At 37.6% G+C, this 72,089-nt stretch overlaps 1 long non-coding RNA gene across 1 annotated transcript; it reads left to right on the forward strand.

Moving 5' to 3' along the window:
- Nucleotides 1–23,703: 23,703 nt before the first annotated feature.
- Nucleotides 23,704–54,131, forward strand: LOC132668832 (uncharacterized). Its single transcript, XR_009605816.2, has 3 exons — nucleotides 23,704–23,858; nucleotides 52,099–52,513; nucleotides 53,996–54,131. It is a non-coding gene; the product is annotated as an uncharacterized LOC132668832 (long non-coding RNA).
- The last annotated feature ends 17,958 nt before the right edge of the window (nucleotides 54,132–72,089 follow it).

Consider the following 72,089-nt stretch of genomic DNA (forward strand, 5'->3'; position numbering starts at 1 on the left):
TAATAACCATTAGTATTGTACAGAGTAGTTTCAATGTCCTAAAAATCCCTGTGCTCTGCCTATCCATTCTTCTCTCTTGCTTTCCATTAACTCTAACTTTCCATTAACTTTTAATGGTGGTCTTTGTGTGTAATTATTAGTTTTTAATATAATTTTCTAATAAACCCACTTAGTAAAGTGTTTTATACCTGTTATTATTGTAACTGATTTCTCTGTTACTGTACAAGGATGTAAGCATATCATTTATAAATAATGATAATTTTGCCACATACTTTCCAGTATTTTCATTTCGCTTATTCCTCTTATGAAATTGCTTTGACTAGAATATTCAGAAAAAGTAATAATAGTGGTGAAAGTTTTCGTCCCTGCTGTATTTCTGTCTCAAAATTGAGGAATTTTAGGAAAGGATAATTTAGGCAAAGGACTAATTATTAAAAGTGTAAGCAGGGATTTGGCAAAACATCAAGGGAAGATGGCCTATCCTGGGCTAGTAAAAGTGGGAAGCTTTGTCTTCTAGGCCAGAAGTGCTACAAGGAGTGCTGTGCAGTAATCGACCCCATGGGGAGTGCTCTAAGGAGAAGACCACCTAGGCAGACAATATCATGGTCTTCCTTTCTTTTCAGTTAAACATTACTGAAAGGTAAACAGAATAATGTAATATACTCACCACCCACAATGACCAACTGTTAACATTTTAACATGATTTATTCGAATCCAACAAAAATCCCATTACAGACACCTTTTCAATCTTCCTCCCTTTGTTCTTCCTTTCCCAGGCCTAATTCTTCCCTTCCTCTCCAGAGGTATTCACTATTGCACATTTTTGTGTATTTATACTTTTCACATAGATGTAGATACGGAACAAAACCTGTGGAAAAGCATTTTTTTGAACATTGAAGAAACGAGTTTTTTGAACACTGATTGTTATTGTTTTAGAAGATCTCAATTTAGAAAAAATATTTTAAAAATTGTTTCATCAGGGGCAGTAACATGAGGATAGAAGTGCAGAGATCCATATGTTTAGGCCCACCTCCATCACTAACTGTAGGGGGATGTTGGGCAAGTCACTTAACCTATGTTCTTTGAACTTCATTTTCTTTTAATATATTGGTAAAAAAATTCAGGCTTTGTGAGCCATAGTCTCTATGCCAACTACCCAGCCCTGTTATTGTAGTGTAAATGCACCCATAAATATGTAAATTGAGTGTGGTCACATTCTAACAACATTTTGCTTATAAACATTGAAATTTGAATTTCATATAATTTTCACATGCCAGAAAATATTATTCTTCTTTCCATTTATTTCAACCATTGAAAAAGGTAAAATCCTTTTCTTAGATCTGGACAAAAAGAGGGAGTTGACCAGAATTGGCTCATGGGACATAGTTTGCTGAATCTGTGCTCCCAGAAGTTTAGCAATTGTTAATATTATTTACATATTTTATGTGTAAAACACTTAAATGTAAGAAATGACATTTCTTGAAGTCTAAATATTTCAGTACATGTCCGCTAAGAATAAAGATGTTTTCCTACCTAACTACAATGCTATTACCATAACTAAAGAAATTAATGCTTATTCTTGAATATTATCTAATTTTTGAACCATACTGAATTTGACTTACTCTCCCCCATGTGTCCTCTAGCATATTTTTCTCCTAATAAGCATCTATCCAAAGTTTACTCATTAAATTGCATTTTAATGAGTCTATAGTCTCTTTTAATCTAGAATAGTCCATGCTTTCCCCCCATGATCTTTAGTTTTGAAAAGTCTGAAAGTATCTTTACCTTGTCCAACATTCTGGATTTGTAGATTATTTTTCCTTGTTGGATAATGTGTCCCTCTATTTGTCATGTTTTCTGTGAACTGACAGTTAGATCTAGGTGATTTTTTTAGATTCAGGGTAAATTTTTGGCAAGAATGTTTCATAGATGATGCTGTGTGCTTCACGTTCATTAGGAAGCAAATAACACCTGTTGTCCCAGGTGGTGACTAGCAGATTCTCCATCATGAAGATACACTGTCCTTTTGCAATTAGCAAGGACTCTCTGCAGGGACTCTTTGGCACCTTCAAATACCTTGTTTTTCAACCACCATTCCTTTAATGGCTTGGGTATTCAGTAATCCTCATATGAATCATTACATTGAAAAATTATTTTTAAATGATTTTAAATGAAAGGGATATTTAATTCAAAGGGATGTACAGGAATCACCACTACTCGGTAGAAATTATTTCTAAAATACGTTCATGTGAGACAGCTGTCCTGGTCTTACCTATTGAAGGCATCTGTGCCCGGACTCAAGGTGGTAAAAGGCAGAGGGAGAATGAGAAGGCATGCCCACAGATTGGTTTTATAAAAGATTTGAGGCATTTGTAAGAAATCTCCACCTTCCTTCTGCTGTCACCATGACAACATAAGTAAGCCTGGCTAGAACCTTCCCATGGCATTTAGCTCCTCCTATGCTTAGGCTCCCAGTCCTATTAAGTGGAATGTCCTTGATGTTTATTATATTCAGATTAAATATAAATTTCAGGGGAGCTGAAGGAGGGATGGCATGCCAAGATGTATGCTGTGGACCCTAAGTTTCACCAAAGATGGCCTCATCACCATTTCTTCTTTACTTAAAATGGTAAGGTTATTATTTGGTACAGTAGTATTAGCTACTTGTTATTTTAAAGGTACTTTTTTCCATTGTTTGGCATTGCACTTAATTTGATGGTGTTCATGTAAAAAAGAGAGAAAATACTTACTTTTTGGAGAAATCAAGCATCTAAGTGTAGGAAAGAAAACTTTGGAAGACTTTAGAACAGTATAGAGTAGAAATGCTTCTACCTATGTGTCCCACAAAAAAAAGCTAAAATCCCACCCCTGGACATTGTATACACAACAAGCATAAGACTTGGAAAGGTGGAGAGGAAAAGGCAGCCCTCTAGGAACCTTAGGACTGTGAGAGGTCATATCCCTGAGTTCTTTCAGTTTTCTTTTTGCCTCATATATGCTGGACCACATTCTGGAGAAGTCAGTAACCCAGAAATGTCAATGAGTACAGACGAAAAATTCCAAGAAAAGCTTGCTTGCCCTTTCTTAAAGGGCCAGAAAAGGGGTAGCCTAGAAAGTCAGAGAATTTTAGACAAAACCCCAGCCAAACACCACAGGAAAACCACAGACCCACCCCAGTATCAGCTCCCCAGTGGGGAACCTGACCCCCCCACACCCACCCAGCAGTAATGAGGTACCCCAGTCCTGGGTTTTGATATCAGATTCTCGTTATGAAAAATGCAACAATGGAGGAAACAGGGTGAAGGATACTCAGGACCTCTCTGTGCTATTTTTGGCAACGTTCTGTGGATTTATCAATTAATTAATTTTAAATTGATATATAATTGACATACAATGTTATAATAGTTTCAGGTGTACAGCATAGTGATTTGACAATTCTATACATTACCCAGTGCTCACCCCGATAAGTGTAGTTAACCATCTGTCACTACAGCTATGACAGTATTATTGACTATATTCCCTATGCTGTGCTTACCATATCCATGATTTATTTATTTTTATAACTGGAAGTTTGTACCTCTTAATCCCCTTTACCTATTTTGCCCACCCCCCCCACTCTTCCCCTCTAGCAACCACCAGTTTATTCTTTGTATTTATGATATATATTTTTTTGTAATTTCAAAGTGAAAAGTTAAGTTAAAAAGGCCAACTATTGGGTAATTAAAAAAAAAAATTCATCTGGGTGCTCTCTAGTCCCTTCAGTGTGTGTTGACCAGGTTCAGTGTCTTATAGCAAAACAGTTAGAATAAATAGCTGCTTGCCTATTTAATTCTGGTACAATGTCCTTAAATAATAGGTTTGAAGGACTGACATTTAGAACTGGGAAAATTCAATTTTAAATGGAAGATTTAAGGGAAACTTTGGTGTTTCTATGGAAAATTAGGTTATGTTTATAAGCAAAAGCATCCAAAAGAGAAGGCTATCAAGGGCAAACATAGGAAGCCATGGAAACACTTTTATAACAAAACTCCATTCATTTCAAGAAAAATTAACACGGTTTCTCTTTCGTTATTCATTTCAATATACTTTAATACAAAATTTAAGTAAGAACAAAGACTGCTGAGAGGGATATTAACAAAGAGAACTCTGCTTTCAGCCTACAGAAAATATTTACCTAGCACCTACTTACTACTCTAGGACACATCAGGGCTTCTAGCCTGAAACAGAACAAAACATAACAACCATGAATACCTATGAAGGCTATAATGTGGACAGTGGATTAAACTTGCCTTTCCTAATTAGAATTATGGAAAATGGCAAGGAAGTTTTCTAGCCTCCAGAATTATTCACAAAGAAACAGACTGACACAAGAACTGTTCATCACCCTTTCATTACACATTTTTGAGCAAGAGAGGGATTACATTTTGTAAAGACTGTGGTTCAGAAGGAAATGTGATGAGTGAAAGCAGGACATGAAGGACCAGTCATAGTTCTGGATGAACAGTGTGGCATTGAGCACACACTGTCAAAGCAGAGCCAAATGTCTCAGACCCTTTTTACTTTTTCTGTGAGGGCTTCCAGGTGTAACACAGGAGGAAGTTCAATTTGACTCTTGGATCAATAGCAAATGATTTTTTAGTATATATAAATCCCATTGACTATTTGCCTTCTAATTATACTTGCTCAATCTGGCAACCCCAGTTGCATTGCACCCCTATTCCAGCCCCTTTGTTCTATAGATAACACCTGTAGCTCCTCAGTAAGAAAAAAAATAAGGTCAGAAGATTGCTGGAGCCCATTTGCCCTCAGTATAGAGAGCCTGGGGTGCTTGAGAATTGACCTTCTCCCAGAGCAGTCTTAGCCAACCACCAAATGGTACAGGAGACACGACAACCCAGCTCTGTCACCTCGTGTGGAGACAGGTCTGAAGTGTAATTCATATACCAGAGCTCCCCAGAAGACAAGGCTCAGGCTGGGGCTTTGTCTGAAATTGCACTTTTGTTTGGTTCCTTCCTCTTCCCTCTTTTGCTCTCCCCAATTGTGCTTTCCCACAATTCTTGTGGAAGAAATTACTTAATAAATGATGGGCATATTAATCTTATCATTAGGGTCCACTTCTGGGGAACCCAGCAATGACAGTCCTGAAATAAGAGATGTGAATATACATTTGGCCTTGAAGAATTTGTCCCCATGGTAAAATACGTTGCCTAAATAGATAAGAATGCTAGAAATTCCTTCCTCAAATTATTGTTTGATGTCAGTATATTTGTCTTTGAGTAAAATCTGAGAATCCAACAGTGTTGTCTATAAAAGGAAAGTCTTTGATAGTTAAAAGTATTATATCCAAGAGAAGAGCCAAGAGTCTTAAACATACCATCTATTGAAGAGCAGGGCCTGGCCTTTCATCCCTTGCAAAATCTCACCCACAGACTGTCCACCCAGATGACCTTGGAGGCTCTGACTGGGGAAACCTGGCCACTCCTCTAGGGACACCTAAATTTAGCACATCACAAAACTTGAATTATGCAATCAGAGCTTTGCAGATGAAGGGTCAGTGAAATGCCAAAGATCCTCATCTAATAATTATCTTTGTAAAATTATCTTCTTGTGAGATATGTTAACATGCTTTTAGTTCTTTGTTTTCTTTTTCTGGTCTTATCACAAAATACATTCCAGGAAACTTTGATAATCTTTCCCTCACATCCACCCTCAACCCCTTAGTGATGCTTAGCTGGATTTGCACAGAAAGGAAAAAAATTAGATTTAGAAAAATGTAGTATCCTTAGGAAACATGAGTAAATTACTGAGTTTCCATTTATTGAATACCAACAAAATACTAAATACTTTATTACTTAGTATATGTTATTTCATTTATTATTCTTGTATACATTTTATAGAATGGGAAATAAAGACTTCAGGAAATAAAGAACTTACCCAAGTTCATTTAACATGTAACCTTGCACAAAATTGTCCACCTAAAAAATAAATCCAGAAATGTGCTCTAAAATAAAAGCATATTTCTTCAGCTCCCACTGGTGGTCTCAGCTTCACTTTCCAAGATTTATTTTTTGTATATAAAGCTTGAATGTGTGCAGTCAGTATTTCAATGACCAACTATAATGTATGCATACTGCAGAAGAAATAAGAGAAATATAAGGTTTTCAGAGATGTAAGACTTCTGCAGATAAAACAGAGCAAAAAGATAACACAGTCTCCTTGCTTTGGATGAAAAGGGAATTGTCCCCATACAAGTAAAAGGGGGCTTATTTTGGATGAACATGTTTGTTACTTCAACAAAGCCATCATCAAACATAAACTGGAATGAAACACCCTCTATGCTCGGAGATTTCACAGTTCTGGCATATTGTCTGAGCTATCACTGCACTGATGAGCTTACCTTTTAATATCCAGCAGCACACTGAGACACACCCATGCAGTATCCCAACAAATTTCTTGCTTAAGTGTTATAGAAACTTGTTTACCCTTCAATTTTTTTTTTAAATTTTTGCTTTCCACTCTCAAGATTGCACCAAGAGGATGACTGACCTATTTTTGCTGCAGTGTTTGATTTGCTTTTAATTATAGCAATTACAGTGCCCTAATCACTGGCATCATCCCCAGGATGTTTTTTTTTTTTTTCTTAATGTTATTGTTACTCAGATTACACAGCTTTGGTGCCAGCGTGAAGCTTGCTAATGATCTAGGGATGGTGCTAGTGGTCTTAGGGATGCACTAGAGGTCAGTGAGAGCCCTTTTTTAAAGATTTCTCCCGTGGCTTCTGAGCTGACCTCATTGTGGAGAGCTGCCCCTAGGCATGGCCTTGGGAAACCTGAGTTGCCTTGATAATTTCCTGGAAAAAGAAGGATTCATTTAGGAGACCCAGAAGAGTAAGCCATTTGAGTTCTATAGAATAGAGTTTTCAGAGTGAAATTAAAATTTTTCCAGAAAAAAAACTGTTTCCTAGATGTCTTGTTCTATTTCTCTCCCCTCCCTTCCTGTCTTCCTATTCTTAATCTCTGTCTTAGTCAGTTTAGAGAGCTGTAACAAATATGCTATAGACTGGGTGACTTAAACAATGAACATGTATTTCCCACAGTTTCAGAGGCTGTGAAGAGCAGGTCAAGGTGCTGGCAGGTCTGGTGTCTGGCAAGGCCCTCTCCCTGGTTAGCAGACCAGCTCTCTTCTTTTTGTAACCTCACATGGCAGACAGCAGTGAGAGTAAGCAACTCTCTTCTGTCTCTTCTTGTTAGGCCACTCATGCTGTCATGAGGGTTCCATCTTCATGACCTAATTGCTTCCCACAGGTTCTATCTCTAAATGCCATCAAACTGGGGATTAGGATTTCAACATATGAATTTTGAGAGAACAGAAACATTCAGTTAACAACAGTCTCCAAATTCAAAACGTTTATTGAAAACCTGTATAGAATTGCTAGCAATAGTAATAATAGATTTATGGGGACTAACTATATGCAAGTATTAACTCCTTTCATCTTCCCATCAACCCCAGGAGGTAGGGACTCTTAACATCCCTGTTTTTAAGATAGGAAGCCTGCCTCAGAGACAGGATACATAACTTTTCTGCATTGCAGGGCTGGATTCCAATTCAAGTGATCTGTGACCCCTCCAGTGAACTCTTCTCATGCCAGGATGCAGTAGGGGCACCCATTAGTGTAAAGAGACATGTCAGGGTAAGCTCCATTCTCATGAGGCTCAGGGGAGGCTGGGAGTCTAACATAACAAAGCTTTACCACTCATTGGGAAACCAGCCTCAAGTTAATTAAATTGATAGTATAGAAAAAAAGGGTGGCGATTAATGCTTTTTATTCTTCTGGTTTGATGAATTGTACACAGTCAAATCTAATTAATTTTCACCTTCACAATGGTGGAATGATGAGTCACTGCTCTTTATAGAAAGGCTGAGCACAGAACCCTACCTAACCCAACTTATTTTTTAAGCCCCCTTCTGTATATGGAAGCACTAATTTACTTAGAGATTGTTGATATACTAATTACAATCACACTCACCTACTCATTAGAGTAACTCCTCCAAGGAATTACTCTATGCTTTTAAATCTGTACTAATTGCAGGTCTATTTTTAAAGTACAACAGAATGATAAAGAATAAGACAGACCTGGGTTGGAATCCAGACTCTTCAGATTACTGACTCTGTAATTTTAGATAAGTTACTTAGCCTCTACAAATCTCAGTTTCTTAACCTGTAAAATGGGGATAATCATGTTCTTCCCTGGTCTGAAGGCTTTGAGGAAGAAATGACAGCCAACCCCCCTGCCCCAACAGTGCTACAATGAGTTTACAGTATAAGTTTCTGGTCCATACTCTTGCATTCAACTGATTTGGATTTTCACTCTTTGCTAATTTCAGCTGATCTCCTTTCAATAAACACAACCAGAACAGGATTTTTCATTTCTTGTTGTTGGACTAGCAGTATAGCTTTCTTTCTATGGAAGTCTAATGTGTAGTGATTTTTATGGCATGCTATTGAAGCCAGTTTAACTGTAAAATGGTGAAACTGGTTTCAGAAGTGAGACTGGAGCCTTCTTTGCAAATTGGTAAGTATAGAGTAACGTATCTCCCATGACATCAATTAGTCTAATTTTAAGGAGGCTATATGGAGTTTTGTATCTTTATCCAGGCATCTTTTGTTCTTTGATATTTGGAAGAGATTTTTCTTGCCTTTTTTGGGGGTATTTCAAGAGAAGAATCCTTAGTCTTTACTAAGTGGATTTTTTTGACCATCTACTCTATGAAGCACAGGGATTTGTCAGACACTTGTTCAAGGTTGTCTTTCAATCTAAATGAAGGTAGAGCATAGTGAGTTTTCCAGGGGAAGTAAGGCAAAGTGCAGAGAGGTTCAAATATGTGAGGACTCAATCCAGCTGAGGGGTGAGGGAAAATCTAATGGAGAAGATTTGTTTGAAACATAAATTGAAGATCAAGAAGGGTCTTGGTAGCCTGAAAGGAAAAGGCAGGAAATCCCAGAAGAAAGTCTTTATCAGCAATGACACAAATATGGGAAACTCTGGCAAATGCTTAGCCATCACAGAAAGGTGAAAGTTCTTTGCAGCAGAGGGAAGCTGCAATGCAGAATATGGGATTCAACTTGTAAGAAATGTTGATTGAGCTATTACCAGATTTTGAGAGCTGCCATTCATTAGAGGGGATGTTTCTTGTGGCCCAGGAATTGTGAGCAATAGAGCTCTGTTCTTGCTGTCCATGAGCTTCAAGTCCCCAGATGCTAGGATTCCTGGGAGGGTATAAGAGCATCACCTGTTTTGATTTGCCAGCTGGGGGACAGCTAAGCTTACCCCAAGGATGTTAGAAAAGAGATGGATGAAGTGGATGAAACAGGTCAGGTTAGATGGAGCAGAATGTTAAAAAGTGAGAGAGAACTTGGTGATTTGGAGAGCTGAAAATAGTTTGGTTTTCTTAAAAAAACTGAGGCAATTTATTAACATAGCATCACTTGTTCTAATGCTTCTTATTGGCAGCTGGAAGAGATCTGGGCTGGCAACATTGATTTGAGACACTTTACCAAATGGAAGTTGAAAGCAAGAAAGGAATAAGATCCTCCCAGTGAATATGTGGCTCATGAGTTGTAGGCCTAGGGCATCTGTGAGAAACCAGTGTTGGAGGGACCAGTGTGGTTATACAGGCAGGACAAAATCTACAAACAGGAGTTGGGTAAAGACAGTGCACTGGCACTCTCTACCTTCACCTCACTTTCTTTCCAGTGTGAGAACTTAGAGAGGGTAAAAGTAAAAACAATCCAAAATATTTCCCAGAGGCTTACATGCAAGGATATTGAGATACACCAATGCAGTACATGGACAGTTGCAGGAAATAGAGGCTATATTTCTCCTGCTGGCACTACTGGTGAACAATCTGTGAAGTCATGGGTGTTGGTGGCAGTTACAGTGGCTGGAATCAGCTTTCCAGTGTGTAGTCACCAACTTTATACATTCCTAGAGGCAGGTGTGGAGGACACAAGTGTGGCAGCTGCATTTTCCTTATCTCTAAGATCATTGCTTTGGTGATGTACTCTCAAACCCTGATCCCATGGGAGACCACTGACTTCTGCTTTTCTAGTCCATTTTCTAGTACATCTGTGAATTTTGTTAAGAAACTAATATCCTAGATTAAAATCTTTTTTTTTTTTTCCTTCTCAAAATGCCTAGAATTTCTGTCTTCTTTCATGGAACTGGGATTGGTAAAAGAACTTTGAGGAAGCCCAGAGAAGAGACAATTTCAACAAGGAGGGTATGTGCTACAGTATCACATGTCACAAAGAGCTAATAAAAGTAAGAAGCAGGGGTGCCTGGGTGGCTCAGTCAATTAAACATATGACTGTTGATTTCAGCTCAGGTCATGATCTCAGGTCATGAGTTCTGGCCCTGCGTTGGGCTCTGTGCTGACAGCAGGAGACTGCTTGGGATTCTTTCTCTTCCCCTCATGCATGGTTTCTCTGCCTCACTCATGGGCTCTCTTTCTCACTCTCTCTCTCTCAAAATAAATGAATAAACAAACATTTTTTAAAAGTAAGAAGCAAAATATTTTTACTGTATTTGCAAGTTGTGTTCTATCAAAGAGGCTCCCATGGTGCCATAGGCCAGGCAGCAGGGCCACCTGGACAGATGCCTGCCCCATGACAGGCTGACAATTTTGTGCTCCTTCAGTGTTCCTTAATTAACAATGTTTTTTTTTTTTCTATTAATAGATATTAATGCATATACCCGCTATTACCTAAGTCTGTTCATTGAACTCTTCCAAAACAAAATCTTTTTGTATGATAGCATTTTAAAGATGGAAAAATTAATGAAGACTCTGTTGGGGATATAGAGAAGGTTTATGCTGCATAAAGATTTCACATGGGGACATTTTTTATAGACATACTTCCTTCCCAAGATTCTTTGTTTCAGCAGCATAGCTACTATGTCTGCTCTGCCTTTCTCTTGCCTCAGCTCTCAAACCAAAAAGCCCCTAGATCTTCCTTTCCAGATTGCTTCTCCTCCTTTTCAAAATCTCTTTTTATTTCATTCAGAGCAATTTAGCATTGTGGAAGCATCAGTCTCCAAGCTTGCATACAGCCACCATTAGTTAATACTTGTAAGTATGCCTAATTTGCTCTGATTAATCCAAGTTTCCAGGATCAGTTCTCCCTACATGCCAGTGGGCCATTGTAAAAGTCAACAAAAAAAATTTGCCTGTTAAGTGTTCAAATCCATATAAAGAATTTATTACATTCACTGAACAGGCATAGAAACAATATGCATTTCATTGGTTATACAAGAAGACTCCAGTAAATACTTGTGTTAATTGGTATGATATTTCTAATTTTTTATCATGAGTTTTAGTGCTTCCTTATAAGGAAATGGGTAATTGAGAAAAAATGAAAGTTGTTAGCAAATGGGGTCAAGGAATCAAGAGGCTAGATTTTGCATGGGTCATCTGTAAGAATGGTGAAGTTAATAGCATCACTGTGGGTGGAAAGGAGGGTAGTGGACTAAGGGCTAATTTGTTTAATGAATAAGTGAGAGCACCGGGAGGAGGTATGGATGGCAAGAATTTGGAGAGATAGATGGTAGCAGAAGAGTTTTTACATGACTATGGAGGAGTATTACTATGAAAATTACATTGGGGAGGAAGAAAGATCCTCATGATACTTATGTTTGGGGAAATAAAGATAGTGTCTAGGTTATCAAACAATATGTAAAAGAACAATAATCAGGGCTTGTTTAGGAAGCTAGGTCAGTGGTCCAGAAATGAAACAATGAGGGAGTTAAGCATGTCAGTAAGAGGGTTTGAGCAGAGGATGTGCTATGTGCTAAATTCTGTGTTAGGAATGCTTCTATCATGTAATTTCAATGGCAGTCGGTATTGAAAAGGAGGTCAGAATAAGATGGAGTGTGTGTGGTAAAAAACTCTCAAATTTCATAGTAGAGAACAATACAAGTTGAATGCAGGTTTATGCAAAGCCCAATGGTGGCCAGAGGGGGTCTTCTCCATGATGTGAATCTGGGCCAGAATTCCTCCATTTTGTGATACTCCTATCTTATTGCTTCTTCCAACTGAAGGCAATGTATAGAATAGTAAATTGTGTGGGTTTTTAACTGTGTAAGAAAAAAAGAAATACTATAAGAAAAATAGGGAGAAACAAAAGAAAATAGTTAACTACAGAGTGTGGCAAGCAATGGAGTGAAGGGGATAAGGCTGGGATGGAGACACCTTTGAAAATACTTCTAAGATAATTTTGACTTTTGAACTATGTATATGTGGGTATGCATACGTGCATATATGTGTTGGTATATATGTTCATCCATAAATATATAAAATATCTAAAACGTTAAGTCAAAGAAAAAAATAAACCCTAATACTGAACACAAACAGAAACAAATCTAAATATATAAAATTGATAACAAATATATAGAGAAAATTATCAGTTTATGTAATCCTTAATATAGTTCTCTGATTGAACAGGTTTTGTAATGTATATTCTATAGGCAATGAGAGCTAAAAATAATTTTTTAAAACTCGTTTGGTAGTTTTATTGTTAGTAATAATATTGGTGTTGTAATTTTGAAATTTTTAATGAATATAATAGGATAAAGCAAATGAATAAAAGTGTAAACATTATTAAGAATCAAGAGTTTAAGATTCAACTTTAAAAGATTAAATAAAACAAGGAAGGTAAGAAAAATTGGAAATAGGAGTATGAACTCCCAGTTGGTTCTTTTAAAATATATCTCCTAGTTCTGTCCACTGAAAGGGCCCAGAAGCAATGACATGCCAGTGGCAATGAATCTACACAGTATCTAGTTTCCCACATAGAAATGCCTAGGCCTCCTTTGTGAAATGCTGAGTCGAGGTTGGGGCAGGAAAAGAATGAGTCTGAAGTATCATGTTGAGCCAGAAAGCAAGCTAGTACAGAAAGACTCATCAAGTAACGTCAGAAAGACTTGGGCACCAGTTTGAAAAGACTCATGCAGCAGGAATTGGGACAATTTAAACGTCAAAAAGATTAACTAATATAATTGATAGCAGCATCTTATGGCTGTTGATAGTATTTTCCATGAGGGCTGTGTGTGTATATGTGTGTGTATGTGCATGTGTGTTTGTGTCTGTGTTCTCTCATGCTCTGCCCTCCTAATACAATGTAACTGAAAGTCTTCCTACAGGAGATGAAGGGTTTAATTTTCTTTCCCTTGAATCTAGATCAGTTTTTGTGGCTACTTGGACCTGGAGAAAATGAGTGACTTCTGAAGCTAAGTCATAAAAAAGATAAAGCTTAAAGTCTACCTCTTTCCTTTCCTTCCTAATGCTTGCCCTTGACACCACACTGTGCGGAAGCCAAAACAGTCATATTCAGAGAGACCACCTGAAGAGGACTGTGTGGAGAGGAACTGAGGCACCTAGCCAACAGCTAGGATCAACAGTCAGACATGTGAGTGAATGACCCTTCAGATCATTCTCGTTCCTATCCTTCAATTTTCCAACTGAGATGTGCAGAGACAAGCCATTCCTGCTGTGCTCTGTTCAGAGGCCTAACCCATATAATCAGTGAAAACAATAAATGATTGTTTCATGTCCGTGCATTCTGAGATAATTTTTATTTATTTATTTATATTACTTTTAAAAATTGTGATAAAATATGCATAACATAAAATTTACCATCTTAACTATTTTTAAGTATACAGTTCATTGGCAGTAAGTGTATTTACATTGTTGGGCAGTCAATGCTGCCAATCATTTCCCGAACTCTTTCATTTTCCCAAACTAAAACACTTCACCCTTTAAATAATAACTCTCCATTTGTCACTACCCCTGGCAACCACCATTCTACTTTCTGTCTCTATGGATGCAACTACTCGAGGCACCTTATATAAGTGGAATCATTTAGTATTTGTCCTTTTGTGACTGGCTTATTTAACTTAGATTAATATCTTCAAGCTTCATCCATGTTGTAGCATGTGTCAGAGTTGCCTTTCTCTTTAAGACCAAATAACATTCCATTGCGAGTGTATACACACACACACACACACACTCACACATATACTTTATTTTATTTTCCATTGGTATAACATTTTACACAGCCATAATAACTAAAACAAACACAAAATAAACAAAAATTCAGAATGCTATTCCAAAAAACAGAAAAATAGGAAATCTTTTCTGTATAAAAGAAAATCACCTAATAAATGCAAAAACAATAATATGATGTGAAAATATCTTGAAAATCCAAATATAAAACCTGATTTGAGCAAGAATTATCAATGGATGCTGAAATTGTTATGTGAAAGATTTTTGGGGAGCAGTGTGTATCTAATGCTGACAAAATATTATCCCACCAAATCCATATGGATTTCAAAAAGGAAGATATAGTGTTAAAGCTGACAGATCAAGCAGTTACCACCTTAACTAAAAGATTATGGTTAGCATTACCTATGATGGGCAAACTGACATTATGCACTTTCCATTGTACCTGTGTAACCTGTGTAGTATTTTTGCCAAAATGTCTAATCCAGAAGTATCACATCTCTAGATATAACTTAGAATTCATGGAGAAAATCAAGATGACAAAAACGTACATGAGGAATCATACAAATCCAGAATGTGGAACAGTCTATAAAACTATCATTCTGGACTTTCAGAAAGTGAATGTCTGGATAAGTGGAGGAAGGTTCTAGATTCTAGGTTCTAAAAAACTAAAGAGGTTTAATAGTTTGATGCATGCATGACCTTTGATTGGATTATTCCTGTGAATCAGGAGAAAAAAATAACTATAAAGCAAATTTTGGGTATAATTTGGAAAATGTGAATATGGAATGTGTATTAAATGATATTAGAGAATTATGGTATTCTTACAGGCTAAGATATATTTGGAGCTCAAATATTGGAATACCTAAAACATAATTTCCAATGAGTTTGAACATACACCACAAATGCACATATATTTAGAGATAAAGCAAATAGGGCAAGATGTTAACAAGTGTTGAATCTAGATGAAGAGTACTTTGACCTTCATTATATTCTTCTTCCAACTCCTTTGTATGTCTGAAAAATTTTATAATAAATTATTGGAAAAAAATAATAATAAATCCAGGAATATTGAACAATCCCAACTTGTGTGGAGGGATATGCTATTTATTTGGTGGATCTGAAGGCCTACTGTTCATACTGAAGTCTATTTGAATACCCATTTTCTGTATCTTGTGAGATGACCCACTATTTGTTGTAAACTCTAGTACTAGGGGTTTTTAGGAGATAGGATTTTACAGTAGTTCTCTCTCTCTTACTTTCTGAAAGAGGGTCTGGGAAATATTTGATTGAATTTCTTTTTATTTGACCCTATTATCTGGTAATTTCCACAGTCAGCCTACTTTCTGTTTATTTTCTCTCTACCACAATAAAAATCATCGCTATAATTATTTGTTTACATTGTTCTAATTATGATACTTAACATCATGGTACAATATCTGTATAACAGTAAAATATAATCTCTAGAAATTGCTGTTAACATCTGATTCTAGGGATGGAATTCAAGTTTCTCAATTTTAGGATCAATTTGTTTTTTCTCTCCCCTATCCTTTTATAAACCTAAGAATAATTTTGGGAGCCTTATTAAAATTCATATTTTGGGTCCTACATCCAAAGATCTGTTTTGTTAGGTCTGAGCTCAAACTCTGAGGTCTGCATTTTTAACCAGCAGTCAGGTGATCCTGAAGGCATCCACACTTTAAAAAGTACTACAATATTTTAGTTTGAAAGGGAGTCCATGACACAGAGGAAAAACCTAAACAAGGTCTGTGTTGGTAAGCTGATTTATGGGTGGGGGGCGGGCATGCTGAGGGTTGAAGCTCATGAAACCAGGGAGAAAAGTACAAGACATAGCACTTGTTGGGTCAGAGCTTTTTGTCATGATGATGATGAATGGATTGGGGCCAGTGTTGGATGGGTGTTGGCTGTGGCTAGAGGAGGGATTTTCAGAATACATTACTTGGGTTTGGGGCAGGGTTCAGTGATTGCAAGGCAGAGTGGAGACTATCCCTGCTCCAGAAAGAAAGGAACCTCCCTTCTGAGTTAAGTGCATTTGGGCAGGTGCTTTCACAAACAACATTTCTTTAAGCCCTATTGGAATTTATTCAAATAGGAAGATGTTATTATTTCTCCCATTTATAGATGAAAATAGGTTCAGAGACATTAAATAACATTTTCAGGGTTATGGCAAGTGATGGGTTTTCCACTCATTAGCACTTCCCACTGTGCCATGTTATTCCAGAGTAGAAGCCATTGTAACCTGGAAAGCTTGGATGTGTGTTTGTGAGGCACTAGATGTAGCTGTTAGAACCCAGACAGAACTGGGTCCTTTGATTTCTTCATTTGAAAACAGGAAGAAGTATCATACCTCCTTCACATTGCATTGTGAAGATAAAATAAAATAAAACAATGCTCATTAAGCCTTGATATGGTCCCTAGCATATTTTAAATATTCAGTAAATATTAGTTATTATGTTATGTCGCTAGGAAATCTGGTGATGGTGGCAGGAGGGGTGGAGAATAAGGTAAACTCTCCCTTTGTTCTATCTTTATCATTTAAAAACTGAGACTGAGAAGAGGTAGAAATAGAAACAAACTGACAAGTCTGGTATCTAGCAATTCTTTGAAAATAGTGTTCAATGTAAAGAAAAACTTGCATACTTGCCTGATCTTTCCATCATGTCTATGAAATGCAGGGCACCTGTAGGCTGCCTTTGTCCCCTTCTGAGCCTCCCAGGAGCATCTTGTAAAGTGCTTGTCAAGCAACAGGTCCTCAGTGCAGTGACCTTGAGCTGGCTAAAGTCAATACAATGAAGAGTGTTTCAAGATTTCTCTGCATTGCTGTCTCGTTTTACATCTTCCTCCGCTCCTGTTTTATTCTCTTTCAGACAGCCTCATTTTGATTCCTTTTACACCTCTCTGCTATTTACTCTGCTGAAACTAATTTTTACTTCCATTTTTATGCCCTTATTTAAAAATTTTCCCCAAACTCTAGCCCTGCCAGTCAGATAAATCTGACTATTGAAAAATATTAAAATTATGTTTGATTTCATTTGAGTCTGTGTGTGAAAAATAAATGGGGACAAGATGAAGGACATATTCTTAATTTGTAGTTGTTTCATTTGAGAAAATAAATAAACACGGTTACTAATTTGGAAAGTTGGATCCTAAAGAAAAAATCCAATCTTGATGATTCAATATTAGCATTATTTATAGACAGCTAAAGCATGAGTTTGACAGTTTGTAAATCTGTATTAATAAAATCAATAGCATTTCACATAAGAATATTTTTAGTTTGATACTCATGCAACTTAACAATACTGTATCCTTTTTACTTTTATTACTTCATTTTAGTCTCTCTGTGCTTTGCTGTCATTAACGTACATTAGTTACTATGGCAATGACAGTGTAAAAGATGTGGAAGGCACACAGTGATACCCAAGGCTACAAATGAGACACGATTTATATGCCAGATGAACACTAGAGAATAGGATATGAAATTATTAAGGAAGTTACTTCTATAAATTCCCTTTGTAAATATTGTGGGTTTTCTGCTTGATTGTGTGATGAATAAATTTAAATTAGACCATTATTATTCACCACTCATTGCATAAAGCAGCATCCCTGAATGTTTTCTATTTGATTGTGACACCACCCTTTGATGCAGCATTTTTTGGTAACCTTCCCCATCTTTTCTGATGACATTCTGAGAGATTATCTTTTGGGCTGAGATTTATTGTTGTTCATTCAACCAAATACTGAATGCTTGTAGGTCAAAGATGTTCACATGGATTTTATGGTGTAGAAAATGTTTCTTCATTGTTGTAGTGGTTGTGATTAACAGTTTAATAGTGAATTCAGTAGAAACAATCCACTGTATGGAATGGTGAAGCAGGGAGAGCAGCAAGATCATATTTTTCTCCTTGAGGAACACTTAACCATCCACTCCATTGTTTGCCACACTGCACGCGAAGAAGGACCAAATCAGAGAAAGGGCAAAAATGCTATTTCAAATTACATGTTCCTCCTTGTCTCTTTATCCACTTCTGCCATGATGTGTAGGGCATTCAGCAACCAAGTACCATCACTGAGGGTGGGGATGTTGCCTTTTTACACAGCCGAGCCATGCTTTTTCCCATCAACACACAGCAACTGAGAATAGTACAACTTAATCATCATCTGGAAGATCAGAATTGTACTTTTTTTTTTTTCAATTGTATTCAATTTCTCCTGGTTGGTCTTAATTCTTACATCTGCTTACATCCCTGTCAAATGGATGGATTTTCCTATCTAAATATATTTCACGTATCACAACATCTATTGTCGTACATGTCCATTTGTCAAGAATTAGGAATACTTTCCACAGAAGACATACATGTATATAGGACCATTTTGATTACCTATGAATGCCTGAGGACGAAGTGAGATGGCAAGAAGATTTGAACACCAGTGGTACCAAATTTCCAATTAGAACAAGAACAATTTCAGGAATAAAAGAGTTCATGGCACAAGAAGTGGATAAAACAGATGTTGTTCCAAAACACCTAGAAAAAAATTCAGACAAATAGTCACTGATATAGAAGCTTCAACATTTAAAGTTCACTAGCAGTGATGTAAAGTTAGAAGATATATAAAGTTAGTAGAGACAGGAAATGTTAGATTGATTGTTAGAATAATATAAGAGACAATGAACCATGATTATATTTAGAAGGGAAAAATTCAATAGTCAACAAGGCAGGTGGAATGTGCCTGTTCAAAACCAAGAACATGTAGTTTTTGTCTGCAAAGAAAAAAAAAAAACTTTCCATAGTTATAATACCATTCTTGAGATGTAGATTGTGTACCCTCAGCTCTTAAAACATATCCATCTTTTGAGTTAGAAGGAACATTTGCTTTTTTGCATTTATTAAGTTATTAAGTTATTCTCTTTATGCATTTCCATTTATTTCTTTCTTTATTTTTAATTTTTTTGTGTGTCTTTACTTTGAGAGAGAGAGAGACAGAGTACAAGTGGGGGAGGGGAAGAGAGGGAGACACGGAATCTGAAGCAGGCTCCAAACTGTGAACTGTCAGCACAGAGCCTGATGTGGGGCTTGAACTCATAAACTGTGAGGTCATGACCTGAGCTGAAGTCAGATGCCTAACCTACTGAGCCACGCAAGCGCCCCTGTATTTCCATTTAGAATCTGTGTACATGAACATCAAAATAGCTCGGTTTTACTTTTGTGGGTGCTTGAGTTCTTTTCCAACCTTGAACCCTCAAAGAATTTCAAGGACTGTAGTTTTAGGTTATGTCACCATAGACCAATCATTCACAGGAGTTTCATCAGGAGATGTCCCATCACAACAGCGGATGACAAGTTATATCTGGTTACCAGCTCTCTTCTTTACCAGCTTTTTATGTGACTGGAAATACTTCATCTTAATTTATTCATATGAGATGTGTGATGTTTGTGTGTGTGAAAGCCAGCAATTTATTCGATATTGACATTTGACCAGTAGAGACAAGATACTCCTGAAATTGAGACAGGACTTCCTAAAACCAAAGATCCTGCTGACAAAAATCTCCATTTTAGTTGCCTTTGAGGATAGTAATGATTACTTCCAGTTGTTTAAATTAAATGCTATACATGCTTTGGCTTTGCTTGGTGACCACCACCCCAAAGCAATAAATGAATAAATAAATGAAACATTGTCCATACAGGAGATGCTCACAACATGTGCTGAGTTGGATGTCATTTTATCAATGAAGTTTTTCATAGGTTCTTCAAAGAACCTGTTAAATGCTACCTCTGACAATTTCCCTAGAAATCCTTAAGTACTTCAGTGACATGTGAAACAGTCTGCTATAGTGGAAAGAGCTTTGGGTTTGCAGTCAGATTCAAGGTTCATCTTCTTTCACTAAGAACCTCACTCTAGGCAAGCCAGTTCTTTCCAGAGCCTTATCCTCTGGTAAATTGTGATAATTCTTGCCCTGCCTCTCTCACAATAGTTGTGAGAACAAAAAGCCTCAGTGGAGAACATGCTTTGAAAATGTATGCTTTTGGGGCGCCTGGGTGGCGCAGTCGGTTAAGCGTCCGACTTCAGCCAGGTCACGATCTCACGGTCCGTGAGTTCGAGCCCCGCGTCAGGCTCTGAGCCCCGCGTCAGGCGCTGGGCTGATGGCTCGGAGCCTGGAGCCTGTTTCCGATTCTGTGTCTCCCTCTCTCTCTCTGCCCCTCCCCCGTTCATGCTCTGTCTCTCTCTGTCCCAAAAATAAAAAAAAAAAAAAAAAAAAAAAAAATTAAAAAAAAAAAAAGTATGCTTTTTGGTGGATCTATTTATACATATTTTATATAAGAATTCATTCTGGTTGTTTTATTTTTTTCCCAGTGATTCTGTTTCTGTCCCCAAGTTTTCTCTGTTCTATTCCTCCAAAAAGTTCCCTACCCATCTCAACTGCTCTAGAAGAAACTATAAGAGTATTTTTTCCTGTGTATACTATGGAATAGTAATATGCATTACATAATTAAAAATTGACCCCATGACCAAAATATGTCTGGGAACTTTTATGTTAAAGAAAGTTAAGAAATGTTCTTCTACCGAGGGCTTTCTGTATCTCTGGTATGGCAATATGTTGTAAATCTCCAAAAGGTGAGTGTAGGATATAGCATCCAAATGTTCCTGAGCTTATTTGCTTGAGCTTCTTCCTCCCCAAAAAACACTTTCCAGAAACAGATTTCTAAGGAACCCTCTTGAGAGGTATAACTCTCTGTCATGCCTCCAGATCATTTTACATCATGACACATGCAGAAGGGGATAACATTTGCCCAGATGGGCAGTGACAGAAGAGTTTGCTGTGGCTAGATGGCATGGTTTTGGGGCTCCATACAGCCTCATTGAGGGTTCAGAGGAGCCACATTCAAGGCACACTTGCCACTCCTTCCTTTATGGCATGAATTTGCACAGGCACACAAGCTAGACAGCTCTGCACTGTCAGATTTTTTCCCTATTTTAAATATAACCACAAACCAGTAACTTGAGGCTGTTGGTGTGATGATATCATTTCCTCCTAACTTTCATCCTCTTCTGGCTCTGGGGCTTTATAATAGCTGCACTGAGGCAAGAAACTCTCACAGCTAGGCACAACTGTGGTCAAACCACGACCAAGTTTTTTGTTTTTTTTTTTCCTTCCTCCAACCTCATCAGAAAAGTTAGAGTGACGCTATTCAAAACATAAATGCCATGGTGACCTTTCTGCCAAATACTCATTCACCAGATCTTTGCAGAGGAAATGCTAAATGCTTTTCAGGGCTAAACTCTTGTCCTTCAGGGTGGCTCTCCCTGACTGTTGGCTGAAGCAGGCCCCTACTTCTGATATTCTCTCTCAGAGCATGAGCCAGACCATTGCCCCTTTGAACCCCTTGTTTGTCAATTTCATTGCATCTCTCCCTGGGGGCCCACTAGTTTCTTTCAGTATTGTCTTGTCAATGCTTGGCACTTTGGTACTTGATAAACATTTTTTTGAATGGATGAAAGAATGAAAGGAGTACTCAAAGATAAATCACATGCAGATATTTCCTACTAGGAGCTTCCAAGCCATCTGGGGAAACACTTATGTGCACAACTATGCTGTGAGAAGTGAGGCCTTGGCAATTGAAACTGGAACACACTAAGTACTACAGAAGCACGGTGGTCAGTGGCATAGGGAGAGATGACTGTGAAGTCTGAAAAGCATCACAAAACAGGTGACATATGAGTTCTTAAAGGACTGCACATCTAGAAAGGTGCTCTTAGGGGTTTAAGAAAAGTGGAAGACATATTAAATCTTCCCTGAATAAATCAGCTATCAAGGGGCTGACCACATGTTAAATATTGTCAGCATTTAAACTTATATGAATAAAAATAGATAATTAGAAAACACATTTCCTGGTATTATGTATATAACTTGAGTGTCATCTGTCCTTAATCTAAAGAGAATGTTATGCTTGCCTGCTACAGAATGACCAATGCATCAACATTTATCTTTTCAAGCCATTTCTTCCCTTCCCTTCCCTTCCCTTCCCTTCCCTTCCCTTCTCACCCTTCTCTTTCCTTCCCTCCCCTCCCCTTCTTCCTTCCTTCCTTCTTTCCTTCCTTCCTAAAAAAAAATATTTATTCCTAAAAAAATCTACCCCAAAACAATTTGTTTCTTATTGAATTATGTTAACACCTTTATTTAAAAATCAACTGATCCTATACATGTGATTATATTTTGTGTGAATCCATCATGATGCATTAATCCATATGCCTATTCTTATGTTAATACCACACTGTCTTGATTAGTAAATCTTGAACCCTGTTAGTGTACCTTCTCTAATTTTGTTCTGTTTCATCAAATTTGTTTGGCTATTCTAAGTTCTTTGCATGTTTATATAAATTTTAGGATCAGTTTATCAATTTTTATTAAAGAGGTATCAGTATTTTGATTAGCACTGAGTTTAATTTATAGTTCAACATGTAATCTGTAGATCAATATGACACATTAACAGTATTTCATCTTCTAATCTGTAAACATAATATAGCTCTTGATTTCCTTGTCTTCGATCATTTTTATCAGTCATGTTTTATAGTTTTAATGTGTATGTCTTGAACCTCTTTCATCATATTTATCCCTTCACTGATTTTTCTATATTGACCTTATATTCTGTGGTCTTACTAAATTCACTTATTTTAATAGCTGTTTGTTTAGGTAAATTCATGTGTTCCCTTTCCATATCATCTTCCAGCCTTCCCAAACCAGTCCCCACGAGTGGCTCACCAGGCAACATTGCCACTATTCCCACTAGGAAACATTATTGAAATATTTTCTTGACATGGTTACCAATCTCTGCATATGGCTGGTATGCTGCAAACTGTGGTCGCTAAAAGTAGAGCCGGTAGAGGAGGGTAGGGCTGGAGCAAAGCCCCATTTCCTGGTCTCCCCAGACTGGTGAAAGAATATCTAGAACACCTAGCTCGATACCCAGCTCTGATAAGGAAGGGCTCAGTAAGTGGTTGATTTAATTATTATAACTATTAGAATTGTTCATATGATTATTTTTGTTATTATATAAAAATTGAGTTTTGGGAAATCTAAATCAGAGACAAAACATCATGCATTTTTTTCTTCTTCTTAGCCAACTCTAGAGCATTACTGCAACATGGTGGGTCTCTCCTCTAACTAGGGCTGCCCCACCTTGGGAGCAGTCAGAGAAGTGGGAAGGTCAGACAAGGCAAACAACAGACGGGCTGCTTCTGGGTAGGCATCTTCCTGATCTGGCTTTCAAGTGAAGTATCTCTCCTGTAAAGACTATCTGCCTGCTATCTCTCCTTGGTGCTGTTGCATTTCTACAACTGTCCCCATCTGTTGTCCGGCGCAAGAAGGGTTTTAACAGCATAGTCCATGAGATTTCCCACCCACGATGCTGGAGAGACTTGGAATCACTGCATCCCACAGCTCACCCTCAGGCACCCAACTTCTGTCATAGTGTGTAAGGCTTGGCCAGGTATTTATAGTCTTTCTTCCCCCAAAACAAAGCCCAGCTGATTATCCATGCTAATGATTTCAAGCAGTGAAGGCTGAAGTGGTCTCCATGGTGATGATTTACGCTTGGGTCTCCTAGGAGACAATTACACGTGTGACAGACTTCAGATTCATTTTACTGCCCCAAATGTGCAGTGATTTTCCTTTTACACTGAACCATGCCCAGAATTCGTAAGTTAAAATTTAATTTTTTCTAACAATTTTTTTCCCATGGCGTAAAAAAGATGAATATTCCAAAGAGGAAAGAGAGGCCTTAAAGGTAAGAAAAAACATACTGTTTCTTGCATTATATTATAAATAACCTGAAAGAGAAAGTGATGAGCCCAAGGTGAGGTGTTTATGTTGAACTTTGGGGAGAGTTTGGTCCAGTAAATTAGGTTCTCTATTTAAATTTGGTATTTACTTCAATTTGATTTGAGGTAATTTATAATACACAGCTCTGATTGTGGCTGGATTTAAGAACATGAGAGACTTCATACACAGTATTTATTAACAGACTGAAGTTGCTAATCACCACCAAAGTTGTTGCCTTTCCAGTGTCAGAAGCATGGAATTTCTTGGCCAAAGCACAGAAAAATGTCATCCGGGCACAAAATTCCATTTATCTGAAAGAACAGACATGAGCCAAGTTAACAGAGACAGGCCTCACAGAGTGACACCCCGAGATTCCTGTGAGGGGTCTGTGCTGAAACATAAAGGTGGGACAGGAATGGTGGTGGCAAAATACCATGTGTGTCTAATCAGGAAACCTTTTCTGTTTTTTTGCAAAAATAAGAACTGGTTCATCTCACATTCATCCACAAGAGGGCTACCTGTTATTGTTCCTTGCTGCAAAATCACTCTGCAGCACTTCAGAAAGGAGGCAGATGGTGCCAGGGCTGGTACAGAGGGTGGATAGCAGCCCACAGTCAACGGCTCTTCTTTTGTTTGGGTCAATACAATCCAGGGCATATTTTTTAATACCTATAGTGGACCAGATGCCTTGCAAGGACATAGAATGGCTGATTTCTTCTTTCCAGAAGGTCATCTTCTATTCAGAAGCCACAACTGTAATAAAATGAGGTGGCTGCTATACCAATGCATGTTCTAAGTGTTTGGGAGCTCAGAGAAGGGAATGATAGATTTTGCCTGGAAGGAGGTTGAGGGTAGTGTGGAAAGTGTGATGAAGGAAGAAGGATGAAGGAAGCCCTTAGAGAAAGGGTCATATTTGAACAAGTTGTCAAAGAACAAGTTTAAATTCATCCATTGCTTGAGTCCAGGAAGGTGGTTGTAGGAATTGAGTTCAGATTGAACAAAGGCTCAGTAGTGCCCAAGTGCCTGGCATGATAAATTGAGTATCTGGATGTCTGAAATCCATGCTGTGCTCTGGGTTTCATTATATCTCCTTATATGGCATTGTGACTCTAGTAGCCTATCTCTTGGACTAGACTATGAGGTCCCAGAGAGCAGGGCTTTTGTTTCAATCTCCTTTGACTGGCACATAAAATATATTCAAATTTGTTGAATAAAAAATTGAAATAATGAATAAATAAATGTCAGTATAATTCATGAAAAAATAAGAAATTTCATTCATTGATTTTAAGGTGGTCATTAGTTACAATAGATCAGGACACAAGGTTCCAGATTTTTTTCTTATCAAGCCTGTTATTGGGGTGCCTGGGTGGCTCAGTTGGTTGAGCATCCGACTTCAACTCAGGTCATGATCTCACAGTTCGTGTGTTCGAGCCCCGTGTCAGGCTCTGTGCTAACAGCTCAGAGCCTGGAGCCTGCTTTGGATTCTGTGTCTCCCTATCTCTGCCCCTCCCCTGCTTGCACTCTCTTTCTTAAAAACAAATAAACATTAAAAAACAGTTTAAAAAATCTGTAATTTAGCATATGAAAAAAATTGCATCATAAATCTACTGCACCTCATACCATTTTCCCAGTGTTTTCCTTTGTTTGTTTGTTTGTTTGTTTGTTTAATAAGAAATAGAGTAACCAAATATGGGTTGCTTGACTCCTATAAATTCTCCCTTAGTTGCAATTCAATTAGGGGAACTTACATTATTTTGGTAGTATATTTATGTGATCCATGAACACATGTGCACACACACAGGAAGAACCCACTATGCCATGCAGCTTTGACAGCTTATGTGCTGATATCAATTAAAAGAGAACCGAAAGACTATCAAGAATGCATTGCTATTTGTATCACATCTCTCTTCCATTTTCTCTAGTGAACCAATTACCTGGGATGAAGTTTATACCTTTTAATTAGCCGAATTATTCAATATGCCGGCACATCAACCCATACACAAATGGAAAAAAAAATTAACTATTGGACCAAACCAAAAATTAAGTAAAAACATATATATATATATATATATATATATAACAGACCAATTTCATAGTATTCGACTTGAATAAAAATTAACATTATGAATATAATGTTTAAAAATATATCAGGACATGTTCTCTGTAGTGATGCAGACACAATATTTGTGAGCTGTAGTTGGACACTTAGGATAGTTTTCTTTTCCTGAGATTTACCAGGAAACATTACTAAGAGCAGAAGACCTGGAATATAAGCTTTAACAAACCTTTAAAAATTCATTTCAGTAAAATGATCCTAGTTCAATAAAGTCAGAATTAGAATGAAAAACTCCAGAAATAAAACTTATGATTTGAATCTGACAGATTGCATATATATTTTTATGGTATTTTGACAGAATATGAGAGAAAGTATAGTTTTAAGAATAAACACCAGAATTAGAACTACAAGGAAGGGAGGAAGAGTGGAAGGAAATAAGGAAGGAAGGAAAGAAAAAGAAATGGGAGAAAAGAGTAACAACTTTAAAACTATAGAAAGTAACTCTGTGACTTTAGTGCCTGCTGGGCTATACATCCAACAGGATGCTACATAGCTGCCTGGAAGAGATTCTTCTGCCACATGTAAGGTCATAATAAAAATTGTGTGCATATTTCTAAACTGGTGATGGTCATTGAGAGTACATGGTAATAACAGAAACAATTACAACAGTCTTGAAGGTAACTCCATATTAAAAACAGTAAATAATTTATCCAAAGTTAATAAGAACAAACTGAGGTATATTAACCCAAGACTTCCTGATTTTCTAGTTCATGTTATTGTCCATTGTATAAAATAGTCAAAATTTAGATCAGAGAAACAATGAAGTAAAAGAGACTTTTGTTCATGTTTCTTGAAGAATAAGTACCATGTGTGTCTGTTCCATTTGTGTTTGGAATACCTACATCTATTAATATGGAGTATTTTCCAAACTGCATATTCTTGGGTCCAACCGCAAGCCAATGAATCAGAATCTCTGATGATACAGCTAAGGGCACCACATTTTAAGTTTACCACTTGATGGATACGTACACTGAAACTTGGGAACCACTGACCTAACCAAAATAAAGAAGTCAGTGAGAATCTGTAATATTGAAGGTGAGCAGTGGTACACCAGGGCGGAATGGGGAGGGAGGATCAATGTGGTAACTCCATTTACTATCAAGGATGTAGTGCATTCTTGGATTTGATTTTATAGCTTCACCAGTTTTTAGATTTTTTTTCTTAATAATGAGGCACATGCTGATACTCTGCCTGAATGCTCCTGCGTTTGGGGCTGTTTCCTAACTCTGGGCCTATAAGTGGATCAAGTAACCCAGTACCACAGTATTTTTAAAAATTGTTTTTAATATTTTTTTTAAGAGAAAAGGAGTGGGGAGAGGGGTCAGAGAAAGAGACAGAATCCAAAGCAGGCTCAAGGCTCCGAGTTGTTAACACAGAGCCTGGGGTTGAACCCACAAACTGCGAGATCATGACCCAAGCCGAGCTTGGACTGACGCTTAACCAGCTGAGCCACCCAGGCATTCCACCAATATCACAATCTTTATATGAATCTTTATGTGAATATTTTATGTTGTCACTTACAGAAAAAATTACTTAACATAGTCACAACTAATTATTGAAATTAATGTTAATAATTTCATTCCAGGTATACTTAGGGAGCTATTTACAATCATTCAATTAAATTTGTATGCTAAATACAGTACTAGTTCTAAACAGTTACATGAGGGCACCAAGAAGCTATTTTATTTATTTATTTATTTATTTATTTATTTATTTATTTTTCAATATATGAAGTTTATTGTCAAATTGGTTTCCATACAACACACAGTGCTCATCCCAAAAGATGCCCTCCTCAATGCCCATCACCCACCCTCCCCTCCCTCCCACCCCCCATCAACCCTCAGTTTGTTCTCAGTTTTTAAGAGTCTCTTATGCTTTGGCTCTCTCCCACTCTAACCTCTTTTTTTTTTCCTTCCCCTCCCCCATGGGTTTCTGTTAAGTTTATTAATGTGATGCATCACGTTGATTGATTTGTGAATGTTGAACCAGCCCTGAATCCCACGAATGAATCCCACTTGATCATGGTATAATTCTTTTTATATGCTGTTGAATTCGATTTGCTAGTATCTTATTGAGAATTTTTGCATCCATATTCATCAGGGATATTGGCCTCTAGTTCTCTTTTTTTACTGTGTCTGTGTCTGGTTTAGGAACCAAAGTAATACTGGCTTCATAGAATGAGTCTGGAAGTTTTCCTTCCCTTTCTATTTTTTGGGATAACTTGAGAAGGATAGGTGTTATCTCTGCTTTAAACGTCTGGTAGAATTCCCCAGGGAAGCCATCTGGTCCTGGACTCTTATTTTTTGGGAGATTTTTGATAACCAATTCAATTTCTTCGCTGGTTATGGGTCTGTTCAAGCTTTCTATTTCCTCCTGATTGAGTTTTGGAAGAGTGCGGGTGTTTAAGAATTTGTCCATTTCTTCCAGGTTGTCCAATTTGTTGGCATATAATTTTTCATAGTATTCCCTGATAATTGCTTGTATCTCTGAGGGATTGGTTGTAATAATTCTATTTTCATACAAGATTTTATCAATTTGGGTCATCTCCCTTTTCTTTTTGAGAAGCCTGGCTAGAGGTTTATCAATTTTTTTTTTTTTTTTTCAAAAAACCAACTCTTGCTTTCGTTGATCTGCTCTACAGTTTTTTTAGATTCTATATTGTTTATTTCTGCTCTGATCTTTATTATTTCTCTTCTTCTGCCGGGTTTAGGCTGTCTTTGCTGTTCTTCTTCTATTTCCTTTAGGTGTGCTGTTAGATTTTGTATTTGGGATTTTTCTTGTTTCTTGAGATAGGCCTGGATTGCAATGTATTTTCCTCTCAGGACTGCCTTTGTTGCATCCCAAAGCGTTTGGATTATTGTATTTTCATTTTCCTTTGTTTCCATATATTTTTAAATTTCTTCTCTAATTGCCTGGTTGACCCATTCATTCTTTAGTAGGGTGTTCTTTAACCTCCATGCTTTTGGAGGTTTCCAGACTTTTTCCTGTGGTTGATTTCAAGCTTCATAGCATTGTGGTCTGAAAGTATGCATGGTATGATTTCAATTCTTGTATACTTATGAAGGCTGTTTTGTGACCCAGTATATGATCTATCTTGGAGAATGTTCCATGTGCACTCGAGAAGAAAGTATATTCTGTTGCTTTGGGATGCAGAGTTCTAAATATATCTGTCAAGTCCATCTGATCCAATGTATCATTCAGAGCCCTTGTTTCTTTATTGATCCTGTGTCTAGATGATCTATCCATTGTTGTAAGTGGAGTGTTAAAGTCCCCTGCAGCTACCACACTCTTATCAATAAGGTTGCTTGTGTTTGTGAGTAATTGTTTTATATATTTGGGGGCTCCTGTATTCGGTGCATAGACATAATTGTTAGCTCTTCCTGATGGATAGACCCTGTGATTATTATATAATGCCCTTCTTCATCTCTTGTTACAGCCTTTAATTTAAAGTCTAGTTTGTCTGATATAAGTATGGCTACTCCAGCTTTCTTTTGACTTCCAGTGGCATGATAAATAGTTCTCCATCCCCTCACTCTCAATCTGAAGGTGTTCTCAAGTCTAAAATGAGTCTCTTGTAGACAGCAAGTAGATGGGTCTTGTTTTTTTATCCATTCTGATACCCTATGTCTTTTGGTTGGAGCATTTAGTCCATTTACGTTCAGTATTATTATTGAAAGATATGGGTTTAGAGTCATTGCGATGTCTGTAGGTTTCATGCTTGTAGCGATGTCTCTGGTACTTTGTCTCACAGGATCCCCCTTAGGATCTCTTGTAGGGCTGGTTTAGCAGTGACAAATTCCTTCAGTTTTTGTTTGTTTGGGAAGACCTTTATCTCTCCTTCCATTCTAACTGACAGACTTGCAGGATAAAGGATTCTTGGCTGCATATTTTTTCTGTTCATCACATTGAAGATTTTCTGCCATTCCTTTCTGGCCTGCTAAGTTTCAGTAGAGAGATATGTCACGAGTTTTATTGGTCTCCCTTCATATGTTAGAGCACGTTTATCCCTAGCTGGTTTCAGAATTTTCTCTTTATCCTTGTATTTTGCCAGTTTCACTATGATATGTCGTGCAGAAGATTGATTCAAGTTACTTCTGAAGGGAGTTCTCTGTGCCTCTTGGATTTCAATGCCTTTTTCCTTCCCCAGTTCAGGAAGTTCTCAGCTATAATTTCTTCAAGTACGCCTTCAGCACCTTTCCCTCTCTCTTCCTCCTCTGTAATACCAATTATGCGTAGATTATTTCTCTTTAGGGCATCAGTTAGTTCTCTAATTTTCCCCTCATACTCCTGGATTTTTTATCTCTCTTTTTTTCAGCTTCTTCTTTTTCTATAATTTTATGTGCTAGATCACCTATTCTCTCCTCTGCCTCTTCAATCCGAGCCGTGGTTGTCTCCATTTTATTTTGCAGCTCATTGATAGAATTTTTTAGCTCCTCCTGGCTGTTCCTTAATCCTTTGATCTCTGTAGCAATAGATTCTCTGCTGTCTTGTATACTGTTTTCAAGCCCAGCGATTAATTTTATGACTATTAATCTAAATTCACTTTCTGTTATATTGTTTAAATCGTTTTTGATAGTTCGTTAGCTTTTGTTATTTCCTGGACGTTTTTTTGAGGGGAATTCTTCCATTTCGTCATTTTGGATAGTCCCTGGAGTGGTGCGGAACTTCGGGGCACTTCCCCTGTGCTGTCTTGAATAACTTGTGTTGGTGGGCTGGGCTGCAGTCAGACCTGATGTCTGCCCCCAGCCCACCGCTGGGGCCACAGTCAGACTGGTGTGTGCCTTCTCTTCCCCTCTCCTAGGGGTGAGATTCACTGTGGGGTGGTGTGGCCCCTATCTGGGCTTCTTGCACACTGCCAGACTTGTGGTGCTGGGGATCTGGCATATTAGCTGGGGTGGATCAGCAAGGTGCACAGGGGTGGGAGGGGCAGGCTCTGCTCGCTTCTCCTTTGGAGATCCACTTCGGGAGGGGTCCCTCTTCCGTGGGCCTCTTGTCTGTACTTGGCTCTGGAGACTCCGTTTGGCTAGTCTTCTGGCGGTTTTCTGGATTATTTAGGCAGGTGATCTAAGTGATCAGCAGGATGTGCGGTGAGCCTAGCATCCTCCTATGCCTCCATCTTCCCAGGATCCAAAGCCATTTTACATAGTAAGAGAAACTTGCAAACCTTGCAATTAAACGTTACAACCACTTACAGTATACAGACAATTTTGGGGACCTTGAATTTTGCTGAATGTTATTTATGTGTATGTACATGCATTTGTGCATGGGAAAGGGACATTTTAACTAAATCTATGTATTTTATATCTTAAGTTTTCTAAGGTTTGTTTTTGGTTTCCTCCTTGAAGTACAATGATCTCTGAGCACCTAACATTTTCACTGGATAGATGGAATTTTCTGACAAAAAGACTGAGATATTAAAAAAAGGTGGAGAATATTGAAGCAAAACAAGACATTTTCTCCATGGTAACATTAATAAACATTTTATACATTTAATTCACAATTCACATTTTATTCATTTATTTATTAATTTACCTATCTATTTATTTATCGTAATATGAAATTTATTGGCAAATTGGTTTCCGTACAACACCCAGTGCTCATCCCCAAATGTGCCCTCCTCAATACCCATCATCCACCCTCCCCTCCCTCCCACCCCCCATCAACCCTCAGTTTGTTCTCAGTTTTTAAGTCTCTTATGCTTTGGCTCTCTTCCTCTATAAACTTTTTTTTTTCTTCCCCTCCTCCATAGGTTTCTGTTAAGTGTCTCAGGATCCACATAAGAGTGAAAACATATGGTATCTGTCTTTCTCTGTATGACTTATTTCATTTAGCATAACACTCTCCAGTTCCATCCACATTGCTACAAAGGGTCATATTTCATTCTTTCTCATTGCCACATTGTATTCCATTGTGTATATAAACCACAATTTCTTTATCCATTCATCAGTTCATGGACATTTAGGCTCTTTCCATAATTTGGCTATTGTTGAAAGTGCTGATATAAACATGGGGTACAAGTGCCCCTATGCATCAGTACTCCTGTATTCCTTGGGTAAATTCCTAGCAGTGCTACTGCTGGGTCATAGGGTAGGTCTATTTTTAATTTTTTGAGGAACCTCCACACTGTTTTCCAGAGTTGCCGGAATGTACCAGTTTTCATTCCCACCAACAGTGCAAGAGGGTTCCCGTTTCTCCACATCCTCTCCAGCATCTATAGTCTCCTAATTTGTTCATTTTGGCCACTCTGACTGGCGTGAGCTGATATCTGAGTATGGTTTTGATTTGTATTTCCCTGATGAGGAGTGACGTTGAGCATGTGCCTGTTGGCCATCCGGATGTCTTCTTTAGAGAAGTGTTTATTCTTGTCTTCTGCCCATTTCTTCACTGGGTTATTTGTTTTTCAGGTGTGGAGTTTGGTGAGCTCTTTATAGATTTTGGATACTAGCCCTTTGTCTGATATGTCATTTGCAAATATCTTTTCCCATTCCTTCGGTTGCCTTTTGTTTTGTTGATTGTTTCCTTTGCAGTGCAGAAGATTTTTATCTTCAAGAGGTCCCAATAGTTCATTTTTGCTTTTAATTCCCTTGCCTTTGGGGATGTGTCAAGTAAGAAATTCCTACGGCTGAGGTCAGAGAGGTCTTTTCCTGCTTTCTCCTCTAGGGTTTTGATGGTTTCCTGTCTCACATTCCGGTCCTTTACCCATTTTGAGTTTGTTTTTGAGAATGGTGTGAGGAAGTGGTCTAGTTTCATCCTTCTGCATGTTGCTGTCCAGTTCTCCCAGCACCATTTGTTAAAGAGACTGTCTTTTTTCCATTGGATGTTCTTTCCTGCTTTGTCATAGATTAGTTGGCCATACGTTTGTGGGTCTAGTTCTGGGGTTTCTAATCTATTCCATTGGTCTATGTGTCTGTTTTTGTGCCAATACCATACTGTCTTGATGATTACAGCTTTGTAGTAGAAGCTAAAGTCTGGGATTGTGATGCCTCCTGCTTTGGTCTTCTTCTTCAAAATTACATTGGCTATTGGGGGTCTTTTGTGGTTCCATATGAATTTTAGGATTGTTTGTTCTAGCTTAGAGAAGAATGCTGGTGCAATTTTGATTGGGATTGCATTGAATGTGTAGATAGCTTTGGGTAGGATTGACATTTTGACAATATTTATTCTTCCAATCCATGAGCACGGAATGTTTTTCCATTTCTTTATATCTTCTTCAATTTCTTTCATAAGCTTTCTATAGTTTTCAGCATACAGATCTTTTACATCTTTGGTTAGGTTTATTCCTAGGTATTTTATGCTTCTTGATGCAATTGTGAATGGGATAAGTTTCGTTATTTGTCTTTCTGTTGCTTCATTATTAGTGTATAAGAATGCAACTGATTTCTGTACATTGATTTTGTATCTTGCGACTTTGCTAAATTCATGTATCAGTTCTAGCAGACTTTTGGTGGATTCTATCAGATTTTCCATGTATAATATCATGTCTTCTTCATAAATTTTTTCAACGTTTTTTATTTTTATTTTTGGGACAGAGAGAGACAGAGCATGAACGGGGGAGGGACAGAGAGAGAGGGAGACACAGAATCGGAAACAGGCTCCAGGCTCCGAGCCATCAGCCCAGAGCCTGACGCGGGGCTTGAACTCACGGACCGCGAGATCGTGACCTGGCTGAAGTCGGACGCCCAACCGACTGCGCCACCCAGGCGCCCCCATCATGTCATCTTCAAAAAGTGAAAGCTTGACTTCATCTTTGCCAATTTTGATGCCTTTGATTTCCTTTTGTTGTCTGATTGCTGATGCTAGAACTTCCAACACTATGTTAAACAACACCAGTGATAGTGAACATCCCTGTGGTGTTCCTGATCTCAGGGAGAAAGCTGTCAGTTTTTCCCCATGGGGATGATATTAGCTGTGGGCTTTTCAAAAATGGCTTTTGTGATGTTTAAGTATGTTCCTTCTATCCCAACTTTCTGGAGGGTTTTTATTAAGCAAGTATGCTGAATTTTGTCAAATGCTTTTTCTGCGTCAATTGAGAGGATCATATGGTTCTTATCTTTTCTTTTATTGATGTGATGTATCACATTTATTGATTGGCGAATGTTGAACCAGCCCTGCATCCCAGGAATGAATCCCACTTCATCATGGTGAATTCTTTTTATATGCTGTAGGATTCGGTTTGCTAGTATCTTATTGAGAATTTTTGGATCCATATTCATCAAGGATATTGGCCTCTAGTTCTCTTTTTTTTACTGGGTCTCTGTCTGGTTTAGGAATGAAAGTAATGCTGGCTTCATAGAATGGGTCTAGAAGTTTTCCTTCCCTTTCTGTTTTTTGCATTAGCTTGAGAAGGCTAGGTATTATCTCTGCTTTAAATGTCTGGTAGAACTCCCCTCGGAAGCCATCTGGTCATGGACTCTTATTTGTTGGGAGATTTTTGATAATGATTCAATTTCTTCGCTGGTGATGGGTCTGTTCAAGCTTTCTATTTCTTCCTGTTTGAGTTTTGGATTGTGTGGGTGTTTAGGACTTTGTCCATTTTTTTCAGGTTGTCCAGTTTGTTGGCATATAATTGTTCATAGTATTCCCTGATAATTGCTTGTATTTCAAAAGGATTGGTTGTAATAAATCCATTTTCATTCATGATTTTATCTATTTGGGTCCTCTCCCTTTTCTTTTTGAGGAGCCTGGCTAGAGGTTTATCAATTTTGTTTATTTTTTCAAAAAACCAACTCTTGGTTTCATTGATCTGTTCTACAGTTTTTTAGATTCTATATTGTTTATTTCTGCTCTGATCTTTATTATTTCTCTTCTTCTCCTGGGTTTGGGGTGTATTTGCTGTTCTGCTTCTATTTCCTTTAGGTGTTCTGCTACATTTTTTATTTGGGATTTTTCTTGTTTCTTGAGATAGGCCTGGATTGCAATGTATTTTCCTCTCAGGACTGCTTTTGCTGCATCCCAAAGCATTTGGATTGTTGTATTTTCATTTTAATTTGTTTCCATATATTTCTTAATTTCTTCTCTAAGTGCCTGGTTGACCCATTCATTCTTTAGTAGGGTGTTCTTTAACCTCCATGCTTTTGGAGGTTTTCCAGACTTTTTCCTGTGGTTGATTTCAAGCTTCATAGCACTGTGGTCTGAAAGTGTGCATGGTATGATCTCAATTATTTTATGCTTATGAAGGGCTGTTTTGTGACCCAGTCAGTATGTGATCTATCTTGGAGAATGTTCCATGTGTACTCGAGAAGAAAGTGTATTCTGTTGCTTTGGGATGCAGAGTTCTAAATATATCTGTCAAGCCTATCTGATCCAATGTATCATTCAGGGTCCTTGTTTCCTTATTGATCCTGTGTCTAGATGATCTATCCATTGTTGTAAGTGGAGTATTAAAGTCCCCTGCAGCTACTACATTCTTATCAATAAGGTTGCTTATGTTTATGAGTAATTGTTTTATATATTTGGGGGCTCCTGTATTTGGCGCATAGACATTTATAATTGTTAGCTCTTCCTGATGGATAGACCCTGTAATTATTATATAATGCCCTTCTTCATCTCTTGTTACAGCCTTTAATTTAAAGTCTAGTTTGTCTGATATAAGTATGGCTACTCCCGCTTTCTTTTGAATTCCAGCAGCATGATAGATAGTTCTCCATCCCCTCACTTTCAATCTGAAGGTGTCCTCAGGTCCAAAATGAGTTTCTTGTAGACAGCAAATAGATAGGTCTTGTTTCTTTAATCCATTCAGATACCCTATGTCTTTTGGTTGGAGCATTTAGTCCATTTACATCCAGTGTTATTATAGAGAGATATGGGTTTAGAGTCATTGTGATGTCTATAGGTTTCATGGTTGTAGTGATGTCTCTGGTACTTTGTCTCACAGGATCCCCCTTAGGATCTCTTGTAGTGCTGGTTTAATGGTGATGAATTCCTTCAATTTTTGTTTGTTTGGGAAGATCTTTATCTCTCCTTCTATTCTAAATGACAGACTTGCAGGATAAAGGATTCTTGGCTGCATATTTTTTTTCTGTTCATCACATTGAAGATTTCCTGCCATTCCTTTCTGGCCTGCCAAGTTTCAGTAGATCACTAGTCTTATAGGTCTCCTTTATATGTTAGAGCATGTTTATCCCTAGCTGCTTTCAGAATTTTCTCTTTATCCTTGTATTTTTCCAGTTTGACTATATGTCGTGCAGAAGATTGATTCAAGTTACGTCTGAAGGGAGTTTTCTGTGCCTCTTGGATTTCAATGCGTTTTTCCTTCCCCAGATCAAGGAAGTTCTCAGCTATGATTCTTCAAGTATACCTTCCGTCCCTTTCTCTCTCTCTTCTTCCCCTGGAATCCCAATTATGAATATATTATTACGTTTTATCGTATCACTTAATTCTCTAATTCTCCCCTCATATTCCTGGATTTTTTTATTTTCTTTATCTCAGCTTCCTCTTTTTCCATAATTTTATATTCTAATTCATCTATTCTCTCCTCTGCCTCTTCAATCCAAGCTGTGGTAGCCTCCATTTTATTTTGCAGCTCATTTATAGTATTTTTTAACTCCTCCTGACTGTTTCTTAGTTCCTTGATCTCTGTAGCAATAGATGCTCTGCTGTCCTCTATATTTTTTTCAAGTCCAGAGATTAATTTCTTGAGTATTATTTTAAATTCATTTTCTGTTACATTGTTTAAATCATTTGTGATAAGTCCATTAGCTGTCGTTACTTCCTGGAGTTTCTTTTGAAGAGAATTCTTCCGTTTTGTCATTTTGGATACTTCCTGAATTGGCACAGAACTGTAGTCCTCTTCTTCTGTGCTGTCTGGAGTAACTTGCATTGGTGGGCGTGGCCACAGTCAGACCTGATATCTGTCCCCAGCCCACGGCTGGGACCACAGTCAGACTCGTGTGTACCTTATCTTCACCTCTCCCAGAGGCAGGACTCACTGTGGAGTGGTGTGGCCCCTGTCTGGACTACTTGCACACTGCCAGGCTTGTGGTGCTGCTTCTATGGGATCTGGCATATTAGCTGGGGTGGATCTGCAACGTGCACAGGGATGGGAGGGGCAGACTCAGCTCATTTTGCCTTCAGTGGTCCACTTCGGGAGGGGTCCTGTGGCACTGGGAGGGAGGCACACCCATCCTGTCAGAGGGATGGATCCACAGAAGCACAGCTTTGGGTGTTTGCGAGGTGCAAGCAAGTTCCCTGATGGGACTGGTTCCCTTTGGGATTTTGGCTGGGGGATAGGCGAGTGAGATGGCATTACCCAGCACCTTTGTTCCCTGTTAAGCTGAATTCTGTCCTCCGGGGCTCAACAACTCTCCCTCCTGTTGTCCTCTAGCCCTCCTGTTCTCAGAGCAGAGCTATTGACTTATAACATTCCAGATCTGAAGTCCCGCTGGCTGTCAGAACACATTCCTTCCAGCCCTTCCGCTTTTGCAAGCAAGACTTGGAATCTCTGCCTTGCAGGGTGGGCTGCCCATCCACCATCCTGGCTCTCTCCCACCCGTCTGTGTAGTGTGCACTGTTTCTCCGCCCTTCCTACCCTCTTCTGTGGGCCTCTTGTCTATGCTTGGCTCTGGAGAATCCATTCTGCTAGTCTTCTGGCAGTTTTCTGGGTTATTTAGGTTGATGTGGGTGGAATCTAAGTGATCAGCAGGACATGGTGAGCCCAGTGTCCTCCTACACCGCCATCTTCCCTGCTCTTCACAATTCATTTAAACTATGTCCCAGGTAACAGTAACTAGATAAATATGTGAAGTAGTACTGTTATTGGGACTTTCTTCAATGATGGGAATGTTCTGGACCTAGGCTGCCAATATGAGAGCCACTAGCAACATTTAACAATCAAAATGTACCTAGTGCAACAGAGAAACTAAATTTTAATTTTACTTAATGTAAATTGAAATGGCCGTTTGTAGTTAACTACTGCTACATTGGCAGGTGCAGCTCTCTAAGGTAGTTTCGTCCAAGTAAACTAGTCCAGATGCTTAAGATGTTTCCCCTTTACAACATGGCATGTTTTAAAAGTACATATGTAAGAAGGTGGTATAAAAGTAGTTTCCTAAACCAATTTTCATGAAAGAAAATTTAACATCGTATAAATGAAATGTAGACAATTTTACACAATGCAAGGTTGAAAAACATCTCTAACTTTGGGAATGTACCAATGTCAAACTGTTCTAGGATTGCCATGTTGAGCCACAGGACTTGAGTAAATATACCACTTTGGCTAATAACTGGTTTCTTCTAAAGTGTCCAGATGTTCCTATATTCATTAATTCTAATAAAAGATTAATTTTGAGGCAGGAAATAAGGACTTGAATTCAGGTAAGGGAGAAAAAAAGCTCCAATTTTTTTTTTAATTTTTTTGGAATTAAAATTATGTTTGGACTCTTCTCACTTACTGGATATAGAATTATAGCTTGACAATTCTTTTAGCACATACAAATATGTCATACCACTTTCTTCTGGCTCCCATAATTTCTCATAAGGAATCCATTGTCATTCAAATTGTTTTTTTTTTCCTATAGCTAAGTTGCTATTTCTCACACTTTTCAAAAAACATTTTTTTTCATTGAGTTTAGTTTTCAGAAGTTTGACTATTATGGGTCTTGGGGTGGATTATTTCAAGTTCATCCAGTTCTGATTTGTGCAGCCTCATGTTTCTCCAGGTTTATGGCCTTTGCAAAATTTGGGATGTTTTCAGCCAATATTTCTTTGAGTGTTTTTTTGAGCTTCTCCTTCCCCACCCAGGCTTCATCAACACTTGAGGAAAGGAACACCTCCTCATAAGGAATGGGTGAGGTAGGAGTTGTAGCTCCACAGTAGACCTCTGCTGATGTCACCTTGGCTAGAATGCATATAACTGCCTTTACTGCTATCCATATGGCCTCTACGGGGATGAGAGAGGTGTGGTGTGGTCTTATTACTACTGGACAGTGATGGAAGTCCTGAATATCCTTCAGCTCTCCTCTGATTCAGCCACAGCTGGAAGAAGTGCTTGATACCACCATGATCACCAGGAAGTCCAGGCTCCTTTTATGGTCTCCACCAACATGATGGTTAGGGGAAAGAGGAGAAGGGGTCATTACTACCCATTGGGGATAAACATCCTTGTTCCTTATCAGGTTTATCTGATGCTAACTCAGTGGGAATAGGATGCTGGTCCCTTCATTATACCTGGTGAGCGTGGAGGTTTAGGCTCCCCATCTGACCTCTGCTGTCCTGGGTAGATATAGGTCTACAGTGTTTAGCTGCAGTAGAGAGGATATCGTGTAAAACTTTTCTGTCCTACTAAGCTACCCCTTTCTTGCTGTGTTGGTTAGAGAAGGTATCTTTCCTTGGGGATTTTTTTTTCTGTTCCTATTGACATTTGTGGCTCACCAGCTTCTTAAGCTCTAAGTTGTGTCTATATGAGGCAAAAAAGTAAGCCCAGAGAACTCACCATTGTGTTCCTTGGGTGTCCTTGTCCCTAACCACTCTTCCATTTGCTATTCACCTTTCAGAGTCTTCTTATGATTGTTTCATATATAATCTCCAGTTGTACTTAGTTGTACTTAAAGGAGAGAATAGGAACATGCATGGATACTCCATCTTCTTTGAAGTGGAAATAATTGGTATTATTTTTTAGTCTAAAAATAATCAAATGGAGTTCTTGTTATGAGCCAGGCATGCTTTTGAACACATTACATGTATATGTATACATTTTATCCTCATGATAAGTTTGTGAGGCAATTATTTTTTATTAGCCCAGTTTTCTCAAAAAGACACCAAGTCCCAGGGAGGGTGAGTAACTCTGCAATGAAGGGTTAAGCAGGCTTAGGTACTCACACTCTGCACATTCCAGGGAAAGGACTGGTTCTTGGCCAAGTCCTGGGAGATGACCTCTGGGAGCTGATGAGAAGGGTTTTCTATGACTGAGGCCCTGGACCAGGTTGTGTCAATGTGACCAGTTTACGCTAACAATGTGACTTAGGGTGATTATCTGTTATTGTATGCCTGAGGCTTTAGGCATGTTGTATCTGTTTCATTTATGAGGGTGCTAAATATTGAGTGGCTGTCAGTCTTGTCGTTGCTGCATGACTCTATGACAGATATCCAATAAAGGCGCTGGACACCAAGGCTCAGATGAGCTTTCTTGGTTGGTAACACTAAGCAGGTGTTGTCATACATGATTGTCAGGAGAATTAAGCACCTTCTATGCAACACCACATGGAGAGCATAGCTATTCACTGTGGAAATTTGTGCCTTTTTGTTCTGGACCTCATCCTATGTGCATTTCCTCTTTGCTGGCTTTAACCTGTGTCCTTCTATGGTAATAAACTAAAACTTGAGTATAACAGATTCTTCTGAGTGCTGTGAGTCCATCCATCAAATTGTTGAACCTGAGAGTGGTATTAGGGGCTACCAGTGTACCAGTTCAAGGTCTGGTAGTGAGGAAATAAAAGATTCATCTTTCTCTGGAACCCATGCTCCTAACTACTCCCAGGGTACTCACTTCTTCAGTTACATGGGATCAGGGTTAAATCTTTGCACCTACTATTGCTTCTTTTAGGTAATGTCTGACATGTGATGTGTGATAGACCAAAATCACTGGCTTCATATAAACAAATCCTTTTATCTTCACAATGATATCTCAAACCCTTACTATTCTTGCTTGCATATATCTCTTTTCCCTTGAAAAATAAAATATTGAAGAGCTTCTTTAATCTGGAAGCAAAATAAGCCTCAAAACCCCCACCATTTATGAATTTTAGGGAGGAAGACAGACTACAGATGATATCACAATGAGAATGCTTTGAATCACAACTCAAGGCTTGTGGCCTGCGACAGAGTATGGAGTTTCAGTGTTAAACTTATTCTCCATGCCATAGATCTCAAAATTATATGAGAAATGGACCAGAAGACAGCTAATTATTGCAGTAATTTGGATAGTAAATGCATCATCAAATCTTACATTTAGGAAATATCATCATGATATTTAAAAACTTTCCCTTTGTGTAATGTAAGACCGAAAAAATTTATAAAGTAGTCATAAGGCTTACTTTTGGTTCTTGAAAGGATTTTCTTGCAACCCAAAGTTATTTGGGAACAGATGTTACTCTTCCATCCTCACTACACTCCACGAGCCCAAGAATCTGAGACATTTACATTCATACCTTTTATGTGTCCTATGTTTCCTGAATCACAGTTCAGACCAAAGAGGGCATCATTCTGGGGCTGAATGTCAGTCAGACACTGCTTTCTCCCTGTGGGTCTCTCTAGGGACTGCATACTTCTTAGACATCATTTCCAGAAGGATCATTGGGCTATTAAAATTAATTAATATAATTTTATAATTAACTTTCATAATATTAATCTCTTAATTATCCTGTAAGCAGTAATTATGGAGCTCATGGTTCTTCTGCCACCACCTCCATGACTTATATGTGGAAATTAGCATTTTAACGCGAAGCTCTGCTACTTTATTGAGAACTCAGGGTCTTTGAGATAATTGAAAATTGCATCTCATTAAAGGGCAAGTGAGAGAGTGGAACTTTTATCCTTGAAAACTGAGTCCTGGACTGTTATTTTGGTAACTTAAAAAAAACCTATTTGGTCAGTCATGTCCAAGTCAGCTCTCTAATTATTGCTCTTGAATTTTGATCCTGAATCTATATTTTTGTCCCTCTGTCTATGATGATTTGCAGTGTATAGAAATTGAAGTTGTTAAAGGTTTCAGGCACCATACATCTTGCATTACCCTTCTACTTTCACTGATATTTTTGCACTGTGTACTTTATTTGGTATCAGGAGTGACAGTATGCCTCCCTTACCCCATGCATTTATTCACTCTGTGTTGAGGGTGAAAGAGGGGTTTATCTGACTCTGAATTGCAGAAGGCTAAACCCAGAATGCTCAATTTGGGTCTATCCTCTCTCTCCTCTGAAAAGAGCATTTCCTCCCCTCTCCTCTCAGCCATGGGGATGATTGGGAACATGTTGTCTTGTTCTAGAGTATCATTTGAAAAGTCCTCATGTCCACTGATTTAAGACACATTCTTCCATACTTATTGTTGTTCTGTAAAATTATGGTATATTGGTTCTCCATCTGATGTCTTTTGCTTTAATTCTCTGGTGGTTTAGATATTGGGTGTGTAAAAAAGGATATCTTAGATGCCCAAACCCAGTCTCTTCCACTGGTCAGTTGGCACTGGCTACTGTCTGTGGAGGCAGAACACCAGAGCAATCCTTGCAGTGTTCTAACCACTGCAGCTGGGCTATACACCTGGATTTATAAGCAAAACACTGAACTTTATTTTAGATAACATATAATAATCTGAAAATTATTAAAATGTGTACCGATCTCTCCTATTTTTTGTAACATATATCGTGTTTCCAATCATAATCTAAAATCCCAAAGGATGGTAATTATGCCTTATGCCTCTTTGTATCCTCCCCAGATCTTAAAATGATGCTTCAACTATAGTAGACATTTGTTCAGTGTTGGTGATGATTTTCCACTTGGGGTTACAAGTGTAGGTGTATGGAGATCCACTAATGAATGAAATAATATTTAGATATGTGTCATCTAACTCCCAATTCACAAAGTAAATTTATAAATTTACTTAAAAATTTACAGCCATCTCGTGTTAAAAGGTGCATGGCTACCATTATCAAATCATAGTTACCAAGATAGTTGTTTGCAGACATCCCTCTGGTAGTTCACTGTCTTCACCAACAATTCATAGCAGAAATTTCAGTTGTAGTCTAGCAAGGATTCAATGGTACAGTTATGAGTCCAGTTTATATGTTATACAAAAACACAACACCCTCCTTCTTTCCACCCCTTTGCCACTTTTAACACCTCCCTGGAAGCCACCTCTCTGGATATCTCGCAATCAAGTGCCAGCTGTTAGAAGCCTCCCATGCATTTACTCTTTTCTCTGTTATGCCTTTTATATCCCATCCTAATTATTACCTGGAATCAAATAAAATTGCTTATTTTTGATCCAGGGAAGCTTATTTAGTAGTGTAAACTATTAGTGATTCTTCCTCTGAATTACAATGAATTACTAATTCAGATGATGCAGTGTAACAGCAGAAACACTTGTTCTCTTGCGTCATCAGTTAATATATTATTAACTCCCGTGCTGCTCTTCCTCTTTCCACCAAGTTATGAGAAGTGATCACTTGTGCTGATTAGCTCTTCTTGTCTGCTATTTTTTGGTACTTATGTGTCTGGCTTATGGTTCACGCTGTGTTCTTCCTTGGAAATGAAAATGAAAGGTGATCCCTCTTTATGTATATAGTGAGAGACGAATATACTTTAAACATTTATTCCATAGACAAAATGAAGAAACAAACAAACAAAAAAGAACAAAGCTGTCTATAGAGAAAAGTGCATCCATAATCTCTAGAGCTATAATAGAGTCAGTAATATACATGTTGGGATTTTAATAAATGTATGCTTGATAACAAGGTCCTAAACTCAGTGTTTTCAGTGTTGTTTCATGTGTCTCAGAAGCAATTTAAGTTCAAACCTTGTTTTGAGAAAGAAAGTGTGTCCAAAAGGGCAATTAATATATGTATAGTCAGACCTCATTATTCACAAATTCAATATTTGCAAAACTTTCTTACTCACTAAAATTTGTCTCTCCCAGATCTATACCCTCAGTGCTTTTATGATCATTTGCAGACATGCACAGAAAAGCAAAAATTTGAGTCTCCCATGTACATATTCCCAGCTGGGGTTGAAATAGATGTCACTCTGCTTTCTTGTTTCAGCTCTCATATTGCAAACAAGTGTCCTTTTTTGTGGCCTACTTAGTGTCACTTTTTGTAGTTTTGTGCCTTTTTGATAATTTCACTATTTAAAATGGTTCCCAAGTGTAATGCTGAAGTGCTGTCTAGTGTTCCCAAGGGCAAGAAAGCTGTGATGTGCCTTGCAGAGAAAATCTAGATAAACTTCCTTCAGGCATGAGTTATACTGTTGTTTGTCAGGAATTAAATGTTAATGAATCAGCAGTATGTATTTAACAAAGTGTCTTTATTTTTTTTAGAGTTTATTTATTTATTTTTAGAGAGAGAGATAGTGAGAGCACAAGTTTGAATGGGGCAGGGGCAGAGAGAGAAGGAGAGAGAGAATCCCAAGCAGGTTCCATACTGTCAGTGCAAAGCCTGATGCTGGGCTCAAACTCATGAACTATGAGATCATGACCTGAGCCAAAACCAAGAGCTGGATGCTTAACTGATTGAACCACTTCGGTGGCCCTAATAAATTTTCTTTAAACAGACACTCACTGTTTAGATACATAGTTATCTATCAATCAGTTAATAAAAAATTGTGACCAGAGACTCATAGGAAACTCACCCTGTATTTCCCCTAGAAACAGCAGTTCAGTGTTCATTGATTCAATGTTTGTGGTAACCTTATAAGATGAAACTATTGTGAATAAGAAGAATTAACTGTATTATGTATTTTACTTTGATTGGTTTTCAATTACTGATTAAACAACAACTATATATATATATATATATATATATATATATGTATATGGTTGCTATCCATAACAAGAATAGCCAGTAGCTTTTTTCAATATCAATATTTTGAGATACAGTACAACCATTTCCAGTTCAACATGGAGATATGTAAATGTAAGACCTATTAATACAGAAGTAGATTGCTGCCACAAATGACCTGGGCAAGGTGCCTGGGGAAGGTTACAAGGAAGAATGACAATTATTACAGTCATTCCCCATAGATAAAAATACTGTTTATTTTAGGAAAATCAAAACCCCACTTACTCTTTGGTGTGGTGCCTACTTGGGACCTTAAGAACTGGCTAAGTATCTTAAGAATGATGGGGTGCTCCTCAATAAATATAAAAGAATTGGGATCATACCATGTACACTTTCAGATCACAATGCTATGAAACTTGAAATCAACCACAGGAAAAAGTTTGCAAAACCTCCAAATGCACGGAGGTTAAAGAACATCCTACTAAAAAATGAATGGGTCAACCAGGCAATTAAAGAAGAAATTAAAAATATATGCAAACAAATGAAAATGAAAACACAACAATCCAAACGCTTTGAGATGCAGGAAAGGCAGTCCTATGAGAAAAATAAATTGCAATCTAGGCCTATCTCAAGAAACAAGAAAAATCCCAAATACAAAATCTAACAGCACACCTAAAGGAACTAGAGGCAGAACAACAGAGAAACTCCAAGGCCATCAGAAGAAGAAAAATAAAGACCAGAGCAGAAATAAGCAATATAGAATCAAACACACACACACACACACACACACACACACACACACACACACAGTAGAACAGATCAATGAAACCAAGAATTGGTATTGTGAAAAAAATAAACAAAATTGATAAACCTCTATCAAGGCTTCTCAAAAAGAAAAGAGAAAGCACCCAAATAGATAAAATCATGAATGAAAATGGACTTATTACAACCAATACCTCATAAATACAAGCAATTATCAGGGAATACTATCAAAAATTATATGACAACAAACTGGAAAACCTGGAAGAAATGGACAAATTTCTAAATACCCACACACTACCAAAACTCAAATGGGAAGAATTAGAAAATTTGACCAGATACATAACTAGTGAAGAAATTGAATAAGTTATCAAGTATCTCCCAACAAATAAGAGTCCGTGACCTGATGGCTTCCCTGGGGAATTCTACCAGACATTTAAAGCAGAGTTAATATCTATCCCTCTCAAGCTGTTCAAAAAAATAGAAATGGAAGGAAAACTTCTAGACTCATTCTATGAAGCCAGCATTACTTTGATTCCCAAACTAGACAGAGACCCAGCAAAAAAGGCAAACTATAGGCCAATATGAATATGGATGCAAAAATTCTCAACAAGATACTAGAAAATCTAATTCAACAGCATATAAAAAGAATTTTTCACCATGATCAAATGAGATTCATTTCTGGGCTTCAAGGCTGGTTTAATATTCGCAAATCCATCAATGTGATGCATCACATTAATAAAAGAAAGAATAGGAACCATATGATCCTGTCAATCGATGCAGAAAAAAGCATTTGACAAAATATAGCATACTTTCTAAATAAAAACCCTCAAGGAAGTTGGGATAGAAGGAACATACCTAAACATCATAAAAGCCATTTATAAAAAGCCAACAGCTAATATCATCCTCATTTGGAAAAAATGAGAGCTTTCTTCCTGAGATCAGAAACACTGCATGGATGTCCACTCTCATGACTGTTGTTTAACATAGTGTTGGAAGTCCTAGCATCAGCAATCAGACAAAGAAAATGATATCAGAGGCATCAAAATTGGCAGGAAGAAGTCAAACTTTCACTTTTCTCAGATGACATGATACAGTACATGGAAAACCTCTGATAGACTCCATCAAAAATCTGCTAGAACTGATACATGAATTCAACAAAATCACAGGGTAAAAAATCAATGTACAGAAATCGGTTGCATTTTTATACGCAAATAACGAAGCAACAGCAAGAGAAGTAAACTGATCAAATTTACAATTGCACCAAGAACCACAAAAGACCTAGGAATAAACCTAATCAAAGATGTAGAAGACCTGTATGTTGAAAACTATAGGAAGCTTATGAAGGAAATTGAAGAAGATACAAAGAAATGGAGAAACATTCCATGCTCATGGGTTGGAAGAATAAATATTGTTAAATATCTATGCTACCCAAAGCAATTTACACATTCAATGCAATCCCAATCAAAATTGCACCGGCATTCTTCTCATAGCTAGAACAAACAATCCTAAAATTTGTATGGAAACACAAAAGACCTTGAATAGCCAAAGTAATACTGAAGAAGAGAACCAAAGTGGGAGGCATCACAATCACAGACTTTAGTCTCTACCACAAAGCTGTAATCAGAAATATAGTATGGTGTTGGCACAAAAACAGACACATAGACCAAATGGAATAGAATAGAGAACCTGGAATTGGACCCACAAATGTATGGCCAAATAATCTTTGACAAAGCAGGAAAGAATATCCAAGGGAAAAAATACAATTTCTTCAGCAAATGGTGCTGGGAGAACTGGACAGCAACATGCAGAAAAATGAAACTAGACCACTTTCTTATACCATACACAAAAATAAACTCAAAATGGATGAAAGACCTGAATGTGAGACAGGAAACCATCAAAACCCTAGAGGAGAAAGAAGGAAACAATCTCTTCGTCCTCTTTGACCTCCAAAGGCAAGGGAATTAAACGCAAAAATGAACGACTGGGATCTCATCAAGATAAAAAGCTTCTGCACTGCAAAGGAAATAATCAACAAAACTGAAAGCAACCAATGGAGTGGGAAAAGATATTTGCAAATGACATATTGGATAAAGGGCTAGTATCCAAAATCTATAAAGAACTCACCAAACTCCACACCCCAAAAACAAATAGTCCAGTGAAGAAATGGGCAGAAGACATGAATAAACACTTTTCCAAAGAAGACATCCAGATGGCCAGCAGGCACATGAAAAGATGCTTAAGGTCACTCATCATCAGGGAAATACAAGTCGAAGCTACACTGAGATACCACCTCACAACAGTCAGAGTGGCTAAAATGAACAAATCAGGAGACTCTAGATGCTGGAGAGGATGTGGAGAAATGAGAACCCTCTTGCACTGTTGGTGGGAATGCAAACTGATGCAGCCACTCTGTAAAACAGTGTGGAATTTCCTCAAAAAGTTAAAAATAGAATTACCCTATGACCCAGCAATAGCACTACTAGGAATTAATCTAAAGGATACAGGAGTGCCGATTCATAGGAGCACATGTACCCCAATGTTTATAACAGCACTTTTATCAATAGCCAAATTGTGGAAAGAGTCTAAATGTCCATCAACTGATGAATGGATAAATATGTGGTTTATATATACAATGGTACCACGTGGCAATGAGAAAAAATGAAAACCTGCCATTTGCAGCAACATGGATGGAACTGGAGGGTATTGTGCTAAGTGAAATAAGTCAGTCAGAGAAAGACAGATACCATGTTTTCACTCACACGTGGATCTTGAGAAACTTAAGAGAAGACCATGAGGGAAGGGAAGGGGGTAAAAATGTTACAAACAGAGAGGGAGGTAGACAAACCAGTAAGAGACTCTTGGGTACTGAGAACAAACTAAGGGTTGATGGGGGGTAGGGGAGAAGGGATAATGGATGATGGGCATTGAGGAGGGCACTCGCTGGGATGGGCACTGGGTGTTGTATGGAAGCCAATTTGACAATAAATTATATTAAAAAAAAAGAATGATGGGTTGTTCTTTTATCACTTCAAGTATGTACAAAGTAAGAAGAGAAATGGAAACAGAGTGATTATGCCTCCAAAAATTGTAAAACAAATCATGAAAATTCTTAGTGTTATATTTTAAGGTAGAAAAATGGAAGTAAGCAAACAACAAGAAAAATAAGAATTTTCTTACTTTCCAAACTTTATTCTCATCTAAACCAAATCTGTTTTGTTACTTTTTTTCAGGCACATGCATAGGTTCTCTCCCTCTCTCTCTCTCTCATAATTTGAAGAGTCTAAAGTTATGTTTTAATTTTTTTGTAGGTACAGTAAATTATCTTTGAGAGAAAGAATTAAAATATTTCAAGTCCAACATTCCATCAATTATTTGATGTATGGTCAAGATACTAGAACTTTTGGAGAAAAAATACATTTTATATTAAATACACTTAAAAATATGCATAACGATAGTACACACTTTTGCATACAATTACCTCCAACTTTCCTAATCTCCATAATTAAAGTTTGATTCTAAATTATGTTTGTATTTGTAGACTCAATGTTTTTTCTGAATTACTTTTGGTCATCAGCAATTATGAAAAGAATCCTGTATATAATTTTCTTTCCTTATCTAGTGCTTGAGATTTCGACTTCTTTATAACCTTTAGGATTGACTGTATAATTTTCAAAGGGAAATCAAAGAATACCAGAGAAAATTCTGTACACATTTCTGTCAAGCTAAACCCATTTCCATTTTTTCTTTAACTGAATAACATGTTGCTAAAAGTTAAATAATTTCTCTTACATGTCAAGAACTGTTAAAGGTCTGCAATTTCACCATATTTGTAAGCTTGCATGTTAGCCTTTCATTGCTTTATGGATGCTGGCAGGATACACAAGACTCCTGGGTCAAAGGTGAAAAACAGTGTATTACAGTAATAGCAATAGCCAGAATATTAGCATTTTTATGATAATTCGTTGAACCCCAGTCCTACAGGGTAGCACTGAGAACCTGATGATACCTGCCTATGCAGCGGGTGGTCCTACAGTAAAGGAACTCTAATCTTAAAAACTCAAATTATTTATAGTTGGCAGTAAGCATGGCTGCCCTGTGTGTGTGTGTGTGTGTGATAGAGAGGGAGAGAGAGAGAGAGAGAGGGAGAGAGAGAAACAGACAGATACAGAGAGACAGAGAGAGACAGAGACAGAAAGAGAGAGACTATCTCTGTCTTCCAAGACTGCTGACTCTATGAACATCCCAAAAAAGGTAGTCCAAAACAAAGGTAATCAGGGCTGTCAACACCTTGCTCACAAGACATGAAGAAACACAACAGACCCGTAGAGAATTGTCACCTAACAAAATCTACACATCATTTCTACGCCGTCATGACTCTTGGCAAATATTCCCATGGCTACATCACTCTGTCAGCCACTCTGGCAGACGCTGGGACCAAATCTGTTCAGTTTGTCTCATACAGAGTTTAATTAAGGCTACTGCCAACAGGACCCCAAATAAAAGGCTACTGCAGTGTTTGTCTCAGTCATGTCCCCTGCATCCCCAAGATTCCAGAGTTAAGAGTTGAATAAATCTCATAAACTATCAGGGATGTTTTAGAAAGCTAGTTGTCCTTCTCCTTAAGTTTCATCACTGACCTTTCTACTCACCAGAAACACTAGTTAAGGTTAGGCAGGATATAGTAGCAATTGCACAGACTCTACCTTAGCCTACCAGAAGGAAGTCTAGGGGGCAATTCTATCATTCATAATAACTGTGGCCCAAGACTTAATCCTGAGCTGAATGCTTTCCAGGCTTAGGGAGAATCACAACTAAAATCATAGAAGATTGTCATCCAATATTATATAAAATCACAGTGTTTTAAAAGAGTTTTCCAATTCTAGAACAATGATACTTGAAGATACCAACCTCAACTAACTGAAATTTCTACATTCTCTTCCAAGAGGCTTGGCAATGTCTACTGCCCAGAGTTTCACTGCTGGCAACTTTATGCACGCCCAACTTTTTGTTTCAATAAAGAATGATAATGTCATCTCATGGAAAGCATTTTAAATAATAACAAGAGTTATAAAAAACTCTACAAGTCCACTCCTTATGGAACTACCAATGAAGATCATCATGGAAATCAAATGAAAGAAACCTTCATCTCAGTGGGTGTTTTCCCTTGGATAAAGGACTTGTCCCAAGGTGTTACAACTTATTCCTCCCTTTATAGCAGACATCTTTCTCAAGTTCAGAAATATTAAACATAAAAATAAAAACATGCATACTAGAATTGGAGAAAATGTCAAATGTGTGATTTTTAGAATGCTGAGGTTGAGGAAAACAATAGGACCTTAAGACTTCATAGGTGAAAGGAATTTAAATAATCTCAACCAAATATGACTTGACACCATTTTCTTTTCTTTTAGCAACCCTCATTATAAATATCTTTTTAGCCAAAATAACATATTGTAGCATTTCAAATAACCACATGTTGCTGTAGGTTTTGAAAAGATTCTAAATGCATTTAAAATCAAGGGCAGTTGAAGATTTTCTAGATCTATGTGTGTCTTCAGTATTACTCATGGCATTCTCAATTTCCTCTTACAGGATTTTGCCAGGAACTAAATCTGTTAATAGCTAGAGGATTCTGTTCTTAACCAACAGAAAAGTATGAAATGAAGAAAAACAGTGTCTCTCATTCATTCATAACCCATGAATACATGCAAATGTTATTTTCCTTAAAGTGAAACATACAAAATTCATAATGACTAAAAATATACTTATATCACCATTAAAATGTTATTCATTCACTATATAATGTGTTATCTGTGTACCAATTACATATAAAAAACAAAAGGAAGGTTTCATATTATCAAAAGCTACACAAGCATATTTTTTCTTTTACATGCAAACACATACATTGTAAAACCAGAGCAGCAAACATTGTTCCTCCCTAAAATAATTGTTTCATTTCTATTTTTTATTATTTAAAAATATTTTATTATTTATTTATTTTGAGAGAGAGAATGAGCAGGAGAGGTGCAGAGAGAGAGGGGGACAGAAGATCTGAAGTGGACTATGTGCTGACAACAGAGAGCCTGATGCTAGGCTCGAACTCACAAACCATGAGATCATGACCTAAGCTGAAGTCATATGCTCAACTGACTGAGCCACCCAGGTGCCCCATTAAGTTTAATTTTGGTATTTTTTAAAGCCAATACTCCATTTCATCACAAGCAGCTATAATTAATTTTTCCATATTGGATGCTACCAAAACCGAAGTGGTTCCAAGAAGCACATACTGTTTGGGGGAAAAAGAAGAAAAATGATACAACTTCACATGTGAATGCTAAAAATTGATTCCTTAATTCTTAGTTTCTTTTCCTGTTTGAAATGTTGATAAAGTATTTTATGATTTGTCTTTTAATAGAAATTACAAAATCTATAGTGTGTAGATGGAAAAAGGACTCCCTAGAAAACATTTATGTCCTAATCCCCTAATCCCTGGGACTTGTTAGAAGAAAAAGTGGGAGGTGGAAGGGGAGGGGGAAAAAGGGAGGAAAAAGGAGAGGGAGAAGAAAAAGAAGAAGAAGGAGCAGTACCTGAGTGACTCAGTTGGTTTAGGGTCTGATTCTTGACCTCATGGTTGTGAAATTAAGCCCCAAATTAGTCTCCATGCTGGCATGAACCTACTGAGGGGGGGGGGGGGGAAAGGAGGAGGAAGGGTGGAAAGAAGAAAAAAAAGAAAGAAAAAAATCTTTTCAGATGTGATCAATTAAGGATCTTGTGATGGAGAGATTATTTTCCTGGGTTATCTGGGTTGTTCCTAAAGACAAACACTTGTATTTTTATCAAAGGAAAGAAGAGGGAAATTTGACATACCCACATAGGGGAAGGCGAAAAGAAGATGGAACAGAAGGAATATTCTGGTCTTGAAGACTGTAGTGATGCAGCCCAAAGCCAAGAAATGCTGGCGGCCACCAGAAGCCTGAAGAGACAAGAAATGGTTCTACCCTACAGCCTCTGGAGGGAGTGTGCCCCTGCTTCCATCTCGATTTTGGCTCATTAGTGCTAATTTTGGATTGCTAGCCTCCAGAACAATGAGAGTATACATTTCTGTGGTCTTAAACCATGAAGTTCAAGGTGATTTGTTATAGAAACCACCAGAAACTATGTATATAACTTCTAAGCAAGTTCTACTTAGGTATTAAAGATACACTTAGTAGACACCTTGCTGTCTCCTGTAGCCCTCATCTTAAACAACAATACAAGGTAGGCTCATTTATAAACCAGAGGTTTTGAGTTTGAGAGAAGACAGTGGACCGAGGTCTTAGGGGCTGGTGACAGGTCTTGTGGGGAGAAAGAGCTGCCTGGGAGTTACAGAAACATCACAGCCATCCTGACTCACACACTAATTTTATCATTCATGCTACTCACTGAGCACCTGTCACAGCACTGGTCCCTACTCAAGACACTGGACATGGATAACTGCGGCTGGCAGGCAAAGTCACTACTCTGGTGGTTTGTGTTCTGGTGAAGGGGGGAAACTTGTGTATAAATAAGTAATCATAAATATGTTAGTTGGGATAGGTGTTATAAGGGATAAAAGAGGGAAAGAGAATAGAGGGACCTGGGGCAGGTTGGGTGCTGGTGTCTACTGGATATTCACATGAGGGTTAAGGTAAGGAGTATTGGGTAAGGAACCCTAAACGCAGTGACAAAAACTTATCTCTGTGGGTGTCAGAGAGAGAACATTCCAGAATGATGTGATGGTAAATGCAGAGGACCTGAGGCTGGCATATGCTTGGTGCCTGATGCATCTGGAAAACATCAACTGAGGAGGAGAGAAGGTAGCAGAGGGACAGAGAGGTTGCCAGATCCAGGTACTGCAGACCTTGAAGTCCATGGAAAGCCTGGGCCTGGTCTACATGCAGGATTTGCAGCAGTGGAATAGTATATCTGACAGCTATTTTGAAAGGGGGAGAAGGGCACATGTGGCTAGTGGCTACTGCACACATTGGTGATTCCTGCTTACCCCTGACATGTCGCTTCAAGTGGCTGTGGTATCTCTTCCTTCACAGCCCCCAGTATTCCTTTTCCCACTGCAGCATCTCTCTTACATGATGGAATCACCTTCCTCTCCCTAGGGTAAATTCTCTCCTCTCCTGGTTTGGAGGAAAGCAGAGGATTCTCTCTCCTCTTGCCAAGTCAGAGGGTCTGATTATGCATCAGTGGAAATTCTGAGAGTATAAGGATGCAAAACCTTAGCCAAAATTAGAGTGGCTATTGTTTTGTAAGCTGTGTACTTCATGCTTTCACAATGTCTTTGTTGTTTCTTTCCCTTATCATCTATTGAACTGCTATACTGTTTCAATGTAGGGTCTTTGTTTTTATTTGCTTTGATCAGTTGTTTATCTGTATTTTTTACAATGACTGCTCAACTTCGAAAAAAAAATCTTAAGAAAATTTCATTCAGTAATTAATTGAAATGAAAGAATAAGTGCTAATGACTAACATGGTCAATAACCTCTGATGTTTATCAATATTATATAAGTCAGAAACATTTCAAGTGTTTCTTCTCTAATATCAAGCATGCTATAATACCATACTCTAAGTCTACTAATATATACACGTTTTAAAACAACATAAAAATATTTCAGTTTGTATTTCAATTCATAAAATTGTAAGCCAGATATCTTGCCTTAATTGAACTTAAGTGGATTTGGGTTACATGGCCTCATTATTGCATTACAGGGCACTATGAGAAGATGCAGCCCCTCTCAGCCTGGATCTCAGACAAATAGAGCTCTCCCAACCTCTCCTCCCCCGTCCCCACTCTTCACAACCTCTGAAGGACATGAGGCCCAATCAAGGAATAAACTCTTGTTGCTTAAACCCACTGAGATTTGTGTCTTGTTTGTTACATAGCATCATCTAATCTGTCCTGACAAATATAGTGATTGTCACATGGAACAAGGCTACAGCTACATCCAAAACATAATTATGTGGCTAACAGTGAGGACACTGATGTGAGAGCTTTAAGAGAAAGTGACTATTTTTATTATGTAGTGGCAAAGCATTTGTTGAAATTCTCACCTCTGATAACTTCAGAGGAGTTGTGCCTAGTGAACCTAATGAACTATGAATCTAATATATTTATAGCCTTAGAAGTTAATACACATGACAGTAATACTATTATTGATAGCTGTCAGCTTTGTTTGGCAAGGTATTACAAGACAAATGCTAACTTAGGAAATAATTGGTGTTTAAGCAGAAGTAAAAAGAAATGTAAAGCATCCCAAAACTCAGAGTCTGGCAAGTTAGACAATAATATTCTTGACCCAAAATAGTAAAAGACAAAATTAAGAGAGGCTTCCAGGTTCAAATGCCCTGTATAATCTTTCAACCAACTAAGATGTTTCAGAGAAAGGATCAGAAGTAGAGTGTGACACCCAGTACATTTTCAATTGGATTAAAATCAGGATAGAGGATAAATCACAACTGTTGTGGTCCTCCCAACATAAGCTAGATATATTCATGGTCCTAGCCTCTAAATTTAATAAAACTCTTCTGAAGCCAAGATAAAAAAAATTAGCACTCTAGACACCATCTCAAAAAATGATATAAGTAAGACTATTGGCTGGCATATACCACTCACTGGAATCAAACTGATAAAGAAACTGGCTAAATTTTTGATGAGGGAACCAGGAAGCTGAGATTATTCTAGGTGTAAGGTCACCCTTGAGCACCTATCCATCTAGATAGACATGTAGAAATTCTCACAGCCCTTCCTTCCAGTAACTCCCCATGACAAAGTTCATCCTCAGCACCTACTTTACTGTAGTTGCGGAAGCAAATGAAAAGGAAGACTCCCCAAACTGAAGGCGGAAAATGAAGAAACACGAACAATGTTTTTTTTGAATAGTGGAATTGAGACTTCTTCCCAAGGAGAGGAATTAAGATATACTCTCCCTTCACAGCTCAGGAACTCTCACATCATCTGCCTAGCAGGGTTTCAGTGTTGTTCTGTACCAGTGACAATGTGTGCCTATTGTTTCCCTCTCCAAAGAGGAGTGTTTGATGCAGAGATCCTATCCTTGTTTCACCTTGGTAGGGTGGTTCGATAGGGAAAAAAAGAAAAAAAAATTTTGTTGTTATTGTTGTTGTTCATTGGTCAAAAGGATCAAAAGAAGCCGTATTCACACACAATGAAGACATTTCTATGTATCCTTGAGAGCTTGGTGATGTACTAAATGGGACTTTGGGTACTTTGTAGAGAGAGGATGAGTATTGACTAGTTGTATGTGGAAAATCCCTTTGGTAGATTGTACTAGACATTAGTAGGTTTAATTCATTACTGTTTCTCCCCTCTTCTAAGGCACACCCCAATCCCCTTGATGTTAGGGTGACTTTATGGCTTGCTTTGATTAAGGAAATTTGAGGTAAAGAAATGTATTCCTTCCAAGTGGATGTAGTTAAGAACTGGAGACCAATTTTCCAAGCTCACTCCCTCCACCACAGCATACCCTGAAGTTTGAGTTGAGATAACAAATGGAACATTTGTCACCTGAGTGCCCAGGTAACAGTGAAATAAGAAGAGACTTCTTGTGAAAACATACTCTATATATGCATGTTGTAAGCAATTTGGATTTTGAATTGTTTGCTACTGCAGCATACTGTAGTATCATAATAACTTGTAAATGCACGTACTAAATCCCTAGGAATCTAGTTTAAAATATGAAATGTCAGAATCAAATATTTACTTCTGGCAAGTCTTAGTGGCCTTTGACATTCATTTGGTATTGATCCCATAAAATTTTAATTTTTAGTTGAATTGTGCATTATATACTCCATCCTCTTGATTATTGTGTATGTGTCTTGAGAGGATTTTCTACAGTGTGCTTAAGAAAAACTTCAATACCCAAAGATCTAAGCATCATCCTTATGCAGAGAACAGAATCAGGGGAATTGAATTTCCAAGGAAATCACAATTTTCTACAGAAGATCTTTGAAATAGAGATAGAAACGAGAAAAGTATTTGAAAATGACATTAATAGAACTGAGATGGAAAATTTCTTCACTGCATCTCATAGTTTTCCACATATTGAGGTTATTGGAATTATTGGTCACGCTATATTGTTTCACATATAACTTCCCCGCAAGACTCTGAGCTTTTTGAGGTGTGGGAGAGTGCTTATTCTTTTGTGTGTTTACATCATATAGTAAGTTCTTCATACATCACAGGCTGAAGTACTTCAATGGAAACTTACATGTATTATTTTACTTGCTCCTCACCATACCCCATGATGTAGGGATTGTTATACACACACCGTAAATACAGAAACCTGGGTTCTAGAAGCTGGGACACTTATTCATAATAATGTGATGGAGGCAAGGTTCTTACTCAGGAATATCTTTATTTATTTGTTTATTTTTTAAAGTTTATTTATTTATTTTGAGAGAGTGGGGGGTGGGGAATGGCCAGAGAGAGATGGAGAGAGAATTTCAAGTAGACTCCACACTGTCAGTGCAGAGCCCGATGCAAGACTCTATCTCATGAACCGTGAAATCATGACCTGAGCTGAGATCAAGAGTCAGACGCTTAACCAACTGACCCACCCAGGTGCCCCAGAAATATTTTACTTTAAACTAATATCACTTATTCATTTATGATTCAACATTGTTGTATAAATGAATAAGATATAAAACATATTTCAATCTATAGAAGAGTATGGAAAAAGCAAGAGGCAGTTCCTCTATGGTAAAGATTTTTAAAAGGAGCCCCTTTGGTTGAAAATTAATTTAAAGAATATTTTCATTAATACCAATTCCCTCACAATTTTACTTCATCATTAATAGGTCTCTTTGTGGAGGCAGAGTACAAGACCACCACTTGTGGGTCCCTCCTCATGACATCACTAGCTACCAACTTTGCCTCTGGGTTCTCATTGAACATTCTTCCCTAAAGAGACATATCTTTTTAGGCAACCAGAATGCCCTCCATCAATGCATTTGGACACAAAAATGTTTAAATCATGACATGTAGGTCACTTACAAAAAGAGGACAACTATTTATGGTAACATTTTAAATTTATTGTGATGAGTCAAGGCTAATGCAAGGTGAACTCCTTTTACCATCATCTGCACGGCTACATTAGCTCATTCATGTATTAAAAAATGTGCCTCTGGACAGTTACTTGGCAATTTGGCAAATTGCTCATGTATAATGCAAAAGAATAAAGTCTAGTTTCAACTCATACCGATTCCATCTCTACTTTTCATGAATGATTTTGATTTTATCATAAAATGAGTCATGGGTTTACTCAACAAAATGGGAATGAAAAAAAATCCAGCAATAAATTAATTTCCATTATCATTTGCTCAATTTGTTATAGTCACAGATTATGTTAAGGGTGCTTGCCTTTCACTGTTAGAATTATATATATATATATTTTTTTTTTTTTTCTGAGAAACTAATACATTGATTTAAGATGTTGACTTTATTTTTTTTTCTTTTTCATACTACACGCTTTATCAGTCTTTGCATCTATGAGATGGATGAATTCTAAGTTCCTTGGGACAAAGAGTATTTCCTAAGCTTTTGGGAAAAACAAGTGGTTTATTAGCCAGCATATTTTCCATTCAGAAATCACATTGAACCATTGCCTTGATGAACTTTTACATTAGGTAACAAATTACCTAATTTTTATTTTCAGTTTCCTTCATTCATTCATGTATTTATTGGCAAACTTTTATTGAGCACTTGCTTTGGAGTAAGGATGGTACTGGCGTTGGGGTTCCTATAGTCATAAATGAGACAGATCCATTCCTACCCTTTCCCTTATGGATGAGTCAGGAAGAGATATTCTTAAAAATATGACAGGGAGAAAATATATACAAAGAAAGTCCCTACTTACCTGTCTAGGATGAAATGCAATTAAATTTCCTCCTCAGGGCACTGGGGTGGTTCAGTTGGTTAAGCGTCCGATTTGGCTTAGGTGACAATTTCACAGTATGTGAGTTCAAGCCCTGCATCAGGCTCTTTGCTGTCAGCACAGAACCCAGTACAGATCCTCTGTCTCCTCTATCTGCCTCTCGCCCGCTCATCCTCTCTCTCTTTCTCTCTCAAAAATAAACATTTAAACAAACAAACAAAACGTTTCCTCCTCAAGGCATTACTAAAACCAAAATGTTTGTTTTGGTGTCTAAGTGAACACAGTGTTTCCATTGTATGAGCATGACTAAGGCATCATATGGCACAAGATGTGCAGCACCAAGTCTTTGAAAGTGAGCCTGTAGGGAAGGAGGTAAGCTGAGTGGTTACATCTCTGGCACCTTGTTCTCTGTAAAGTTAGCAATTGAACCACACTCACTGTTCCCATATACCTCCACAGACTCATCTCTAGAGACCACTGTGGTGATTATTTGTTACCCAGAATCATTCTCACATGATTTAAAGAATGAGGTGAGGCTTCATGGGGCTTGTGATCCACATGTATATAGGATTAAGGCACACTTCTCTTTATTAAGGCCTTCCAGAAGACAACAGCAATCATCTTCTTCTTTGTTTATTGAAAATCTTTTAAAGATGTTGATGATCATGATGATACAAATAAGGAGGAAAGATCTACATTCACTTTAAGTCATTTCTATCTGGGAATAAATTCCCAGGAAGATTAGTTTTCCTCTTTTTATTAAACATGAAAAAATGATTACAATAATTTCTATGACTATGTTCTTAGATTTCTCTAAAATATTCAGAGATAAATGCTCTGAATTCTTCTCCAGGTAGAAGTAAGAAAGGGCTGGAGTGGACAATGGAGACAATATTTTAGGAGGTGAGATGGTGTATTGTGTCTATGTTCACACACAAGCACAACTGCATGGAAGGAATTCCATTATCAAGCCTCATTACCAGGAAGCTGGACTGTGCCATCTAATTTGAGCATAATATCCAGTTGGAAACAATGTCACATCCAAACTAGGGTTCTCTTTCTCATCCTTCAGTGATTCATCCTTATCCATTGGTCCTGCTCCTGAATGCTTTTCAATATGTTAACCCAGGTCTTCTCTAGTATCATTCTTGATTTTAGTTGACAGAGAACCTGGGCATTTTATTTGCTTTTTGAGCCTAATTAACATTATATATTCTAGGTACATTCCATAGTATTTGATACTTCAGCATTGATTCCATAAACTGTTTGAAGAAGCCTGATAAGGAGATAAGAATCTCATACTCAAATGCATATGTCTTTTCTAGGGGTACCCCTGGTTCTACCAATCTACCCTTAATTTCCAAAACATGCTATACATTTCTTCATTAGTATTCATTAGTATTGCCTTGATTGCTTTTCTATATATCTAGAATTTCCTTTGTCTTTCTTAGAGTGCTATTATCCTAAAACCTACCAAGAAATCCCCACCCCCTAAGAATGAGTTTCATCCTCTCAGTTGAGCCAATAGTAAAAATATAGTATTAACTGATATTCTGATCCCATTTCTGTTCCATTTTAGGTTATTCTTAATTGTGGTGCACATTACGATGACCAGGAAAACTTTAAAATGCACAAACATCTGTGTTAAAACTAAGATCCAATGAATCAGATTCTATGGAAGTGGGGACAAGGCATGATATTGATAAAATTGATATATGATACATATGATGAAATAGATATATGATAAAATAAAACACCAAATAACTAAGTGATATGTAACTTGTAACATGTGTAACACATTGTAACATGTTTCCAGGATGAAGATAGTTCAATCAAAATGTTAATAGGACAAGTGCCAACACCCGGTAACCCATTTAGCTTTGAACAGAGACAATCTAACCAACAGCTTCTTAAGAAACCCTTAAAACATAATCAACAATGAGTCACTTGTCACAAAGCAGAACAAGCACATTCAATACAATTTGTTTCCAACCTTGTAACAAACACAGCATAAAATAAAGCCTTCACTATGCCAGATTAGGATTCTTTTCATGTAGAGTCATCTGAGCTACAAAATTGTGCATTTGAACAGTAGAAAATTATGGAAGGCTATAACCAGAAGTCTGGGCAGAACTGAAGGTCATGAAAAAAAACAGGTTATCTGAACACAGGAATGAGAGTAATGTTTGGTTGTGTTTGGGTAAGGCATTTAGAGGCATAAAATCTGAAACTGGATTATCGGTTTAGGATGACGAGGAAAAGTAGGGCATAGAGACAAATATCATAAGACCCTGACTTAACATAAGAACTGGGAGAGGACATAGCAGGTGAGTAATAGAGATGTAAGGCAAAGATTCCAGCAAGGAGGAAACTTATGCTCAAGTAAGATAAGGGACAACTATAGAAGATGTGCGCCCCCCCCCCCCACACCTCCAGCCATAAACGAATTGGCTTTGAGCGTAGGGCTGTCAGATCAACCATAGCATGCCTAATTAAATTTGAATTTCAGATAAACAGCCCAATTTTTAGTATAAGTATATCCCAAATATTGCATGGGATCTTCTGTCAGGATTGGGGGGGCTTGTGGGACAGAAGGAGCTATTCATCTAATTCACTCCTAATGACCAATTCCTTCTTGCAGAGAATACTCTTTCTCTTCTTGTATGTCCCATGTCCAGCTGGTTGTACCATCACCCAGTTGACTCCCATTAAATCAACTGCAATATTATAAGAATGTTGTTAGTAACAGATGGGCTTGAACACTTAGTTGTGGGAGTCTAGTTTCAGTTTCCCAGTGAAAGAAAGTCTGCTCTGAGTTTAAATCAGATTTGGCTGATGTCTAAGATTTCTTTAGATAAATTTTTATAATTCTGGGAAAAAAAAATCCTAAAAATTCATTTGATTAATTTTTGTCCTGAATTTTCTATGTGTAAGTATGAAAAGTTTACTTTGAATGATGTACTTTTCATTCTAATAGTAGTATAGCCTTTTAAACTTGAGGTCTCTTTAATCAATAGAAATTGACAGAAATAGCTTTTAGCTTTCTATTGATTTAGCATTGAAAGTGCCATCTTCGAAGCTCTAAGGAATCTAACTTTAACCTCCTTCAGTCATTGATAAGTAAATCACTGTCTCCTTGGAGAAATGGTGGTACAAAGAACACAGGAAGGAATAAGGTGAAGAAGGGATCTAGTGCCACAAAACAAGAAAACATTTAAAGACCAATGAGGTCACATAAAATGGGCTCAAATGTTTTATTATAGTAGAGGGGAATACATTTAAGCAATAACATACATGGGTTCATGGAACTCAGGAAAGACAGCACCAGAAAAAAAATAATTAAAAGTCATGTTACTGCTTTGAAAATCAGTGTCTTTATTTTTCTTTTTTTAGTAGGAACTACAGGTGAGGTGAACAAATAAACCTAGGTGATAACGAAAGCTCTTTGTTATATGAGAAAACAACTAATAGTGATAAGAATGAAAGAAGTCATAGAATTAGAAACATCATCATTATGGCACCACATTTTATTCATGGGCAACTGGATTTTCACAGAGTGTTAGCATAATACCACACAGATTAGTTTCAAGGAGCAAGAGAAACAGCCTAATTGCACAAGGAAGGGTAATATTGTCATAACCTCCATTCAGTTTTTGATTTCCAATCACTAACCATTGATCAACCAGATGTCCTGCCTCCTGCTGTCCTGCATTACAAAGTACACAATATCACAGAAAATGAATCATGGCCAGTAATGTTTTGCATGAACTTATCAAGCTTGCAGATATAGCTGCCAGTTTGTAGAAACTATAGGAGCTAGAGAATTAAACTGAGAAATACTGCAAGGACATAACCAGACAAATTCATAAGGCTGAATATTTCTCTTGGGATACTTAGCTTTGGAAATTTTTTCTATAAGTTGGTGTCATGAATAAAGACAAGGGAAAGAAGGTGTACTGTACCAAAGTAATAGAGATGTTAAGAGTCATCACCACAAAATTCAAGGTATAGTTGTGGATTTGAATCCTGATTTGGACAAGACAACCATAGAGGAGATTTTACATACAACTGAGGACAGATGATATTTCATAGAATAAAAAAAATTAAAGTTTATTTATTTATTTTGAGAGAGACAAAGACAATGTGAGTGAGAGAGGAACAGAGAAAGAGGGAGAGAGAGAGTCCCAAGTAGGCTCCATGCTGTCAGCATGGAGCACTATGCAGGGCTCAATCCCACAAACTGAGAGATCATGACTTGAGCCAAAATCAAGAGCAGGACACTAACCAACTGAGCCACCCAGGTTCCCTGAATAAAATTTTTGACATAACAAGATGTACATATTTTTCAAATATAATATGTGGTATGGCCTTATTTTGGTAAAACTATAATGGTAGATGGTCATATACAAAGAAAAAGATCTAGAGACATCCACTGTGGGCAGATAGTGTCACTTCTGAGTGACAGAGTATATTATCACGTCTTAGTTTTGTTGATTTATATTTTCTAACTTTATATAGGCAGTAGACAGCTTTTGAAATTATGTAAAGATTTTTTTTAAATTAAAACACATATTCCTGATAAATGCATTATCTACATTTTGGAAAAAAAATTAATTGTTGGATTTTGCTTTCTACAACTTTGGCTTAGGTTTTAAGCTGAAAACATTCTACTCAGAGTTTCTGAATGGTTCAAATAACGTTTTTCTCCTCCTTTTGATTTCACATGGTTTTTCAACCTAGCCTAGAAGAAATCCGTTCTAAATCCCTTGAGAAAACTCTATTTTCACTGAACTTTGATCCTACCAGGAGCAATATTTGTAAAGAGAAGCCTACTGCTTCTCTTTACAAATTCAGTCTGATGTTACATCAAAGAAATTCAGATAAACATTGGAGAAATAAGTTTCAAGTTCAAGATAAATTCCTAATTTAAATTTCTAAAAAAGTTTTTGAAGCTTTTACATAACTATAACAAAAACTTCAGGAAATAGAATAAAAGATAAGTTTAACAGTAACAGCAATAACATTAATAAAATTATTAAAACCTTAACAAGCTTCATTAATATGTTTAACAATAAAGAGAAACTGAGGCCAAAAATTCACAAACAAAAACCTTGAGTTGATTCAGAAACATGTGGAAGAGTTACAATTCTAAGATTTATGTAAAAATTTTCAGTGGCGGTAGTAATTTTTTTAAAATATATTTTTTTAGCATCTATGTAACCAGTAGTTTTGTTTTTCCAGTAGTACCTGGGACAGAGCCTTGTAGGGGATGATACACTTAACACATATTAAATAAATTATGCATTTCCTTCAAATGAACACAGAGAAGTTTTCCTGCTGTATATTAAAGCTGTTTATATACAACTGTCTGAAAATGAAAAAAGTGTAGTTGGGCAGTGTTCATGTCTGAAAACAACTTGCAACTACCTTTACTTTTGTATTGATTTATTCACTATACTGAGTAGCATATACACAGTATTTAAATGTAACCTTGCAAATAAATCTTGAATATAGAGTATTACTATTATCTATGCATCCATAGTACCTTACACAAAACTACTATAGCCAGATAAGTTTGAGAATTTAAAAAATTGGGACCTAAGAAGTCATTTGGTACATATCACCATGTATATTGCTTGCACCTTAGCAGTATCAGAGACAGCGCCATGTAATAAAACACATTAATATTCTGCAGTGAAAATAGAAATATCCAAAAGTTGAATAAATGAGATCTACCTATAGCTTTCCATTAGTTCAGATCACGTCTTGTTGGCAAGTTTTTGTGCCAAATTTAAGACAGATTTGGGTTTTCAGAGCTTTGAGGATTGTGCAATTGCAGATAAGTACTAGTATTGTGGACTATCATCATCAATCAATAACCCGTTAGAAAGTAAACTCTACTCCCTTCCTTTTCAGGCTGAAATATATTATATTTCAGTGCTTAGACAAAACCGTCTTAGGATGTATTTTAAATATGTCATTGCCTTAATAATAAACAGATTCTCTCAGACTTAATTTTTTGTGTGTTATTTCTTGAGAAAGCTTACAGAGAGAGTGATTAGTGAAGAGTCTGACCAAAGGATTCAAGAGATCAGAGGTGGTAGGTGGTAGAAACAAGTAGGCAACAAGAGCTGAGCTGCTCTCAGTCTCTGACATGGAACTTGCTCATGCCATAGCATAGAGGCAGAGCTGGACAGGTATCTGGCCAGAACTATATACCAAATGTCATATTTCATTGCCATTTGGGAATAAATGACTTTTCATAAGTAGACCATTTTGACATTATTAAGAGTAACTGAAATAAAATACTGCCTCAAACAATGGTTTCCAATATCTTTGAAAAATAAAATAACATTTGAAGATAATGTAGATCATATCATAGATATCATATTAATTATTGAGATCTGTAATCAGTGTAAAAAGTTTGCCACATGAGAGAAATAGATTCACTCACTGAAACCCAAATTACATAAACATTTAGCACTTTTAGAGGGAGTTAAATCTGATGTCATGTAATTCCCTGATGCTGGAAATATAAAAGGAATTCCTTTCCCTAAGAGTAATCTATAGACAAGGTTAGCACTACATTGTATTTCACTAATTTCAGCCTTGGCTCTATACTTGGGACAAAGGATCAAAGAAAATGGAAGGACTCAACATGGACCTGGAAATGGGACAAAGATTAAATAGGGAAATTTATGTAGTTTATTGGGGAAGAGGTACAACTATCTTCTACCCAGGGAGCAGATGGAGTGGGAGGCATTTCCCTTCCTTTCTCCTCCAACATCGCCATGCCTCCAAGTGAGGGTAGGAGCCTAGATAGGATGGAAGGAGAAAGAACTGGTGTGACAGACCACAGAGACCTCTGAGCCTGTGAGTGCCTTTAAAGTAGGAGCCTCCTCCTTTAGGAGGGAGCAGACATCCTTGTTTCTGTAGAGATAGAGATGATCCAGGAGGAGGAGCATAAAACAGGATTTACTCTGGCATTGGGTAGCTTATCTGACTTCGTTTACTAAGGTCAGTCCATGAAGCATATGCCTTTGACTGAAAAGCCCTGTGTAATTTATATCTTAAAATCTTAGTGTTATGAGCTGAATTTTGTCCCCCAGAATTCATACTTTGTATTCCTAGCCCCTAATTCCTCAGAACGTGACTGTATTTGGAGATAGGGCCTTTAAAGAGATGATTAAGTTACAAAGAGGCCATTAGGATGGACTGTAAATGAATATGGCTGGTGTCCTTATAAAAAGAAGGAATTTGGACAAAAATACAGCAGGGATGGACACAGAGAGGAAAGATTTTGTGGCACAGTGAGAAGACATTTGCAAGACAAGGAGAAACCAGACCTGTTTGCACCTTGATCTTGGACTTCTGGCCTCCAAGACTATGAGAAAGTAAATTTCTGTTGGTTAAGCCACGTAGTCTGTGGTGCTTTGTTTTGGGAGCCTGAGCTGAATAATATACTTAGTATAATAAAAATTCTACAAAAGTATGGTCAACCCCTTTAAAAGAAAGTATTACTTGAATGGACAGGAAGTATAATCAGAGAATTCCTCAAGAATCTCAGAAAGTAAAAAGAATTTACCAGCAATTGATAATTCATTTATTTAAAACAATCCCTTCTGTAGGGGGCATAATAATATCCATCCAAAGTTGCCCATGTCCTAATGCCTAAAACCTATAAATGTTAGTTTACATGGCAAAAGGGCCCCTTGAGATGAGGAGATTATGCTGGATTATCCAGGAAGGCCCAATGTAATTACAAGGGTCCTAAAAAGTAGAAGAACTTTCTTGGCTGGTCAAAGACATGTATGTGGTGACAGCAGGGTCAGAGAGATGGCACACTTTTGGTTTTGAAGAAGGAGGGGGAATCAAGAAGCATGAAATGTGGTCAGCCTTTAGAAGCTGGGAAAGGCAAGGGAACAGATTCTCAAAGTCTCCAGAAGAAATGCGGCCTTGCCAACATCTTGATTTTAGCCCATCAAAAATCTGTATCAGACTTCTGACTTCCAGACCTTTAATTAAGGTAATAAATTTGTGTTGTTTTAAGCTAGGTTGGTGGTGGTTGATGCAAAAGCAATAAGAAACTAACACACACACCTTCCAATCTGTCCCCTAAATTTTGTGATTATTCCAGGGACAGGAGGGAGCTTCTGGTGGAGGGGGATCATTGCTTCAAAGGCAGTACTTCCTATTGTTGAATTGTTCTTTCTGTTGGAAATCTTTTGTTTCCCATCTCCAAGTTGTCATGTCTTCGGTATAAGACAAAATTAATACAATCTCTTTCCTCAAGTGAAGTGGGAAATTGTTGATCTTTAATTAGAAGTGGTGTTTGTGTGTGTGTGTGTGTGTGTGTGTGTGTGTGTGTGTGTGTTTGTGTGTGTGTTAGACTATACATTATAGTTTATTTTCAGTAGTTATTGCATGGGAAGCTGGACAAGTGACTACATTTCAGTTTTCTGTAAAATGAGCTGATAACCATTTGAACCTCACAGGGTTGTTCAGAGGAGTAAATGAGTTAATACATATGCATATGGTTTGTAAACTTTTGAGTGTTAAAACTTTTGTTTATATATCTATTAATGTTTTCTTTTTCCAGGTGGTCTTTAAAATACATAAAGACAGCTGTGATGTACCCTCCTAATATCCTCTTTTCTTTGAGTATCTTCAACTTCTTCAACTGTATGCAATCCACACAATTTCTAGTCCATTTGCCAAAAAAAAACCTTTCTACTTAAGTATTAGCCAATTTCTTCATGAAAAAAATTATACAAATTAAGATTCACAGAAAATGTAAAACTATATGCTCATTTTCATTTGAAACCTCTAGCCAAAGAGTTATGAAGGACAACTGCGTCCAACTATCTTCTTGAAGGCAGGAGTTATTCCAGTGTTATTGTAGCCCCTGAACTGAGGCTTTGTCCCTGGATAGCGCCTCAGTGTTTGTTGGCTTATAGACCTGGAGAGGCACAGGCAGCAACTGTCAGAGTCTTTGGCCAGCTGGAATTCTGAGCCTGATCACAGCATTACTCACTATCTATTCTTCTGTTTCCATTCCTGACCCTTCTCTTTCCTTTGCTAAAGGTCTAAATCATTGCAGTGGCAAAGAGAGAATGTATGAATATTCCCTGTAGAAAGCTTATTTTTATGATACCTTGTAAAATATATATATAAATATGACCTACTTTTCACATCTATGCAGTGTCAAAGCCACTCATTCCCTAGTAGACTTGCATTTCTTCAAGGGCATACCAGTGAAAGAAATTAAGGATGACCATGGAATTTATATATTGAGATAGGGGTTTCATTGACACTTGTTACTCATGTGTGAAGAAGACTTTTTAATGTTAGGAGTAAAAAAAAAATGTTTGATGCTAATGTCCCCCCAGAAAGGGGGGACAGAACAAGACAGCTAAATAATTTTGAGTTTTAGAAGGTGCTATTTACTCCAAGAATACAGATATATTTCTTAAGACATGAGGCTTGTTTAGACAATGGCTCTAACCCTGGTAGCTGAGTTGGGACTGCAAAAAATCACCAAACACCAGTGCTGATTATTTTGGAAAGGTTTCCAAGACTTCCAGCATCCCAGTCTTGACAAATGACCTGTAGCATTGTCCTCTGTAGCAGAGTTAATGATTCTGAATATGGATAAGAGGGGAAAATTGAATAAAGAAAAAAATCAAGTAGAGAACATTTTCATACACTGTATAAGTATCAAATACATTTCTTTGTTCATGAAGTTATTTTAGCCAAATCCATTAGGTCAGAAGGAAAGGCTTTTTGTTGTTGTTGTTGTTGTTGTTGTTTTGTTTTGTTTTGTTTTTTCAAAGGCAGTTGCAGGAGTTAAAGCATGATTTTAAATGCCTTTCTTAAGTAAGACTACAGGTGGATATTCAGTGACACAGCATGACGTCAGGGACTGTGTCTTCTGCATTTCAATGACTTCACACTGAGTTACACAGTGAGTCCTCCATCTAGATGTGGACTGTTTGATTGTGTGCACGTTTCAATTCTGTCTTCATAGATTGAAGAAATAGTATTGAATGTTCAAAGGCACTCTATTAAATATAATAGGAGTTATAAGGAGAGTTACTTGTTGACTCCTTCCCTCAAGGAATGTACACATATACAAAATGGAAAGGCAGGCAGAAAAGATCAGTGCAAGAAAGATCCCCAGGTGTTAATCAAAATGACTGCTGTGGTGATAAGGTATGGGTAGGCTGACAAAGGATACAGATGGTTTGCTTGGCTTAGCTTTTCACCATGGCATAAAACAAATAGGTGTCTGCATCTGTAGCTGTCTCTCTACCACAGGGCTCTGTGGGAACTTTGTGGAATCCACCCTGTTAGTTCAGGATTAGAGTTAGTGCTCATAGCATTACTTGCTATCTCCCACAGTCTGGTTTGGATTACTTTACTTATATCTAGCTGCCACCACATTCTCATGAGTTTGGTTCTTCAGTGTCTATATATACTGGAAAAATTCAGGGCCAGGATCTCTAATAGCATCACATATGAAGTAGAGGGTTTGGAGTCACAATCAGCTCTAAAATGGTGTCCCTTTATTGTGAAAACCAGTACTTTATGTGTTGTCCTTAAATTTACCATTTCAGGACTTTACTCCTTGCCAAAGTCCCTCAAAATATGTTCAAAGACTCAACAATTTAAATTAAGATGCTGTAATTTACTAAAAATCTATTTGTAAGAAGGAGTGAAACAAGAGTCAGGGAAAGGCAGAAACACCAGTAAGTGTGCACTAAATGCAGGCTATCAATCTCCTCTATGTCACCTACCCAGTACCTTAGAGTGCCTGAAGGTGTTTGGGTCTTTGGTCAGGAGCTTCCTTTGACCGTGATGGAGAGGAGTATTGCTTTCCCAGAAAATTTCTATTTCTTTATACTGTGCTCAGGGATCCTTTGTGACACAGGAGAGCTTTGGAGAGAGGTATTTTGTAGCAAGAGAGGTTATGGACCTCTGACAAGGGCGAGACGACATTTCATCACATTTTTCTGAAACTTTGTGTTCATAAAAAATGGGTGTCTTAGTGATGTGGTATTCCATGGGCACTGGTCCCTTTCAGGGGTGCTGCCCTTCTGATTAGGACTACCACTGCACACAAACTGTTGACACACTGAAATCCTTGATGTATCAAAGCCATGTGAGCACAGGACTCAGTATCTCCAGAAAAGAGCACCCAGAAAGAGCCAGGAAATGTCTACAACACCACATCCTATAGATGGAGAAGCCAGCTCAAGTACTAATGCACTGGTTGCATGCAATTTGAAAATCATTCTGGAAGACAACAAGGAGTGTGGGACTTGCAGAGACAACCACAGAAACAGAAAATGAGGAGAATACACCGGATCCCAGGAGCGAGACCATTCTTTAGCTACACTTGACTAAAAGATTTTGTTGTTTCTACTATTTTTAAAAATACAAAAAAAAAAAAACCAGAAATCAATACCAAACCCCAGTGTAAAGTATTAAGGACTATAACAGTTTTTTTTAAGGACTATAACAGTTTCAAAAATCTAGAAAATGATACGCAGGTCTCATTTCATAGCATGAATCCATCATCATTCTCAATGATTCCATTGCTTGCTCCATGGACTGGGTGGGCTACACTGATTTTTAGAGTTGACCTTCTATTGCCCTGAAAGCTTTCTTGAAGCCTTGTCTGTGGTCAGACAAGGTGAAGGACAATTTATAACAAATTCTGATTACAGAGGGATATTTTTAAACCATAAGATGATTCTTAGCTTCAAAAACAAAGCTTGTCAAAAGAAAAGGACATCCCCCCCAATATTCAGATTTGTTTCAATAAACATTTGTTATGCCCTTCCCATATGCCACATGTAGAGGGAAGAGCAGAGAATGTCAATTAGAGACATTCAATGCCTTGGAAGATCCAGGATTGTTTTCCTCCAATGAACAACACCCACACGGAAGTGCACAAGTACAAAGAGGCAGAATTGTGTGAGGTATTTCTTATGATATCAAAACAAAATGTTTCAGAGAAGGTGTTTACATGACAACTGCATTCTCCACAGTATTACATTGCATAACTAGAAGTGTGGAATTTTTTAGTGAGTAAAACATATTTTCAGGAGAATTTCCTAAGCATCCGGGAACTATAATAATAATAGGTAATAAACATATAGTGACCACAGTTCCAGGAGGACACAAGCAGCCCTAGACTTTGCAGTAGCTACTGGAAATATCCAGCATTTGCTGGACCATTTGTGCCTCTCATAACTGGGGCAAATATAACTGCCACATCTGCAGCTGTAAATGTGTGGAGCCAATTCCCAGGAGAGAACTGGGAGTGACAAAGATCTTTCCCTCCTTTGAAGTAAAATCTTTGATATCTGAATGTTTCATAAACACTCTGGTAGCTTTGTGTCTCATCATGTGGCTACTTTAACATAACAATGTGTGGGTCTCTTCATTATTTATTCTTCCCACATTCTGGACCCTGTGTGCTGGAAACTTAATAAGAATATGCAATTTCTTCATACACATGAGGAAATAGAAAGGGATTTAAATGGTGTTCATTTATTGGGTTTCAGATGACAAAATAGAGATCTAGTCTAAGATTGCTAATTGGTCAAACAAGTATAGTGCATTCTGTCATCTGATTTCACAAAGCTATCTATTAACAAGTCGGCATTCTGGGTCTCTTTGCGACATTTCATGCATCCTTCCACACTTTCTTTTCAAAATCCCTCAACCTCTCTTATTTTTTATGCTAAATATTAATCCAAAATAGCAATAATTGGGATGTCTGGCTGTCTCAGTTGGTAGAGTGTGCAACTCTTGATCTCTGGGTTGTGAGTCCCATGTTGGGCATGGAGATTATTTTTTTATTTATTATTTTTTAAATATAATTTATTGACAAATTGGTTTCCATACAACACCCAGAGCTCATCCCAACAAGTGCCCTCCTCAATGCCCATCATCCACTTTCCCCTCTCCCCCACCCCCCACCAACCCTCAGTTTGTTCTCAGTATCCAAGAGTCTCTTATGGTTTTCCTCCCACCCTCTCTGTAACTTTTTTTTCCCCTTCCCCTTCCCCATGGTCTTCTGTTAAATTTCTCAAGATCCACCTATGAGTGAAAACATATGGTATCTGTCTTTCTCTGACTGACTTATTTCACTTAGAATAATATCTTCCAGTTCCATCCACGTTCCTGCAAATGGCCAGATTTCATTCTTTCTCATTGCCTAGTAGTATTCCATTGTATATATAAGCCACATCTTCTTTATCCATTCGTCAGTTGATGGGCATTTAGGCTCTTTCCATAATTTGGCTATTGTTGAAAGTGCTGCTATAAACATTGGGGTACATGTACCCCTATGCATCAGCACTCCTGTAACTCTAGGGCAAATTCCTAGCAGTGCTATTGCTGGTCAAAGGGTACTTCTATTTTTAATTTTTTGAGGAACATCTAGATGGCCAACAGACACATGAAACAATGCTCAACATCACTCCTCATCAGGGAAATACAAATCAAAACCACACAGAGATACCACCTCATGCTGGTCAGAGTGGCTAAAATGAACAAATCAGGAGACTATAGATGCTGGCAAGAATGTGGAGAAATGGGAACTCTCTTGCACTGTTGGTGGGAATGCAAACCGGTGCATCTGCTCTGGAAAACAGTGTGAATGTTCCTCAAAAAAATTTTTTTAAAAATGTAGATTACTTTAAAAAATAGCAATAATCATTTTACTTTTTAAAATTGACCTAAAACATTTTATTAGTTTCAGGTGCACAGCATAATTATTTGGCATATGTGTATATTGCTAAAAGAATACCACAGTAAGTGTAGTTAATATCAATTATCACAAATAGTTACAAAATTTGTTTTCTTCAGATGAAAACTTTAAAGATCTACTCTTGTAGTAA

The sequence above is a fragment of the Panthera onca genome, chromosome B3 (assembly GCF_046562875.1).
Source record: "Panthera onca isolate mPanOnc1 chromosome B3, mPanOnc1 haplotype 2, whole genome shotgun sequence".
NCBI classification, from domain to species: domain Eukaryota; kingdom Metazoa; phylum Chordata; class Mammalia; order Carnivora; family Felidae; genus Panthera; species Panthera onca.